Source organism: Schistocerca americana, chromosome 8, assembly GCF_021461395.2.
Source record: "Schistocerca americana isolate TAMUIC-IGC-003095 chromosome 8, iqSchAmer2.1, whole genome shotgun sequence".
In the NCBI taxonomy this organism is placed as follows: Eukaryota; Metazoa; Arthropoda; class Insecta; order Orthoptera; family Acrididae; genus Schistocerca; species Schistocerca americana.
In genome coordinates, this window is record NC_060126.1 from 93123957 (window position 1) to 93196045 (window position 72089).

The window sequence follows — 72089 nt, forward strand, 5'->3', positions numbered from 1 at the left end:
GATGTTCTGTGTGAAAAATTCTAGGATTTGCTGTGGGCCTTAAAAATATTGTTGTTTTAGAACGGTATGTGTAAGTACAGCACACATTTTACTAGCATCAATAATTTCGCAAAGTTAACTTGCCGATTCTGGAGTTCTGTCATATATGTCATACGAAACTAATTATTTGTATTTGGCGGATCTCATTCACAAAAGTACGCTTTCAACGGTATATCTAAAGTTCTAATATAAAATCTGCTATTTATTTAATTTTTAACTCAACAAAACTGAAATTTTACTTGGGAAATTTATTATATAACATGGTCACTCGTCCTGTGAAGCTTCCAGAATTTTTGGTGAGGAAGGAGGAATGAGGACCCAGACAGCTGATTGCCCACTTTTCTGTCAGAGTCTTTTAAACACGATCATATTTGCCTTTATTGTGCTCCAACAGCAGCATTTTTCAGCTGATTATTATGTAGTTTATTTAATAAAGATGAAATTCCAACTAGATGAACTTTGGTGGAGTCATCTATATAAAGCAACGAATTTTATCATCTGTAGACTTCAAGAACAACACTCTAGTTATCGAGACTTTATACGCCGCATATAACAATGGGAAAATATTCACTAATTCCTTTCAGATGAACACGTCCATTGTCGCGTAAATCTTTATCTAATTACTAACAGTAAACACGGCGTTGCCCGGATATTTATTCACCCCAGTTTTATATCAGTTCATCCACTCTTCCCTCATCTCTCTTGTCCATTTAGTCCTATCACGTCTCTATATCCACCTCCTCCTTCCGCCCATCCATCTCTCTTTTCATCACCTCCATCTGACCCCTCTCTCACAACACTTCCTCCTCCTCTCCATCCTCCTCTCCTTCTCCATCCATCTTTCCGTCTCTGTCCACCTCCTCCTTCGCTTTTTTTAATAGTATATCAAATTCACTATAAAACCCCTAATTTGTGTATTTATTACAGTGTTCCATTAGTAATTCACCTCCTTCCCTTTCTCTGTTTACCTGCTGCTCCCTCTCTCTTAATCTGCTTCTCTCACTTCTCTGGATGCACCTCCTCTCCGGCGGCCGAGTGGCCGATCGGATCTAGGCGCTACAGTCTCGAACCACGCGACCGCGACGCGCTACGTAGTTCTAACTTCTAGGGGACTGATGACCTCAGAAGTTAAGTCACAGAGTGCTCAGAGCTATTTGAACCAGCCAACCTCCTCCCCCCTATCCGACTTCATCACGTTCTCCTCTCTCCGTATATCCACTCCTCGGCCTCCGTCATGCCATCTCCTCTTTCCCCGTCTATGAAAAAATACATATCTGCCAACTTTCATGCTGACTGACGAAACGATATAGAATTTGTTTAAAGGTAGGCCAGCCTCCCGCCATCCAGCCTACGTTGACTTGTATAAATGCCTTCACCACGAAAACATACATACATGAGCCAACTCCCAAGCTATCAGTCCAACGGTGTGTAACTCTGTTGTAAGGTACTCTCCGCAATACACCGCATGAAATTTCACGAAGGCGGTGAGGTTCCCCTTGCATTGAAGATCGAATGTACAAAATTTCATCAATATCGGAGCAACACTAGGGATTTTGTTGAAATCCGTAAGGAAAGTACCCTCCACAACGCACTGAACGCAGTTTTATGTAGACAGTGACCATCCTCTTGGTTTTGGAAATAGAGATTCATTTTTATACACCCCGCTCGTTCTATGCCGACTTAGCTGCGAAACATAAATAATAGATTCTAACAACAGAAATCACGTAATGAATTCTGTCGTATGAGGGACAACATAGCTATTAAATAAGAGCAACGAGATTACGAGAGCAGTCAGTTTCAGTGTTACGTAAAATAACGTTATACCTTGTAAATTATCACGACACAAATTGAAGATGATAAGCAATGTGGAACTTCCTTCCGTTTGCGTTTGAAACTCTCGGAGAAATCCTGTATGGTGAGGAGGGTGGGAGGGGGCAGCAAGGGGAGCCTCGATTTGTTTTGCCGGCCCGCGCCTCTGACAGGTTTAGTGTGCCACTGCTTCTAGGAAACCCTACGGTAGGAAACCCCAAGACACCAATAATTCTGCGTTACGACATTTGCGATATTGACATGTGTGTCATCATTAAGCCACAACAGTCAATCACGCAATTTTTGCGGGTATTTCGCGTTAATAACGGATCGTCATTTCTCCAGTGTTGCCCATTACCGTTCCCCAATGGATATCAACAGGTAGGATCCGTCAAAAATCTCCGCAAATCTTGCTTGCAGTTCTGTCTCTTCACAAAAATCGCTTCGCGCGTGGGCAAGATATTGCACAACATATGGGCTAAACTTAACACATCAGAGAGTAGACAGAAACCAGTTTGGTAGCATTACACAATCAGATGAATTGTTAGTCTCTTCAACTGCTCGAGCATACAGCAATACACCTGTATAAAACCACAAAGCTTGAATTTACGGGCACCTTACACTACTGATGGTTATTTTAGTAATTAAAAAAAGCCGTTTAATTATGCTACATTTTAGTCGCTTGCAAAATGCCCATCATCGATGTCCGTGTTAGGCAGCGTTGTGTGACAGAATTTTTGAATGCAGAAGGTGAAACGCCCATTCGTATTCATGAAAAACTGACAACTGTCTACGGTGAAATGCCCATTCGTATTCACGAAAACGACAACTGCGTACGGAGATGCATCGGTGGATATCATCAATGTTAGAAGTTCGATTCCTCACTCAGTAAAGGCAGCGTGTGACGATTACTCAACAACTGGGATACTCATATGTTTGTACAGATTGATTACGAAGAACTTCATCCGACCAGAATGAAGAGGCAAGGAAAAGAACTGCGACCCAACTGATGCAGCGCTTCCATTAGGAGGGACGATTCTGGAAAAAAGAAAAAAAAATTCATAAACGAAAGTTGGTTTCATTTTTTTAAGCAGAATGAAAGTGGCAGTAAAAGAAGTTGCATCAAACAAACTCACTGAAGGAGAGAAAGTTCAATACTATCCTATCGCCAGGGACGTTATGGTTGGAGTAATCTCGAATGAAGAGCATATGATTATTTGAATTAGCAATGTTCATATTGCAGATGAGCATCTATTGTATAATCGATGTGATTGCAGTGATACCGGACACTTGACAAATATTCGGCATGTCAGATACATTTAACACTCCTGCCTCTCTGCCAGCTCACGATTCCATGCATACATAAGAGTCGTACTGCTTTTATAGGTAACTGGTAGTGAGTACTATACTCATATCTATGGATGCCGCCCAATCTTAATATTCATTCCGTACTTTAAATATATGTTTACGTGTGATACTTAACAAAACATTATAAATGTAGTTGATCCGTAAGTTTTAACACAGATGGTATCTGGAATTTGTGTAGAGAGCGAACTTCCGATGGCATGTGTAACCGAATACAAATCCCAAACTATAACATTTAAGGAGCTCGTGTACCATCCATCTGTAAAAACTAGGAAAACGCAACAAGTATCGACAAACCGACGCACCATTGGATATGTAAATGTGTACTTGTGCATGGCGTTGGATGGAACAGGATGAATGTGTGTTTGCAAGCTACAGAAAGCTGGAAAGGGCGTTAGCGCTATCTTACACTGTTTTACTATCGTATGGGGAAAACCACCTCACAGTGCAGGCAGAAGAATTGTACTGTATAATGGACAGATGTACTAATGGCTAGAGCAAGTCAGATGTGGTTTAGTCGACTTCGACCTGGAATTTGGTCCTAATAGACCAACATTCGATCTGGTCGGCGAACGTTTACAGATATGGAGTGGCTTCATGATATGATAGTCAATAATCCACGAACGACAACGCGGGCGTCGGCAATACATCTTTGAGTTTTCAAGTTCTTTGGTAGGGAGATGAACGTAGCTCTGATTCTAGCGTTGGTGAAGACAGTGAAATATGAATTATGGACGGTTATGAAGGGTAAGATGCTTAACAGCTGTTCCTCTTCCTTCGGATGGTATGTGAGATGAGAGAGGGGGCTAAGGGGATTCCTCTTCCCTACCCATTTGCGATAGCAAACCGTTTTGTCATTTCCCGAAGTGTAACTCAAGTGAGAGACTACAGACATCAAAAATGACCTCACTGGGGTTCCCTAACATATCTGAAGAACTTCTCTGGCTATCCACATAACAATATTGTATGTCAGCTATCGCACAGATTTCTTTATTCTATTATTATTGAGTGAACACAGCTTTCTTGCTTAGTTGAGTATAATTTACGTAGCATTCAAATGAGTGTTGAAGAATTGTCATCAGATTTTCAGTCTTTTAGTATTTGCTGTTTTGCTGAAATAAACTTAATCGACGTTCCTGCGAGTATAATACTTTCAGGTTAACTGCATCCAACTTTACGGTGTTGCACACTTGCGCCAACACAACAAATCTTGTAGAATCACATTCACATGAACGCATATATTCATATACTGACACTTACTCAGTTGTTGGTTAACATACACCTTAATCAATAACTAAGTTACTACAACTCGTAACCTTATATCCTACACTGGCGGTCCAGGCAAGTCATTCCTTTCTTAATCACACACATTAAGAAAATAATATTACACTTATTGACTCAAAAGCTTAATCCATCAGTTGGCATACATGTCTTTTACTTTACACTTATAACAATGTCAAAAAGGAAAAGTCACTTCTTGTAGGAATTGACTTTATACTAGTACTATTAATTCTAATAGAATAACTTTACTTTCGTTTTCCATTGTACTGAGCATCGTACACTTCAGCAGTGGTGTCTCATGTCATTCCATTCAATCACGAGATTTGCATTTACAACGGCTACGTTACAGCTCGAGAGTGCAACTGTTTGAACTATTATCCTCCATAACTTCTTATAGCAAGTGGAATGTCTTTCAGAAACCGTTAGGTTAAAGTTAGTGCTGTTCTTAATAATGTAACTTTTATTTGCTCTTTAATCGCCGTTCATTATCCATAACTGTAGCGCATAAAGTGGTGGTTAACCATATTGGTATGTCTGGAGAGTTGATAGTGAAGCAATCACTCACATGTAGATGTCTTTTCCACAATTATTTTCAAATAGACTCATGGCTAGAGACTATTTAAGAAAGTTCCTCCCATATCACTTTCCTTTTCTTTATCGTGTAGCCTTCTTCAATTTCCAAAATTATTATTTCCCTGCACAACCACGCCGAATCCACAATTTACTGGTTACTGATCTTTAACGTCTATTTGTCTAAATTTACAGAGCTATCCGATAACCACACGCTTCAGTATACGTGGAAAGTGGCTGTGAAATGCGTGGATGATGCAGAATATTTCTCTGGACAAATTGACCCGTTAGCCTTTGATTATCCCTCCCATACGACGTTTTTCTATAGTGGTCGAGTCACGCATCGGCCACGAACGATTGTGATAGCACGAATCTCCTATAGAAACAAAATAAATGGAACATTGCCCATAATAGCCTTTCATTCTTGGAAGAACGCCTTTATAGCCATGAACTCAGTCCCTCAGAACTATTCTCTGAGCACTAACGACGTGTCACGAAAATACAATTCACTCCCAACAAATAATGCCTCACATAACTTCCATTTCATACCACTGTTTTGATAACCACTAAGATATTTTCCATCAGTTCGTATTGTTTAACCCAAGCGGATATGCTCAGAATTACGTCCTAGGCGTCAATAATCAAATGATCTATCTATTCTGATCAAAATCCCGGCTCCGTTGCCCTCATAAATGGGCGTAAATGATACCTGGAAACCAAACGGTACTAACAAAAACTATAATGAAAATCTATATTTACTCGATTTCGGAGATGCACGTTCTGAATGTTATTTCAATGTGTTAATTTTGCTTAGTTTGTTAACACGAGCAGGACACTCAGTTTCAGTTACTACAATCTCATTTAACTCGTACGCACACTGCTGTCTTCATTCGAAACCATAACTAACACACTCACTTTGTTCGCGCCCAGTAATTTCCCATTCTTACACCCTGTTTATTTCCATCAGTGCAGCTTCCTCTTTTCCAAAAGATGCGGGCTACTTTCGTTCATCATTTAATTTATGTGTTATTTATTGTGAGGTGACGAAAGTAATGCAGCAACTCATGCCACAGACTCAACAAACCCCTCTTGAAATACTGAGCCATGCTGGTTCGATACCAGTCGATAATAGCAAAAGTGTTGTCGGTGCAAGATTTTGTGCACGAACTGACATTTCGATTACGTCCTGTAAACATTCCATGGGATAGATGTTGGGCGATCTGGGTGGCCAAATTATTCGCCTGAATTGTCCAGAATGTTCTTCAAACGAATCGCGAACAATTGTGCTCCGGTACATCGCACATTGACATCCATAAAATATTCCATCGTTGTTTGAGAACATGAAGTCTGTGAATGGCTGGAAATTGTCTCCAAGTAGACGACAGGAACGATCTCAAGTCCATGATCAGTTCAGTTGGACTACAGGACCCTGTCCATTGTATATGGTGTTCGTGGGGTCTACGCCTCATTTGGAACGCCCTATCAACTGTTAGCAACTGAAATAGGCACTCATGTGACCAAGCCACCGTATTCCGGTCCTGTAGAGTCGAACTGACGTGATCACGAGCCCATGAGAATCGTTGAAGGCGATGTGCTGTTAGCGAAGATGTTAGGGTGGGTCTTGTGTTGCCATAGACTACTAACGCCAAATTTGCCGCACATTCCTAACGGATACGTTCGTAGTACGTTTTGCGTTAATTTCTGTGGCTGCGGTTATTTCACACAGTGTTGTTCACGCCGCAGCACTGAAAACTCTACACATACACCGCTGCTCTCTGTCGTTATCCATTGTGAGAGATAATTCCTGGTATCAGGTACTCTCGGCACACTCTTGACACTGCGGATCTTGGAATATTGAATTCCCTAACGAGTTCCGAAATGGAATGTCCCATTCGTCTTGCTCCAACTACCATTCCGCGTTCAAGGTCTCTTATTTCCCGTCGTGTGTACCATAAACACGTCACAAGCCGTTAGACATGAACCACTTGGGTACAAGTGACCGATCTGCCCTTTTGTACCTTGTGTGCGCCATACTGCCCCCATCTGTACACGTGTTTATCGCTATCCCGTGACTTTTGTATCCTCAGTGTGGTTCAGATTAGTTTGCGGCGCGTAAGATCTTCAATAGACCGAGTGAACATCGTGTAGCAACAAAGGCGCTGTGGACACTCCTCATGCAGCATATGATTCATGGTATACTGAAGTATGGTATGTACCACTGCAGGCGAAAATGAAATCGGCGCATATGTTCGTAGAGATTTTATAAGGAGATTTGTCAGCCTGGTTGCTATCAGTGTAATTATGTAATGTCACTTTTTATTTGATGTTCTATATAAATATCTCAGTCGATTTCTTGTTTGTTACATGTATGAAAATATTCAGGAGTCCTGTTTAAGCAATAAAAGTCTGAATATAAAAGAGGAAAAGTCTGTGATTCGAGACGTTTTCGTTTCTTTGGATATAGTGCCAAGGTGAATGCAGTTTTGCGGTATGAATAAGGTGGTGTCGTGTGTTCTGTAAAAAGCATTCAATTAATCGTGTGAGAAAACAATATTTCCGTATACAGTAGTATCATTTCGATGTGGACTACTCTGCGTATTGGGGAAGAGCAACAGGATATGATAAAGTATGTTTTTTATAACTTTCAATTGCGATCTTCGTCAGCGTACACGATAATTAGCAGATGGGACGAACTGCAACTATTTAACCGTTGTGGGATACTTGCAGTCAATAAGAAATGTTGGAAAAAGAGAAGAGAAGGAAGATTAGCGACAAAGTCATCCGAAACGAACCAAAAGTTTGATTCAGGGGATTGGGAAGGAAATTTGCTGTTCCCTTTAAATGGAAGTAATGCAGGATTTACCTCAAACCCTTGTAAGGGAATCGACGAGAGCGGGTATAATTATGATCACATCGAAACTTGAACCGCTATATCTTAACTCCGTGAAAAGGAAATGAACGTTGAGCCCTAAGAAAAGACAACCAATTTTAGTCAATAAAATGTTGTGAAGATGGAGTTGTCAAGGTAGGAACCCAGAAAACACCGCATTTGCTAAGATGCCGAACCCTTTGGCTTATTTCTTTTAGGGTCTGAGCGAGTTGATGGTACAGCGGATTGATCAAGTAGAGAATTTTCTGTGGTTGCTGGTTCGTCTCGAACAGCACGAGGCCGCTTTTCGCGCACGCACCGCATCGTTTTGTCGTTGCTGTACCCGCTAGCTAGAGGCGAGTTGCAGAGCATCCTCTCACGAGCCATGGCCGATGGGTCTTCCTTGGAACGAATAGGTTGACTTGAAATTAGTCAGCGCTTAACCATCGGGTTTTGGAAACAACTGGAGTGCCGTCACATTTGGGAAGTGCAGCGGGGTGATGAGCAGTTATATCAGTATCTTCATAGAGTCCACACAGCCTCTTTGGCGTTGTTGATTGAACTACCGGAACATGAACTAGTGCCTATCGTCCTCAAGGGAATGCTTGCGGTGGATAAACCGAATTTTATTTTTGATAAGCAGCCTGAAACCTGGAGAGAACTCCATGATGCCGTTATAGCAGCATCCGCATTACCCATTGAGATCCACGGACGTCGAGAGGTTGCGAGACGCGACATGGGTGTCGATTCCGGATTGCCCACATCTGTAGACATTAGTAAAAGATGTGGAAGTTCAGCTCATTTGGCACGCTCTTGTGGTCAGCCACGCGCTCCTAGAGCTAATAGATGACGCCGGGTTGTCCCACGAACCCGGCATCGAACCTTTAGGCCCTGGTATACCCGAATAATCTTCCCTTTTGCCTTATTTTTGTGCTCGGGTAGGTGGCGAGCCCATTTGCGCTCTCCAGAATTCTGGCAGTTCTTTGTCATTACTGAGTCTTGAATTGTTTTTGGAATTTGGGCATCTTACTAGACTTCGTTCGGCGCCGTCCCCGGTGCAGAGATGTCAGGAGGCCAATGGCCAGGTGCCGCCTTTGCAAGGCTAGTTCACGGGAGTGTATCAGTTGCCGATTTTTCCTTTCCTGTATTCTTAGCCTTGGCTAAGGGACTCCCTGTTAATCTAATATTGGGGTGTGGTTCCATTTATAAAACCGGACTCATCTTGGATTATTCTGGACGCACCTTTTCCTTTAAATTTGCTTCTAGTGAGAAGTTTGGACTTTATTATTGCGCAAAAGCTGGAGTAGGCCGAACCTTCGGGACTTTCGGCGTGGTGGTTGCTGCTAATCAATTTCATCTAGACCACCTTTCGCCCAGTCGGGAATCCCAGATGCACGACATGTTCCAGTTTTTCTCAACTCCTCAGCGATAACTTGGGGGTTGCCAGCGTTCTTGAATTTCATATACGTTTGTGCGGTGACACACCGTTAAGCAATCTCTTTATCGCCTCCAACCCCCGAAGGTTAAGATACTCCGGCCTAAGATATCTCAGATGCTGGAAGAGGGAGTTATCAGAGTCTCTACTTCCACTTATGCCTCTCCAATCTTTCTGGTGCCTAAGGATTAGGGTGCGATTTCAGACCAGTGGTGGATTACCGGCGTTTGAACGCCAAGGTCGTTCAAATGGTTCAAATGGCTCTGAGCACTATGCGACTTAACTTCTGAGGTCATCAGTCGCCTAGAACTTAGAACTAATTAAACCTAACTAACCTAAGGACATCACACACATCCATGCCCGAGGCAGCATTCGAACCTGCAACCGTAGCGGTCGCTCGGTTCCAGACTGTAGCGCCCAGAACCGCACGGCCACTCCGGCCGGCCGACCAAGGACGTACTCGAGTCATTACCCTTGCTCGATTTTCATAATTCTTTTACTTGGTTTACCGGGGCTAATTGGTTTACTGTTCTCGATTTGAATCAGGCATATCATCAAATACTTTTGGCTGAAGAATGTAAACGTGTCACCGCCTTTTGCATGGCTTGGAACTTCTTCGGGTTTGACAGCGTTCCCTTTGGGTTAGCCATCAGAGAGGCAGTGCTTACTCGTTTATTGGACAATATTCTTGGGGACTTGAAGTTAGTTTGTGTCTACAAGTATTTGGACGACTTGGTTATCTACAGACGTACGTTCGAGGGTCATTTGCAGCATATTCAGCAAGTTCTTTTAAGGTTATAGCAAACTGGTCTGACAGTCAAATCTAGTAAAATAACGCTGTTTAAGCGAGAGCTATCCATCTTAGGGCATATAGTCTCCGGTCGGAGTATTCGTATTGATCAAGAGCGAACGAAAACCCTGAGGGCGTTGCCTCCTTCTGTTGATAAGCGGGGAATCGAAAAAATTTATAGGCATGCAAATTATTTTAGGCGTTTTGTCCCCACTTTTGCTCAGCTGGCGGCACCCTTAAATCAGTTACGCCGTAATAGTGTGCGTTTTGAGTGGGGACCTGCCCAGGAGAGTGCCTTCGTGCATATTAAAATAGCCATAGCTAATCCGCCGGTTCTTGGGGTACCGGATTTTAGCAAAAGGTTTATTATGTAGACTGATGCCTCTAATGCCAGTATTTCAGCTGTTCTTTTACAGAAATTAGAGGGGCAGAGACAACCATAATCTTACGCGTTTCGGCAGTTAACAGATGCTGAGCTTAAGTACTCGGTCTATGAGTGCTAGGCCTTAGCCTTTTTATTTGCGTTAGAGAAGTATCGATTCTAACTCGAGCATCGGGTTTTCCAATCAAGCTTTGGGCTGGGTATTGGCGAGGCCGCGTAAGACTGGGCACATTGGAAGGTGGGCAGTGCGTATTTCAGCATATCAGTTCGAAGTTAAGCATGTTAAAGGTTCCGAAAATGTCTTGGTGGATGTCCTCGGCAAGATGTTTACTGAAGAGGTGTCTACTACTGGAGGAAAGCAGCTTGGTTGTGACAATCTTAGCTGCAGCGTATTAGGTCAATTCCCCCTTCTGTTTTAGGACGTTGCACACCATCAGGATCAGGTTCCTGTGTGGGCTAGTGTGGTGTCACCGCCAGACACCACACTTGCTAGGTGGTAGACTTTAAATCGGCCGCGGTCCGTTAGTATACATCGGACCCGCGTGTCGCCACTATCAGTGATTGCAGACCGAGCGCCGCCACACTGCAGGTCTAGAAAGACTGCCTAGCACTCGCCCCAGTTGTACAGCCGACTTTGCTAGCGATGGTTCACTGACAAAATACGCTCTCATTTGCCGAGACGATAGTTAGCATAGCCTTCAGCTACGTCATTTGCTACGACCTAGCAAGGCGCCATTACCAGTTAGTATTGATGCTGTAAAACATGTACCGTCAAGAGCGATGTTCACCATTTATGGATTAAAGTTGAGTATTCCACAGCTACGTCCTTTTTTGCTAGTCTAATTTCCTTGACCTGTTCCAGACCTCACGCCAGCCTGCGTGAGCTAGAACGCGTGTCTTTCGGCTTCCTCTCAAAAACGGGTTGGCTCTCTTGCCAACCCACAACAGCTGGCATTAAGCAGCGTGTGTTGGCAGGAGAGCTCGCGCAAGAATATGAGATTAAGAGGGGACCTCTGTGCAGGAAGGTCGGCGAAGCTCGGCAGTCAAAAATCTGTTTGCCTGCTACCTTGGTTCGTCCGGTTTTCAGTTATTTTCGTGATTACTTGGTGGGTGATCATTTGGGCACTTATAAGACGCTCCAAAAGATCAAGGGGCAATTAACTTGGCCCTCCATGGACAAAGATGTTAGACAGATGGTAGCTCTGTGTCTCTTATGTAACGTAGCTAAACCCAAAAATGCCCTTCAACAAGGCTGACTGGGTTCCGAACGAGAGTCCTGTCCAATGCACAAGCTCTACATAGATTATTTGGGGCCTTTTCCTCACACTAAAAGGGGTCGTCGATATGTATTCGTGGTAATTGATGCATTTTCTAGGTTTACTTGGCTTATTCCTAGTCGAAACCTTACCGCTACCACCACGATTAATCACTTGCTTAGTATTTTTAGTGTTTTCGGGCCACCTAAGCAGCTGGTTAGTGATAACGCTCCTGCGTTTCTTTCGGGCCCTTTTAAGACCTTCTGCTTCCAGAATAGTGTTAAACGTATTACCATCACCCTGTATTATCCCCAAGGGTCCTTTGCGGAACGGGTTAATCGCAATCTCGAATCCGCTTTGATTATTGACCATCAGAAAACACACAGCAAATGGGATTCCAGTCTTCCCTGGCTCAGTTTGGCTTTTAATACAGCCATTCATGAGGTCTCGCGAGTTACGCCTGCATCCTTGACTTTTTCCTACACTCTTTCAAACTTGTGGGGAATTCATGATCTTATTCCACCCCAGGTTAATCCGCAGGTCTTCAAGGAAAATTGGAACCGGGCCAGGGGTAATATACTGAGAGCTCATCATAGGCAATCCCAGTGTTACAACCGTAATCACGAAACCTTTAAGGATAGGCCCGGCGACAAAATTTATGTCCGCAATATCCATGGATGGCAGGTGCACGGGGGCAACCTCCTCGTTTTAGGGGGCCGTGCTCTGTTATACGTGTATTAGGCTCAGTCAATCTCTTGGTTAGGGATAACAGCTTGGGCAAGCAGTATCGGGTTCACCTCAGTCTAGTTAAGTTCATGTACTTCAGGTTTGGGGTTCCCCTTCCTGGGTTAAGTTTGAAGGGTGGGGGGGGGGGGGGGAGGTGGAGCCGTGCATGGCTCGCCGTCCCACCATGTGGCATTTTACACCCTGTTTTAACGTATTTCAATCTCACCATGCTGATTTAAATTACTGGCGATACTGAGTTGCTGTTTTCCCTCACCGTTATCGGCGCTAGTAGCGTGCATCGATATATCCCCTCTTATAGGATCGGTCTTTGCTCGGCTGCTGTGACTTCCCGGTTGTCATCTGTTGTGGAGTGAGTCGGAACTCGCGAGGAAGAGAGTTGACGGCGGCAGTTCGGGTCGTGAGTTGGGCCCTGCCACGGAGTTGCAACGGGCCTGGGGCGCAGCCTGGGCCAGCCAGTCGCTGGCTTGAAGCAGCAGTGAGCCCTGCGTGGACATCGCCAGCCCGACCGTTGCCGCCACGCATCACTTAAGCCAGGCCTGACTTTTGGTGGATTGTTGGTCGGTCGGTTCGTCCGAGGACATTTCCGTTCTGCGTAGTCGACTGGGCCGTTGACGGTCTCTGCGGAGTATGGGAGTCTGTCTGGAGCTGTCCGATTGGTACGAGCATCGTCGCACGCCGACCCAGGACGTGACGGTTCAGTGGTTTTGAGCATTACGTTGTTGGTTCTGGCGTTGCTGTTGTGGAGGTTTTCCTGTGAGCAACAACGAGTGAAGTGCTCGAGATAGCTAAAACAGGTGGAATTGATCAAATCAATTTACCCATAGTCAAGTGCACCAGCGGAATTTTTTGCCTTGTGGCCGTTAGTGTTCTGGTTACCTGCCCTGGCCTCTAACGTAGTTTTTAGGCAGTGTCTTTCCTCACCTGTTGCTGCTGCTCAACATGGTGTGTAGTTTTGGCAGCTCAGTTCACATACGCGTTTGTTTAGGGATAGTGATTCTTCTAATTTTTTTTTGGGTGGGGGGGGGGGGGGCTTGAATTCTCGTGTACTCCGTCGTAGCAAGCAAGCGGTTGGTCGGTCGGTCCGTGACTGTCCCTTGGTTGGGTTTCCACGAATTAAGTGTAGTTGGACTCATCACCTGTCTCGCCTAAGTGAACGAGGGCAGACCGATCCACTGGAGATTCCAGAGTGCCTTTCTATTAATTATCCTTTTGGCAGTGTTAACGTTGTTGTAATTTAACTGCATTTTATATTTTTAATTTAGCAAGGTTATTTGCGGGCCTTCAGGCCTGGAAACATGTTCCCAGAGTTTCCTTCAAGTCCAAACATTATCGCCCTCTGCTCTTGAAAGGTTATTGTAATTTCCTCTAAAAGATTTTACATATTATTGTGGGTCTTCCGCCGTTGGTATTGCAAAGGGAGATGTGTAAACTTACGAGGTGCCGGGCTAGCAGTGTATTTAACACTAAATTCTTCTAGAATCTTCATATTTAAATGATGCTCTAAGCCCCCCTATTCTAACGACTTTTGCTGTTGCACATGGATTAAAAAGAAACGCGAACTGACTGTAATCGACGCTGCAAGTAGAGTAGAGAAGAGTTTGGCACCTGCAATAATTTAATTTGATAAATAAATTAAATAAAGGAAAGTTTCATTAACGTAGTGAGAAATGAAAGGGTTGCTCTACCGATTAACAGAATGACAGTTCTGTCGAAAATAACAATATGATTTATTATGACTAAACTCAAAATAATAAACAAAAGACATGAAACACTTACAATACATCAAATTGGCTCAAATTGGATACTCAAATTAATGCTGTGAAGGTGAAGTTGTCCCTAAACTAGGTTGTGACATTTATGACGAAGTGATATGTAGAGACAATTCCTTGCAACTTAAATCTTAAGAGCAACACACAGCCAGCCCAACATTAATTGCTGCTATAGTAGTGAGAACTCAGACAATGAACACCCAAGACAGAACAAAGTTAGAAAAAGACGAACAGGCGCGCTCTGCTGAGCTCTGATTATCACCTAGGAAAATCACTAATCTGCCGGTGCTGCGGACCTACATTACCAAGCTGTCTTCTTAACTGCAAGAACACGATCTGGCGTACCAGAGGCAATGGCTGGTTGCTTCGACTCCCGTCGTCGTGGTGATGATAATGTCGTGAGTATAGCCCGAAACAAATTATCCTGGTCTGGTTGTTCCAGACTAAAGACTTCCTAGCAATACAAGTGTGCCTCTGAGGGAGACCAAGAAGGCTCGCCACACAATCACTGATGGTACAGTGATTGATTTTAACAAGCTAAGTCACACAGTAACTCCGATACAGACAACTTTAGCCAAAGCTGCTCAAGACAGTCAACATAGGCCGCTTGTACGCAGAGCGCTCAATTGCCAACTGTACTCGGAAAGTTACGTTGAAGTCGAAACTTCAGCAACTTCGTCAATCAGTTAAAATTGAATAAAAGTATATTAGGCAGCCAATGGAAGGCAGGCTGTCCAGAGCAGCGAGAGCTCAGTCTTGTAACCTACTCTAACCGAAAGGCGAGAGTCGACTCTCACAAGAGCACCCATACAAACCGAACACAGAACGTTCCCGCCCCCACGACAGTGGCCATGGTTAAACGTTCCAATCAGCAACTCGAAAACCGGCGGAAAATGCCACTCTATTGCCGAAGCACTACCTTTCCACCACTGGAGATTCTTGGCGCCAATTTCTGAGCCGATTTTGCTACGTCACGGAGCTATGGCCTGAGCAAGCCAATCACAGTTACGATTTTGCAGAAAGCGCGGGAATTTTCCCGCCAAGACTTCCTGGGAACACAAGTCTTTCCTACGCCTCGCTGGTAGCCCGCCAGAAACGGTTTTCACTAAGTTTCTGCAAAGTAACGGAATCTCTAGCCCAGCCACTCCATCAGTCCCCTGTGGGCGTGTCGCCGCCGCTCTTCTGACAATGTCGGCGTCTGGAAAGCATTCACTCGACTCCCTCACACCCGTCAGCTTAACCCTTTCAAGATCAGCAGTGCCCGCCTGTCAACGGACCACCCGCGTGACGAGAGACGCTGCGTGGCAAGTATGCGTGTGAAGGGAAAGCGACTTTTCACCACATGCAATTAGAGAGGAAGATCCAATTACTCAGAAAAATATGAGAGGGGGCTCATGCGACCTCTCAAACTTACTGTATTGTTCTACCAATTGTTGCAATATATATTTTGTTAATTTGCAGAATTTAACCTTGCGGCCTTCAGCCATCATATTGCGTTTGCTTATCTCTTTCTGGGCACCTTGTGGGCCATCAGCCCTGTTGGCATCTTAAATCATTGAGGCCTTCAGTAATCATCATAGTTTATTTGGAAATTTTAAGATTTAATCCGGCGGCCGTCAGTCTCTCTGCATGCTGATCTCATTTATGTATACGATATATCATATTCGTAAATTTAACTGTGTGTCATGTATTTGCAAAATTGAACTTGTTGTAAAGCATCTCTTTGGAGGCCTGCATCCGTGAAGCAAATTTATTTCTTTGAAAACTGTATTTGTGAACTAAATGATAATAAATTACAATTGTGAATTGAATCCGACCGCAACTACCTTGGCCCTTGACACAATCCAAATTACCTGTTAGCCCTGCGTGATTTAGCGGGCGTTTAAACTACCTTCACTTTTTTGACACGATTTTCACTTTTAGAATGTTTTTAACACATCACAAGTCAGACACAAAATTTACGTTACAGGTTCTACATCTAACACTTTCACATTGTATAACAAACCTTTAAATTCAGGGTTAGTTTCACAGACTTTTCTATATTTTTGTTTTCGCCTCTCGCATCTATACACGCCCGCTGAGGATTTCTTGGGAAACATTTCCCCAGAAATCTACACTATTACTGTCTTCCCGTGAGTGGTTGCCGGTCCCCCATCGGGCGCCTCCCCAGGTAGAGGATCGGGGAATGCCTCCCAGATATGTACGGTACGGGGGAAATGAAATACCGGGGGTGGACCACAACTAGCAGCGTGGGCAGCGTCTGTACTCCAGAGGAGCGGCTTCCCGACAGTGTCTGTTCTCGAGCTTAACAGCAGCTGTTTACTACAAGCGGAGGAAGGCAACGGAAAACCGCCTCCGACAATTATTCCCAAGAGAACCAAATAAGCCAAAATGACAAGGACATTTAATTCAAAATTTCCTGGTGGCATAAATAGTTCCCGAGTCGGATTTTTGGGAAATGCTGATGAGAGTAGGAACATGACTCTTCGAAACAAAGTAAGGATCGGTACCTGGAACGTACAGAGCTTATATGAATCTGGAAATTACATATCTTAATACAGGGAACGGGAAGACTTATGCTAAATATTCTAGGAGTGGCAAAGACATGGTGGCCAGAAGCTGGAATGTGTGAGGTTCACGGAGGAACTATCTAGTATTCAGGCAACCAACACAATAGACGAAAAGCGTGGGAATAATTGTCTCTAGTAGATTTCTTCCCACACTCAGACTGAATGGCTTTAATTAAACTTAATGCCATTCCAATTGATGTCAGCATCATCCAAGTACATGCGCCCACATCAGATTCAACAGAAGATGAAATTGAGGTATTCTACGAAGAGTTGAAATAACTTCTTAAGCTGGTAAAAGAACATGAGACGAATGGGTGATGTTAACTCTAGAATAGTAGAGGGAAGATCTGAAGAACTGGTCGTTCCATATGGACTAGGGATACGAAATGATCGAGGCGAACGGCTTTGTCAATTTTGTCAAGAGGAAAAGATGAAGATAACAAACACTTGGTTTGAGCTGCCACCTGGTCGCTTGTGCATATGGAGAGCTCCAGCTGATCGCCCTGACGATATAGTTCAGAGTCAAATAGATTACATTCTGATTAACAAGCGCTTTGGATCCTCGCTAACGAGGGCATGCACCTATCTGGAAGCCCATGTTCCCTCAGACCATGTCCTGCTAGTAGCAGAAATAAAAATAAAAATTAAAAATGTCAAAAAACATGCACAGCGGAAAATAGAATATGATCGCATTAAAAATGAAGATATCAAAAACAGGGTAACCACAAAAATCAGGAAATAATTACAGATACAGTGAAACCACAACTAAAAGAAGGATCAGATATAAACGTAGACAATACGATAGAAAAATTGAATGACAGACGAAATTTTGGTATTATTTGAAAAAAAGAATAAAATATAAAAACGAAAGGAACCAGGATAAGTGCAGGGACATGCAGAAATTCATAAGAAAGGAGATATGAGCAGCAACAAATAACTGGCTGACACAACAATGTAAAGAGTTGGAACGACTGCAGCAAATACATGACGACTTAAACTTACATAAGAACATAAAGAAAACGGCTGGTATTTATCGTAAGAAAGCCTGAAACAGAAAATAAAGATGACGAGGGTGTATCGTGTCCGCCATTACAAAAGATGATATCAGAAGAGCAATAGGAACGGCAAAAGATAGAAAAGCAGGTGGTCCAGATCAAATACCAGTCAAAATTCTGAAATTATTAGATCAAAACGTCATCTCAGGTTTCCAAGAAATATTTAATCAAATTTATAAGACGGGTAAATTTCCTGACAAATGGCTGTCGTACACTTCATTCCTTTGCCCTAGAAGAACAATGCAAGGACATGCGGAGACTACAGACTAATTAGCCAGATAAGCCATACCCTAAAGTATTTCTTGAGATCATTCAATATAGAATCACAGCTAAGTGAGAAAGGGATATGGGATTTTCACTGTTTGGTTACAGACGGGGTCTAGGTGCGAGGAAAGCAGGTATTTGTTCAAATGCTACGGTCAGAGGAAGAATGTAATGCTGTGTTTCATAGGATACGAAAAAGCGTTTGACAGAGTGCAACACCATAAACTTGTACAAATTTTGAGAAGACTGGACATGGGCGGAAAAGATATTAGTTGTACAGAAAATCGGTACTGGAATCAAACTGCTGAGGTCAGAACTGGAGGGCAGTTAACAGAAGCGCAAAATATCTGTAAAGCAGTTAGACAATGGAATGTGCTCTCAGCTCTCCTCTTTAACCTTTACTCAGGACATATATTCCAGGAGGCGCTTGAAGATTGTGAGGTAGGTATAAAAGGAAATGGGGTAGGGACTAACAACATAAGATACGCAGATGACACAGTCCTAATTGCAGATAACATGAACGTTCAGCAAGATCTTCTGACTGCAGTGGGAGAACACAGCAGGAATATGGGTCTCAGTATCAACACCAAAAAGAATAATTTTATGATAGTCACTCGCAATTCAGATCAGCATCAAAATGCAGAATTAATGTATAATAATCGACCCATAGACATGGTGAACAGATTTAACTACTTGCTGACGTGGTTGTGCGAAAATTGGTCATCGGACGTGGAAATCAGATGCGGAGTAGAGAAGGCCCGCAGTGCATTCATGAAATTTAACAAAGTGTTCACTAGCGCTGACTTTGTTCTTAACCTGAGAGTTAGATTTATGAAGAGCTATGTGTGGTCAGTGCTTTTGTATGATTTTGAAAGTTGGATGTTGAAAGTTAACACTGTGAAAAAGTTGGAAGCATTCTAGATGTAGCTATATCGAAGAATACTTAAAATTCTACGGACAGCAAGAAAAACAAATCGAGAGATCTTGAGAATAGTAAAAAGAGACAGCAAACTGAACCACAATCAAACGTAAGAAAACAGCTTACTTAGGCCATGTGATACGAAATGAAAGGTATCACCTTCTTAAACTGGTAATCGAGGGGAAGACTGAGGGCAAAAGAGGAATTGCCAGGTGAAAAATGTCATGGCTCCGCAACATCAGACAGTGGGCAAGAATAAGAAACGCCGGCGAATTGATCCATGCTGGAAGAGATAGAAAAGGCTGAGAAAACGTGATCGCCAACATCCTTTGGTGGATATGCAACAGAAGAAGAAGAATATCACTGTCTTCTGTTTCCAATGACACAATTTTGCACTAAGCAACACCTTTTGAAGCACTCAGTGTCCTCACCTGAGCCAAAAAGGTCACGGTAATCATTTCCACTTACGTATGAGCACCGCGCAGACCGCAAGGCAGTCAATACGGAGAATTCCCCAGGGGATTCGTCTCTGGGAATAACCAGTTGACTTTTGCAGCTGCCGCGTAATGAAATTTGGGAATCGCACGGCTGGGCAGAATGGCATGCAAGCTTCTCGAAATTGTATTTTTGGAACTAACTGTCAAAAATTAAATAAACCGTTAAAAAGATGAAATCTCAACAATAGTAAGCGTTTCAAAAGATAGTACAATGGACGTACGATCCGAAGGGTGGATCGTATGATCGTGCACCATATCAAACTATCGTATATGTGCGATCCAATTCGTACAGTTGGCAATGCTGATGCCCACAGACCCTTCTCTCATTCCTTCCCCGCTGGAGCAAAAAATTCTATCCCCCTCCTATCCTCCATATCTTTTATAAGTAGAGCAACTGAATGGGCGATGCCAATATTGTTCTGTGCTCCACAGGGAAAGTATCATGTTTGGGATCAGGGTGTGGGTTATTTCTTATAAATAATAATAACAAATTAATTTAATTTATTATTATTCTAACCAAGCGAGTTTTGTCCCACGATATCACGTCAATTTTTCGTCGCGTCAACGTCGTGTTATGTCAATGTCACATCATGTCACATCGACGTCGTGATGCTCTCACCCAGCCACAATGCAGCATATGTAGGGTGTGGGTAAATACTTGTTATTCTAATTACGCGAATTTCGCCAGCAGAGAACAGCCACTACATCTGGGCAGAGTAATCTCATAACCAATTGCTATTCTGAGGCAATGTGTTGTAATTTACACCGATTTTTGCTAAATACCGACATCTCTATCCTAAATAAGATGTTAACCAACTACCACAGCGCAATATTAACAATGAGTAAGCTCGTGCAAAGACTTTAAATGCCATTAAGATACCACACTGAAATACATAAACAAATAACCCCTCGCTATCAATATTATGAAAAGGAAAGTTGCTACTCACCATATAGCGCATATGCTCAGTCGCAGATGGGCCTATCTGCGACTCAGCATCTGCGCTATATGGTGTGAATCCTTTTCCTAATATTGTTACATTCCTTCCCGGATTTTGCATTGTTTGACTGTAAGTCATGCCTCAGTCGTCGCCAGACTTTTTTAGCTGAACGATCGATAGTGACACTGTGGGCTGACGTCTCTGGCCGCATATGTGCTGGTCTTACTATTAACTGGTAACCTGTAAAAATTATTGTGTTGTGAGTCCTTAGCAGACGAGCTGCATCAAAGACGTGATAAGTTAGCGCCGGCACCCGGGTACTGATCGTTAAAAGTCGGCACCATTCGAAACACTTCATGTCCATGGTTCTGCGCTTCAGAACGGTGCCACTCTGAGCGACCAAGAAGTTGTGACTGTAACTGCATTATGAAGTGTTGTTTTATTGCCTATGTATGTGGATGATTAATTGATTAATAATAATAATTGCACTTACATTTAAGTGTATTATGCAGTATGAGACACGATGACAAATACTTACTAAATGCTTTGAACGTTATGTTTCTCCTACTCATTGCGTTGTATTACAACGGCCTTTATTTGATTTCATACTCCTTGTTACAAATATGTGGTGCGTTTGAAGCGTACCTTACAGTGTCTGAGATGCGCGTCGGCGAGTACACGTTACATCCGTTCAAAAACTTAGACCGTAGCAGCGCCCGTGGTATGTCAGTACGGAAGACAAAAAATATAACATTACTCGTCTCATATCCCCTAACCCTGCAGTGATCGCGCCATTTACCGCTCTGAAAACCATGCTCTTAGGAAGTTCTAAAAGTTAGTTGATGTTTTTGTATTCGCCTGTTAGTTGTTAAATGCATATTATTACGAAAGAAGGCTGAGAACCGTGGGCCTTACGGATTCTTGATTCGCATGCGGTCCTGCGCCCCAATTTGACGACCGCTGACCCACACTGTTGGATTCTCGCCACAGGCGAACCAAATCGAGGAGCTGACGCAACGCTAGGCCGTCCCCCCAGCAATCATAGAGAAATTTGTGTTGTTTAAACAAAGCATGGGTAATCGCTACCGACACCACTGATCTCGCTGGCAGAAAAGACGCTTCTGCTAAATCAACCATTCAGGGAGTGGCATCCAGCCCACGTTAATAACAGTAAACCAGTCGTAACCCGCCAGCGCTTACGCTGTGTAAATCTGTGGACTAAGAGCATCGGATGCCTGAAGCAGCGAAACAAAATGAAGCTCTCCGCGAAAGTAAATGAGGCTCCCGTTCTGCTCAGAAATTAATGTATTTGTAATGTACATTTTGTAAAAAAAAGAAGAAAATAACATGGATGTAGTCACTGTCAAAAATATCAAGTATTTGTAATGAGTGTACTCTATGCTCCCGCAGTTGTAATATACACACTTAAACATACGGGGGAGATCAAGTGGGCTGCAAAGAAATAATACAGAGTGGAATGAGAAAATTACTTTTTATTTTATACACTGAGGAGCCAAAGAAACTGGTACGTCTGCCTAATATCGAGTAGGGCCCCTCGAGCACGCAGAAGTGCAGCAACACGACGCGGCATAGACTCGACTAATGTCTGAAGTAGTGCTGTGCACCATGAATCCTGCAGGGCTGTTCATAAATCCGTAAGACTACGAGGGGCTGGAGATCTCTTCTGAATAGCACGTTGCAAGGACTCCCAACTCAAAAGAGTGTTCCTGCAGCCACTGCTCAGCAATTCTGGATGTGTGTGGTGTCGCATTGTCCTACTGGAATTGCCCAAGTCCGTCGGAATGCACAGTGGACATGAATGGAGGCAGATGATGAGACAGGACGCTTACCTACGTGTCACTTGTCAGAGTCGTATCTAGAATATCAGGAGTCCCATATCACTCCAACTGCAAATGTTCCACACCATAAGGAGCCTCCACCAACTTGAACAGTCCCCTGCTGACATGCACGGCCGTTGGATTAATGAGGTTGTCTCCATACACGTCCATCCGCTGGATACAGTTAGAAACGAGAATCGTCTGACTAGGTAACATGTTTCCGGTCATCAGCACTCCAATGTCGGTGTTCACGGCCCCAGGCAGGCGTAAATATTTGTGTCGTGCAGTTATCAAGGGTACACGAGTGGGCCTTCGTCTCCGAAAGCCCATATCTATGATGTTTCGTTGAATGGTTCGCACGCTGACACTTGTTGAGGGCCTATCACTGAAATCAGCAACAATTTGCGGAACGGTTGCACTTCTATCACATTGAACAATTCTCTTCAGTGGTCGTTGGTCCCGTTCTTGCTGGATCTTTTTCCGGCCGCAGCGATATCGGAGATTTTATGTTTTATCGGATTACTGATATTCACGGTGCACTCGTGGAGTGGTCGTACGGGGAAAAATTCCCACTTCATCCCAAACTCGTAGATGCTGTGTCCCATCGCTCGTGCGCCGACTTTAACACCACTTTCAAACTCATTTAAATCTTGACAACCTGCCATTGTAGCAGCAGTAACCGATCTAAAAACTGCGCCAGACACTTGCCTGATACAGGCGTTGCCGACTACAGCGTCGTATTCTGCCTTTTTACATATCTCTGTATTTGAATACGCGTGCCTACACCAATTTCTTGGGCAGTTTATTGCCTATCTGGAAGCAAAGCTCTGACAATAATAGTATCACTTACTTTCGTAACCTTAATGAAAGACAACAGTTATTATTAATATTATTACTGTATTCCCGTGCCATTATTTTACTGAAATTCTCAATAATGTACTGAAATCCATTCAATTTGAAACTTTTCTTTCAGTTGATAGAATGTACGGATTGGCTAGTCGTTTTTGATACATCGTAGAGCGAAGATAGCTTTTTTTTCCTACTGATTTCAGTTTAGAAAACTTTTCTCCCAAGATGCGGGTGACACATAAATAGTCAAGAATTACTGGATTGTGAGTGATGTACTCTGAACAGCACATTGCAAGGCATTCCAGATATGCTTAGTAATGTTCATATCTGGGGAGTTTGGCGGCCAGCGGAAGTGTTTAAACTCACAAGAGTGTTCCTGGAGCCACTCTGTAGCAATTGTGGACGTGTGGGTGGGGTGTCGCATCGTTCTGCTCGAATTGCCCAAGGTCACCGTAATGCTCAATGGACATGAATAGATGCAGGTGATTAGACAAGACGCTTACGTATGTGTCACCTGTCAGAGTTGTGTCTAGACGTATCAGGGGCCCCATATCACTTCAACTGCACACACCCCACTCCATTATAAAGTCTCCACCAGCTTGTACAGTCCACTGCTGACGTGCAGGTTCCATGGATTCATGAGGCTGTCTCAATCTTTTTTTCCCCCACGCAATTCTTGTCGATACGTGGAAGACGAGAAGAATGACTATAGCTTCTTGACATTTCCGAAACAAGTTACGCCAGAGAGACCGCATAACAATATTAAGATTTAAGAAAGTTTTAGCCGAGGGACTCAACAAAGCTTTTGGACTGACTTCTTGAATTTTTCGTTGTACTCCTCCACGTACACGCGACACTGACGCGGTGTTGAAATAACCTTGAGCCTTGCACAACGCAATATACTGCCTATCTTTTTCCAGCTGTTGTTGAATATCTTTTGGCATATCTTCTACAGTCTTTCCCGACATAAAAAACAAAGAAGGATTTTCGAATTTCCACAATATTATCTTCTAGATATATGCTTATATGACTCATTTTCACAGTTTTGCTTTTATCAGGAGTGCTGTCACACATTATTCCATAATATTTTGCCATGTTTGTATCCCTTAGCGGCTACCATCTTCATTTCGTCACCTAAGAAGTTACAAATTATAACCTAATTTTACCACAATAAGTTTTCTATTCTTTAATAGAAATAACGCTCCCTTTACTGAATAAATCACCTCACAATTTCTCTGTTGTACGGATATATTTATGTTTTTTTTTGCGATTTTGGGTGTATTCAGCTGGAAATAAATGTTACAAAACGTTTTTATACGATTAGTTTCGGCATATGAAGTCTAGATGCCTCTAGTGATGATCTCGATGTCGACAGTTGGTAAAAACCGTTGCTCAAATCTAGATGGCTTTACTCTATTTCGTCTAGCTGAATTTTCATATTCATTAAATAAATTACATAATAATTACGTACAGTCTTCGCGAAAATAGTTTTAGTTAACGAATTAACAAATCACTGTAAGTTCTATAGTGGATTTTTGCGTGCATTTTTATACTGTTCTTATAGCACAGCTGTGCAGATGGCATAGATATCAAAAATGTTTCATGCAGAATAATTGCCTCTAGCAGACAACTGGTTTTAATTCTTTCAGTCAACGTTTCACAAAAAATTCTAAACATAGCCCCATTCACAATTGCCACGGCCTGATAATAAGTTTATATTTGCTGAACATAGTTGTACTTTGTTTAGCATATGATGAGAAATGGTCTGGTCCTGGAGAGTCTCCAAGTCTCGAAGCCCTCGATAACTGGAGGCCCCCCAGGCTAGGTGCCCGGGGCGAGCCTTCCACCTTCAGGCCGCCGCTATGGACGGATTTACGCATAGTCTCTGTACGTACATCTTTTCAGGGATGACAAACTGCCTACTGGCTTCTGTCAGAAAAATCATGAGATGAACGTCGGCCGAAGACCCCGAGACAGAAGCCAGTAGGCAGTTTGTCAACAAGTGGGCACGAAAGCCTCAACAATTTTGTATTACGCCTCTACGGGGAGGAGATTTGCAGATTGTATCGACGCCTTGACCAACGACGGAAGAAGAAAGCGCGGCTGATGCCCTCTCTCGCCTTTCTGTCACGGTGCCGAGATGAACGCGCTACACCGAAGTTCTTGAGATGTAAGCGCCTATTCACCACCGCCCAAGCACATCGTATCTACGACAGAATGGAACGAGCTTTTCTTCGTGAGCGAGTACATACAACACGGAGAGACTTGACAAGAACGGATCAGGAACTACTGGACATTTTCTACCAACTAAGTAGCAGAATGCAGCGAGACGACTGGGACAAGATCGACAGCATCACTCACAGGAGCATGCAGAACGAACTCGAGCGCTGCACCGAGCGATAGAAGAAAAAGTTTGAAAGATGTCGGAAGCAGACCGACAAGGCGATTTCCGACATGTCACACACAGTGGTCAACCTCACTGAACGACAACTGAGCGAAGAGGAAGTGTCTGTTCTTCAAAAAGGAGGGAATTTCGCTATCATCCCGAGAACTATACCTATGGAGGACATCATTGCCAACACCGAAGCAGCCATTCGGACCCTTCCCTGTGAAAGGGCGGAGGAAATACGCGCTGAAGCAGCCAGGATACTGCGCCGAGCAAAACCACCAGCTTGCAACCTGAAGAGAGAAGAGGTACAAGCCATTAAGAATCTCAACGCCGACAAGAGTATATTGGTACTGCCTGCCGATAAGGGGAATGCGACCGTCGTAATGAAGACCGAAGATTATGAGCAAAAGATCCGAGACCTATTAGATCCGACGACGTACCGAAAACTAAGCGCAGATCCGACGCAGCGTATCACACGCAATACGAATCGATTAATAAAGCCGTCTTCTCTGCCGGCGGACATACAGAGAAACCTGCGCAACACAGAAGCCGCACCACCGCGGCTGTATGGATTACCCAAGATCCATAAGAACAACGTTCCACTGAGACCGATCGTTAGCGCTCCTGGATCACCGACATATAAACTGGCAAAACACTTGGCCTCTCTGCTCCAACCACACGTGGGGAAGACCGACACATACATTAAGGACTCAGGACATTTCATTGAGAAGCTGAAGAAACTGAAACTTGCACCAAACGACATCCTGGTCAGCTTTGATGTTGTTTCGTTATTTACGAAAGTGCCACTCAGTGACGCTCTGGAGCACATCGGTTCCATTTTCCCGCAAGACATCAGAAAGCTCTTCCATGCACGTCTCACCACGAGCTATTTCATGTGGAATGGCGATTTCTACGAACAGCTGGAAGGCGTCGCCATGAGTAGTCCTCTCAGTCCAGTGGTGGCCAACTACTTCATGGAACAATTCGAAGCACAGGCACTGGACTCGGCGACTTGCAAACCTAAGGTGTGGTACAGGTAGGTCGATGATACTTTCGTGGTGTGGAGCCATGGTGAAGAACAGCTCGGTGACTTCCTAAGACACTTGAACAGCCTCCATGCCAACATTACATTTAGCATGGAAGTAGAAAAGGACAAGAAACTGCCATTTCTAGATGTGTTGGTCACAAGGGACGGCGAAAACCTGGGACACAGTGTGTATCGAAAACCGACACACACGGACCGATACCTGTACAAACTGTCAAACCACCACCCGAGCCAGATAAGAGGCATGATTAGTACGCTCGTAACGAGAGCAGGACGAATATGTGAGCCGCAACACCTCAAACGAGAAATGCAACACCTGGAAACTGTCCTGAGGAGCACTGGGTACTCCACAAATTATATTAGAAGTGTAACAGAGCCAAACACTCGGCGAAGTAAGGAACCAGAAAAAGAAATTGTCGGGTACGGCCTTTCTGCACTACATTCCCAGAGTGACGGACAGAATCGGCCGTATATTGCGCAAACATGGCGTAAAGACGATTTTCAAACCGACAAGGAAGATCAAAGAGTGTCTTAGATCGGCGAAGGAGAAAAGAGACCCACTTGCAATGTCGGGAATATACCGTGTACCATGCACATGCGCAAAAGTTTATGTCGGAATGACTGGACGATCCATTAACACCAGGATCAAAGAGCACAAGCGACATTGCAGGTTGGGGCAGGTGGAGAAATCGGCCGTGGCAGAGCACGCACTGAATGAGACCGACCACGTAATAAAATTCGCCGACACGGAAATTCTGGCTGTAGAGAAGCACTATCACACGCGCTTGTTCAGAGAAGCTATGGAAATACAAAAACACGCGAACAGTTTGAACAAGAAAGAGGAAAGCCTTAACGTAAACGGATCCTGGCTTCCCGTACTGCAGCGAACGACCGTCGCAGGTAGCAAGAGGAGAACCGCACCGGAAATGACCGCGGAGAAGCCCTCGGACGTTGGCGCGCCAGGTACATATAGTCTACGCCCGCGAGCTCGGCTCCAGTTCACCACCGGCAATGGAGGGTGAAGCTTTGACAATGCCAGCCACTCGTGCTGGCGAAACGTCAGAAAAATCATTAGATGAACGTCGGCCGAAGAACCCGAAACAGAAGCCAGTAGGCAGTTTGTCAACAAGTGGCCACGAAAGCCTCAACAATTTTGTATTTTCAGGGATGATTACGGGACTCGGCTGCTCAGTGCAGAATGTGAAGTTAAACACCTTTCAGCCGTCTAATTTCCTAAGTCTAATTTTATTGGGCTACAAGTTTCGGTGATTTATTACGCCATCTTCAGGGCCCCTGACCAATGTGTAGTAATATTCCAACCTCGGCTACGGTCAAAGTAGGGGTCAGCATTCACAGACTGGTATCAGTAGATTTCTGCTTGCTACAACGATCATTTCATGATATTTAAAGTGATCGTTGCTTAAGTAAAGTGACCACACATCCCATTTGGAATGGGGCAGTACCATTTTTCAACCTGCGGTCCCGCTGTCCCCATGGATTTGTCGGGACGCCTCTTTATCCCGTTTTGTTAGAAAGTAGCATTTATTTTTTAATCTATATGTTTTGGTTCATAATATTTAAATGTTTATTCGTAAAAGATTTCGCTGCAGCGAGACAACTCCTGACAGTTCCATCTAGCGTATCATATCTGTGATAGTCTCGCCCTCGATTCCACCCACCTTGAGGCACGCCTCTGGTATCTAACTGTCTGAATAATTAATGAAATTGATTATGTGAGTCCCTATAAATGGTGAGTAAATTTTTTCCTTCAGTCGGGTAGACTCGCCACGTAACCGTTGCAGACGCTTGTACGACGTCACTGGGTGCTTCCTAAAGCTAGGTCGTCACTTCTTCCGATACCAAAATGGGTAGTATCCGACGTCAAATAGTTGAAGATATGCATCGCTAATTACGTACTGCCTTTTGGTTACCTTGTCATACTAGTGGAACCAAGTCACTTAGAAATCCGGTATAATGCTCCCAAACTAATGCTGCTGATTCCTAGGGCTCTATAGGGGCAGCGAGGTATTTCATTTCTGCTCCATCCCCATGACACCTCCGCCAAATCCCGGCCCCCCACACGTGGGGCCTGTACCGCTCTGCTCGTTGTGCTGGACAGCTGTTAATGATTTCCGACTCAGAAAAGTTGTCCTATCCTTCACGGAACTACTGAGCGCCTATATATCGCTGGGGTAAACACCAAGATGTTGAACAATATGGTTTCCCTCCTCCCACCTGCAAACCGAAACGTTCTTAGGTGTGTTTCCGAGAAATTCCGGGAGGACTGACCCAGTGAGCAATACCAAAATACCTGCCTGACCACCGCCCCATCCCAAACATGGATGAGCTTGCAGACTGGGGTTTCTGTCTGAGTACAGCCCTCTTGAAGTGTTCCTATTGGTTCCTGCCAAACAAGTGGATGGGTGCTTTGAGAACTCAAATGGGAATCCCTGGAGATAAGGCGAGAAACACTATTGAGAAAATTTAGAGTACCGACATATGAAGCTGACTGCAGAAGTATTCAACTTCTGCCAACATTGAATTCGCATAAAGACCACAAAGATTGGTTACGAGAAATTAGCATTCATATGGAGGTGTATATTCACTCTTTTCTTCCATCTCACTTTATCTACAATTAGAACAGGGAAGGAAAGACAAGCAATGTACAGGGTACCTTCCACCAGGCACCATAGATGACTTGCGAAGTATGCATATAGATATTGTTGTCCCTTATTTATCGAGAAAACGAAAGACGGAACTTCTACTGCTGGTTGTCTCTCAATAAAAATCTTCGTACCAGCCCCTAATTTTTTCATTGCAGTCGCACCGTGGTTGTGTGTTAGAGGCTTTTCTTTTTTAAATGGAGCATACATCCACAATACTAATCTAACTGTCGCAGAGCTTGCAATGCACTACCCACTAAATCATTTACATCGGTGCAGCAACCTGATAACTCCACGCACAATTCAGAGCTACTGCAAGATTATTAGGGGATATTCGTGACTTAAACACAGCACTACCCAGTGTCTACTCCCACGTATTGCTGAACAGCGGATCGACCATGATGCTGTATTCTACCCCCGGGTAGTGCACATGTGCAAAGTGATGATTATTTATTCAGAAGCAAATCAAGTACTTACACACTTATCCAACTATCGTATATCGAGAGCCAATTAACAAACAGTTACAAACCAGATCAAATCGTCATTGTTTTTTTCCAGCAACAGCTGCCATGTTTGTACCTCTTACACCTAAATCGGAATTGTAGCACAACAGTCTCTAGGTGACAAACCGACGGTATTTGCTGTAACTCGGCTTCTACAAATTCACATCTTAGTGTATCGACGACACACCCCTTAAAAATCCATGCAGGTGAATTTGAGCTTGACATATTCTTCCGCTTTATCTCACCAACTTCACAGTTCTTAGTGTTTGCTTTTCTTCCCTCAAGAGTCCAGCAAGTGAATCCGAACCTGACATGTGCATTCTATTTCAGCTCTCCAGATGATTACTGCTAGGCATATTTTTACGGCAGTTAACGATTCCGATGACAGGGTACGGGATTTCTTGTCCTATCAATATGCAAGAGATTTTTGTTACGTTCAGGTCAGCTGCCAGCTGCACAACAGGTCGTCCAGCTTGCAGACATCTCCATCACCTACGAACATCCCCATCTAAAAGAAATAAACTGCAAGGGGGTGTAGAGTGCGTGGTCGAGGGTTCAAAGAACAGGTATTGTCGATTACCCATCTGTCCCAATCTCACAGGCAAATTGACTAAACATTTGCCTGTATACTTCCATATATACCCTCATCCATCCCTAAATTTCTGGGAGAAATATATCATCTCTCCCAGAGATATTCTTCCCCTCATGCACCTCTGCGATGCTAGCGGCGTCCAAATGACGCCTCTGCTTCGCGGATCAGTCGGATAACATGAACAGATACCGGTAGATAGCGACTTTGTGGTGTCGACCAGTCGAATCGATGTTGCTGTTCATCAATACACATTATTTAACCATAAACGTTTCTATGCGTGTTATGTCGGTATAGCAGCTGACGTTACCTCAAAAATATAGAGGAAACCGTGATATGCAGTGAGGTATAATGGTTGGGCACTTTCAGATAGAGTGGGGAAAATTGTGCGTCAAAGTTTCATATAGATCGAGGCTCAGTTGACGGGTAAGTAGGTCATGTTCTGTGCCAGGATTCATGTCTTCGGCAGTAGCAGTGTTATGCACCAAGACGTATTGGGCTTGGTATTGATACGCTAAAATTAACTGCTTGGGAGTCATCACAGGAAGTATTTCTAAAGCAACGAAATGCTGTGAACACACATGGTCTGCAGATGTGGCATGTGCTACAGTGGAGCGAGAGTAGAATTGTGGAATCGTGTTCCTTCAGATATTGGGAGGACTGCGATGGAGATGTACTGGTTGAGATTTCGATCACTCAGTTACTTTAAGATCAACAAAAGTTCAAAGCAAGATAGTATATGTACTCTAACAGGTAATGCCTGCAATAAATTTGGAATTTAAAGCACACAAAAATAGGTGCCTGAATTACAGACCATTGTCCATATTGCGTGAGGTTTCGACTATTGTGGATGGTGGTCATTTAAAAGAGCACTTTCTTATGTCATAAAAACATGTGCAAAAAAACGTGACATTTCGAATGCAAAGACGATACAACAGATTAATTAATTACTGAATTACAAAAATGGAGCAGATTACAATATTCAAACAAGATAACAGACCTAAACACAATGAAATATTGCAAACTGCAGTGCCATACATTTTATTTAGAATGAAATGGGTGAAGAAAAGAAGGCTGTTTTTTACTACAATGAGCACCCCCTTTTCTCGTAACCTCGCATGAAAAATGTACCCCTTCATTTGTCACTATCTGTGGTTAAATGTTTCAGACATTTTTTCCATAAACTTTGCATTTGTGATAAAAACTTTGGGGATGTCTGTGTTCCATATTTCTTCTTGGTAGTAAAATCTCCAGCTATTTCATTGGCCAAGATACTTACTAATTTTTGGTGTGGCATTGTATTTCAATTACACTAGCCATCAAAACTGATTTTGTATCTCTCTCTCCATTTTGATATGGAAATATCACGTTCCATAGTACAGTCATCCTGTCCTAATTTCATCTGCGTGTCTGCCTTCGGTAACATTTTAGGAAAATTTCTTCTATTTTGGAGCATTTTTCCACAACCAAATGCTTCACTAGTCAATAATTTTGAAAGAAATGGAAAATTTGTAAATATCTGTCAAAATATGCAATACACAAAAATTGGAATGGTTTTTACAGGAAGCCAACGACCTTACCGCAGTGGTAACACCGGTTCCCGTCAGACCACCGAAGTTAAGCGCTGTCGGGCTGCGCTAGCACTTGGATGGATCACCATCTCGTCAGCCGATCGGTGTTGGCAAGCGGGGTGCACTCAGCCCTTGTGAGGCTATCTGAGGAGCTATTTGATTGAGAAGCAACGGCTCCGGTCTCAGAAAATGACATACGGCCGGGAGAGCGGTGTGATGATCACATGCTCTTCCATATCTGCATCCAGTGAAGCCTACGGTCTGAGGAAGACGCGGCGGCCAGTCGGTTCCTCTGGGCCTTCAATTCCTGTTCGTGAGGAGTTTTTTTACAGGGACAAAACCACTTTCCCTCCTAGGGGCCCTCCTTCCTTAAGTGAGAAATGCCTACATAACCTGAAAAGTTAACACTACCCTGTAATGCTACACAATGTAACCCAGATTTTTAATCCTCGTTTCGTTGGCTTTATTGACATGTACTGCTTTGGGAAAGTCCTACTTTTGAAAGCCAGCATGCTTTCATAAATATTGGGAGATTGGCTTGGTCTTTCTCTTTTTAAAGAATTGTTTTAGATGGGAAAGAAGAAGGTGTTGCTTATGCAATTTATCATACACATATTCTCCATGTTTTGATCGCCAGCATGCTTTCATAAATATTGGGAGATTGGCTTGGTCTTTCTCTTTTTAAAGAATTGTTTTAGATGGGAAAGAAGAAGGTGTTGCTTATGCAATTTATCATACACATATTCTCCATGTTTTGATCTATTTAGTGAATCATTTATATGCAAAATATTTAATATCTCAAAAAACCTTCTGACATACATAAGTGAAGCTGCAGTGTTTACAGATTAATTAGAATCACATGACCAATAATGTTTTATGTCTGGAAATCAATGGCCCATTATAAGACATACACCAAAGAATGCTTTCAACTCTGTTGTGGTCAAATTTAGATCAGTACCTTTCTGACTAACAACAATATTACATTCTCTGACAATATGTTCTAAGATGATGCCAGAAAAATAAAAAGTGAGAAGATAGCTATAGGAGTTCTAAATTCACATCGACGTTTATTTGAAAACCCTCGAAAAATGTACTGAATTATGAAGGGGTGGATGAGTAAAGATTTTTGAAAAAATGTACTGCACGTTAAGCCTATTTTAGCATTGTCACGTTTATCCCACTCTTCATTTTCGTCTTTGTCCTTATCAATTACAGGAATACACATGTTTGTTGAGATAATGGGGGTGTGATGTCACTGCAAGAGTCATGGAATGAATTATCTCCACTGTTAATAATGCGGTCAGTATTTGGGAATATATCTTCGGCAGCTGAATCATCTCCATACTCAGAATCAGCAGCTTGATCATCGTCTATTTCATCTATCAAACATTGGAAAACCTGTGCTGACATCTCTTCCAATTCTTGAAATGAATATCTATTCGTCATTCTATGCATCGTTACAAAGGAAATCGGAGAATACGTCATTTTAAATTATACAAAAGTTCATTTGCTAGTAATTCGTTAACCAAACACTAACTCCAGTTCACATGCAATGTGAATTACTGGCATGATATCTAAGTATAAAGTAAAAATTGTGTAGTCCCTCGTACATATATGATACAAGAGTACGTTTACAAAAACGTAAATAACAACTCTCCAATTTTGCTACCATGGTATTGGATTTCTTTGTGTTATTACTTGAGTTTTGTATTGAGGATGTATAAACATATATATAATGCAAAACACAACTATTAGCCCAATAAATTTCCTACATTATTTTTAACTAATTTTCTGATCAACAAATCCTTACATGAATGAATATACGTCGCGCACACAAAATGGCGGCAAAGACACATTTCACGTGGACCGTGTTCTCCTAGCCGGCTACCATCTCAATAAGAACGTTCTAACAACCTCATATAACGAAAGCTGGTACCTTAAGACTCAAGTAATCCATTTACGAACACCTAATGTGTTGTTAAGGGCCAGCTTTCAGTATAACAAGTTCCCTGTTTGACACTTATTAAAGGTGATCAATATATCAACCACTAGCCTACAAGGGGTTACAACTGATGTTTTTTTGCACCATATACATCCCATATCGATTTTTGAAATGTACTTAAGAAATACCACAACATTTAAGCAGAATCAAACTCGTTACAATCCATTTCCATAGTTACAAATTAGACCATAAAAATAAGATCCTTTTTAGTGGAGGGATCTCTATATCAAGTTACTACAGGAGCAGGAAGAGTCTGCGACACAGCCGCTGCGAGGAAGGTAGATTTCCGATGAGGAAGTGGCTAGATCCTTGAAATTCTAAGAAAATAAACATAAGATACAGGGCAACGAATTGTAAGAACTGGCAACTACTTCGATGTCCCAGACACCTGCTTCATCAAAACAGCCCTTTTTAATGTCAGACAGTTATAACTTATATTGTTCGATCATGGTTCTTTAGACGCTTACTTACTCTTTATACCTAATATTCTTGCTGGCATCACATTATCACCTGTATTTAGCCGACATGGTTTCTCGGTCCTGACAGAGATGAAGTAGAGAAATTGACCACATAGGTATCTCTGAAAGACATCACACACATTTGAAAGTGTTTGTCATTTGGATTCCTGTTTCTCATTAATATATACTGAACAGGTGGAGCATGCGCACACACACACACACACACACACACACAAACCGCCCATCATGAGCTTCGCCCTTACGTGCTGATAGTACAGCGCAATAAGCTTAGAGAACAACACTGTACCTGGGTACAGTTTCAGGAGGGGTGGTACAGCACATTAGACGGAGAGTATAGTGAAGGGCCGCATCTGGCTGCTGTGAGTGATTACGCAGTACTGTGTAATCATTTATCCAATCAATTTGATATCAGTTGCATCCACTGGCCTGGTGCAAGTGAGGGCAAGAGTGCAATAGATATGGTTAGAGATTTGGAGCTGTAGTCAGGCGTAACCATCTCCCACCTACACAGAAAGAGACGGGCATCGTAATAAGATGTGCTATATTCCCAAATTTATGAAGTAATATGCAGTATTAACTAGATATTTACAACAAATCGGTGCTGCTATTTCAATAACGTAATAGATTTTCTAGATACTGAGGCATTTGGATACCTCAAGAGGGTTGAAAAGTGAGAAGGCATCATTGAGTAGAGATGGAGCATGCTCTTAGCACTCTGTTATGGGCAAAAAATGTGTGTAATATTCCAGAGCTGTAATGAAGAACGTAGCAGACATCAGGTTGATAAGAAGAGTTTCTTCTACCTGATGAGATAATACATAGATGATGTATAATCTATGCTATGTTGTTGTACAGGGTTTTGACAACAACTAACGATAATTTAACGATGTGAAAACGGATCTATGCTCCGTTTTCTTGTGGCTTCTAAAATAACACAATCAAAAGCGAAGAATCTACATTTCCTGCGAGAAGTTGAAGGTGGATGGACAACCTGCCCGTCTCGGTTTAAGTACAGTGAATTTTTTAACCTGTGAAGTGTATGTCAGGGTGGAATTGCAGTTGGAGTTCCGTACGCAAGCCACGTCTGCTGGCCTCGCAGTGTGTTAGGAGTTAGCGAGGCCTGTATGCGGTCAGTGGTGGACCTGAAGATGCGACATACCCTCTTGCAACTGGCCGGTACAAAGAGACGTTCTTAAGTTAATCGGCTCTTGGCCGCATCTGTGGGAGAAGTCCAGCGGCGTCCCTCGTAGCGCTCTCTTGAGTGTCAAAATAGCAAACTGGTATGCTGCTTGAGCATCGACAGAACCAAACATTCGTGTTGTGTGAATTCTTTGATTGTTACATGGAAATCAGAATCAATATGATAAGGTGGGCAACAAAAATTGGACACAATCAGTTTACAAGCCAAATTTCACTTCTCACAATAACACGCATGCAGCAACTTCTCTAATATGCTACTGGAAAACAAAAGTTGCTTACTTCATATGGATATTAAGACTTTGACAGTTTCATAAGGCTCCTGACTGATTTATATCACTTCTGTTCACTGCAACTATCTACTTCATTCTTCTTTGAATCGTTCCGCAAAAATATGAGCATATAAAATGGACCTTCTTCTCTGTTGAAAATCCTAAATCTGTACAATATGGCGTTGTTTGATTTGGACGATTATTCCTCCATTGTAAACTGGTTGGTTGACAGGTGAGCAGTTACACTGATAGTCCCTTAGTCCATTGACTGTTGTGGACGGTTGGCGTGTGGACACCGGGAGATGGGCAGAGAGGCAGCTGCCGGCACGGCCAACACACCTGCAGGTCTCGAGCCTTCTCCCGGCCAGCACAGCCACGTCTCCTGGCGCTCCTGCAGTTCCTTGTGTTCCCAAACATCAGTGGATATGTTTAGCTCTGTGTTCTATTTTAGGCTTAACTGTAATTACTTGATTTGCATAATGTATATGTGTCTCTCAAACATTAAAAATACGTTTTATTACGAAGATGAAACTTTGTAGCGTGACCATGAGTGTTTTAATTGATTTATTTGACTCTTGCAAATTGTGAAAGGATTAATTTGATAGGGTGGTGCAAACAGAGTGGGCTATTTTTCCCACCAAAAATTAAGTCAGCACCTTTCTCTCCAACCTTTTTTCCCACCAATTCAGAAGTGGGGAGGGCAGGATCCATGTCTTCCACAAACTGATTAAATAAATGGTATGCAAACAGAATTGGACAACGTCATATTGTGCCAATTGAGGCTGATTTGTTTTTCTTGTTGTGAGATTCCTCCACACCAGCAACTCAGCACAGATTAAATATTTAGGAGACAATCTGAGCAGTCATCTTAGCTTGTTTTTCGTTTAGTAAAGTCATCAGAATACCAAAACAAATAGCAAAGTTCTTTAGACAAAATATCAATACAGTGTGAAAACTGACAAATGACCCTAAAACATAAAACGTGTGAGACCGTTCACATGAGTATTAAAAGGGATCTGTTAAATTTCAGTTACAAGATGAATCACACAAATCTAAATGTTGCCTATTGCACAAAGTATCTAGGAGTAAAAGTTACGAACTAACTACATTGGAACGATCACGTAGATGGCGTTGTGGGATAGGCAAATCTAAGACTGCAGTTAATTGGCGAAACAGTCAGAAGATGCAACAAATACGCTGAAGAGAATACTTATACTAAGAATGTACGTCCCCTGCCAGAATCTTGCTGTGCATTGTGGGATCCTTACCAGATAGCATTGGCGGAGGACATGGGATATGATACGTGAACTGGACTGGCAGTCATTGAAACAAAGGCGTTTCTTGATGCAGCGAGACCTTCCACCAACTTAGTCTCCAAATTAGCTCTCCAGTTACGTAAACATTTACTTGACGTCCACCCACATAGTGAGAAATTATCATCGTAATAGTATAAACCAGAACTGACACTTTGGTGTTCCTCTAGCCCCCGACCCCCCCCCCCCCTCCCCACCTCCACACACTATTCGACGTCAGAATGGCAGAAAAATAGTATGAGAGTGGTTCGATAAACCCTCTGCCGAGCACTTAAGTGTGAAGTTCTGAGTAGTCATATAGATGAACATCATAAAAGAGAATTTTGTTTACGCGGAGTGGCCCTGGGGTTTGAGGCGCCATGTCACGGACTGCGCGGCCGCTCCCGCCGGTTATTGGAGTCCTCCCTCGGGCATGGGTGTGTGTGTGTTCTTAGTTTAAAGTAGCTTAAGTAATGTCTAAGACTGGGGAACAATGATCTCAGCAGTTTGGTCCCTTAGGAATTCACACACGTTTGAACATTTGATTAAGTGCTCCAACAGGAACTGGTATGGTGTCACAGCGATAAATTATCTGTATTGGTTGTAGAGTCAGACTTTCGCTATCAGTTTCCTGTATCAAGTGTTCTGACTTGATCTTCTGCTTTTGTTCTGACGATTAAATTAGCGGATACTGGGTATGAAGAACAAGCAAAGCTTCTACCATTTTAACTGAACTGAAAAAAATAATGGCAATAAGCGATAGAAGGGCTCTCATAAACGAGTAATTGAGAAGAATATTATACAACAATTAATTATTTCAACCGAAACTTCAGCTGAAACCTTTCAGTACGTACTACTGTTAACAGCTGTGGCACTTTGACTGCACAGATTAGCTGCACCAGGATATTATCCACACGTTGCAACACCAGCTTCTCGTCTATATTGTCGCCGTCTGTGCATCGTGTTGTGAGGTATCATACTATAATGCAGTGGAGCCGAACTGACGTTTGTGGCCGTGACACTGAGCTACTAAGGTAAATGGTGAAGAGGATATCAGTGACGGGTTGTAGCGGTAAGTGTGTCATCTAGGTGCAAAGCAGAGTGGGAAAACTTATGCAACCAATGCATTTTGTCTTTCATATCATCAAGACCGTTGCTTTACCATTTTTCGATTTCTGAATGAGTTGCAAGGTTTTCAGTCATACCAGCTGCGAGATGCCTTATCTTCATGTTTATTAGTTGTTCTCTATTTGTGAGACCCAAAATGTTTTATTTAAACAAGTGCTATGGTGAAATAATGTCCTGAGAGAAGTGGACGTGTCCGAGAGCAGCCTCCAGCCTTTGTAAATGTTTTGGGACACATGGAACACTCCAGTGATTGGTGTCTTACCATTCTCTAGCAGTGGTAAGCTTTTTTGCTAAATCCATTCACCAAAGGGATTTACGTAAAACAGAAGTACATTCAGATTGCACCAAGTATCACAGTTTACAAGGAATGTAGGTTGATGGATGGAGGGTGGGGAAGAGGAGGGGAATGTGTGGGAGTGCGAAGGTTTATTGTTGGGAGGAAAGTGTGATGGTCTGATACTCTTATATGTCACCTGCACCTATATTTGTCATTAAGTAATACGAAGTATCTATTCAGTGATGAAAATAATCACAACATTTTGCAAAAAGTGAAATCACGTTCTTTAATGAGCAGCACAAAAGTGTCATGTTGTGATTGTGTCTGGCATTCAAAATTCTCGCATAAATATTGTCTGGGGTTCAAAATTCTCACATCAGTATTAAACAATTAACTATTAGCGAGATCTGACATCTTACATAGTACACATGTGCAGCAAAACAAACAAGGCAGAGAAATTTTTCCATCCACTTCTGTTTGGACATTTTAAGACGTTTTGAGATGTGGAAGCAATTGTGTAGAAAGCGGACGAGGCACATCCGATACCGCAACTTGTCGTCGTCAGGGCGTGTCTTACTTGGATGAATTGTAGGGAAACCATTGGCGTACAACAAAGTTTTAACATGCATGCCTTATTGAGAAACATATGCATTAAAATAAAAGAAGACATTAATAGCTACAACTACTTGTGTCAGAGCATGGAGAGTACCATGTTCACGAGACATTTGCGTGAATGGGATTCGGTTGAAAACACAAGGCACATCTGTGTTTGCGACGGCACCGTGGTCGCCAGTTAGATTCGAAGTGGAGGTGAGAATAGTGCTACCTAGCAGGGGAACCAGGGACACTGGTCACTTCATTAGGCAAATCACATTTGGTTTTAATGCGCACCGGTTTCCTTCTTAGAATGCTCTATTAGGTTTAAGTCACCTACTTCTCATAAGAATTGCGTTATTATCGGTGAGCGATGGAGGAATCATAAGGCAAGCAGTGATACACATTTCTGTGACTGCATAAAATTTTGCTATCGCAAAGTGACCGTTAAGGCTGTTCAGGAAGTTATCATCATCATCATCAACCCAGACCGTTTGTATATCGGTTTGAATTACCTGAAGACATTTTCTTGGAGAACGTTCGCACTAGTATCCTTGGGTGAGTTAATTTCGTTGTGGTATATGCCCATATGTCCACGTGATCACTTGTATCACAGGTTTCGCAGTTGATAATTGCAGTGATTACACTGAGAACCGATGATGTCTGCATTTTGCTTAGATAAGCTCTCCTGTCTATCCCCTGAGTGGGCCATAACATGTAAAACATGCAATTTGATGCTCTAAGCAGTGAGAGAGCATGCATTATCCTAAACCCACATATGCCTAAAACAAATGAAACTTATTTTGGTACTTTTCCTAAGTACTTTTCAAAAGAACATAATTTAACCTCCAATGTCAGATAAAAATCGAAAAAGATGTTTGGTCGTAAAATAATCGCATAAACTTAAGTATAATGAAGCAAATGGCTCTAGGCACATCTTTCTCATAGACAAACACATACACAGTGGAATATAAACGACTCGCACCACGCTGAAACGAAGAGAATAATATCATCCCTCTACTTTACATGTAAGAAGCACGTCAACTTATCAAACGGATTTTGCTTTGTAGACATATGGAACTCAGTTCCAGAAAATATTACTTGAGATTTCACTATAATTTTCTGCAGTAAGACGTTCTTCCTACTAACGCCTGAAGTATATTGTTGATTTTATAGTAGAAAGTGTACTGTTAACTTAACGTGCACAACTCGTATTTTCCAAAATTTGCCATAGGCTATTCTCACATATCTTCAATGTCGACAGATACAGCAAATTGTACGGACATTTCCAACCGACGGGATGTGTATGTTAGTATAATGATATGTTCAGTATCTCACTAAGAGTACTTTTAATGTGCTTTTCTTTCTTTGTGTAAGTATAACTTGCATAATACTGTCCGTATTACGATAAAGTATAACGTTGTCTCCATAGTAAGCATATGGAGTGGAACAATGTTGTCTGTGTGATTTTATTTTCTTACATTTTCCATATATTTTGATAATATGCACGTTTTACCAGCAAGCACAACACCCATACATTGTATTTCCCTCCACTAATATTTCCAACTGTTAAATGTTTACCAAGCGAATGATTTCCAATGATTGGTTTCGGTTCCTCCAGAATTAATCTATTTTTCTCCCCACACACTATGTACTTTGAAGCATCCTTCATTGAAACTAAAGAAATAATGTTAATGAATCACTGTAACTGTAGATGCTATTCCGCTATGAATGAGTCTGAACAGAAATAATTTGCATTATTTTCAGAGAATAATTCCACCACACTCATCTAACCTATCGGGAGACTTCTCTAAAACTCCGTCCTCTGAATTTGAGTGCATTTCTCCTTTGAGACTACATCGCCAACACCCACTCCCTAAAGACTGCCATATGTGCGAATTAATTCGTCAAACACAACTTAACTTCGCAACGTAATTATTTACTACACAGTAGCAGCTACGATAATTTGTTGTCTCCAATTGACGTGGTAAATAACGGAAGAGGGGACGTTGAAGACTCACATAGGCTACGACAATTGCTTTAGATAATTATAAGATATTTAATATATATTGCTCAATACATGTCACCTCGCAGCATTAGCTCCAGCGCCCCAAATTCATGCTTCTTGTGCATGTTAAGTACGTCTTCCACATCTGTACAATATGGCCGCTAATAAATTTTCGTGTCTTTCCCATTAATCGCTACAAGCATATCTCCATTACTCAGTGATCATACTTTAGTTTTATGATAGTTTTCACATTAATACCTTATGGCTACAAATCTGTACTAACAATACTCAGAGATAGTAGACTTTCTTCGTTTAGATAGTCTACTCATTTCACGAAAAACATTCATTCCGTTTTATTCCTTCAGAAATGAAGAAAGAAAATTTTTGTAGGATATCTCACGAAATATGCATTACTAGTTTACCATGGATCACGTGAGGAAAGTATTTTGTGAGACTCAAGTCTGGAACGTCAACCACCTCATCGAAAACTTCCAGCTCATTGGAGTTTAATGACAATTTCATAGGCGATAATTGCGTTGCAGATTTATGATCACCACATAAATGGTACTCCGAGTATCAGATCACTTCATGAGAAGAACTCGCTGTGTCCTCTGCAATTTAGACGGGGACATCCAGATGATGACTTGGACACTATTGCAGATGTTGATCTGTAAGACAAATAGCAGGTATTCGAACACTTTTATGTACGAGGATACACACTACCACTGGACCGATACAAGGATGTAACTAAGCGTCGAGGACGTCACCACTGTACATCAGTTCAGTCATAGTTCCACATACCGAAATATGCTGGTATGTACGTCGAATGGAAAAGTACATTAACTAATTCGCAGACCGAGCTTTGTTCGAAGACTTAACAGCCGTCTGTATCTCATAATCTAATTCTTGTGTGTTCTTGATACGAAACCTGCTGCGACGGAAGCCCTGTGTGCAGGGAATGATTTCCTGTTGGTCAGTATTCCACTCTACTTGTACATGTCGCGGTGGCCACTTCGAACGTCTCATCCAGTGATAAATGGCGAACGGTACACACGCTGCTCTTCTCCACCTGCACATGTGTCGACAATTAAATAGTATGAGCACAGTGAAATAGGGCGTCTCTATCCCAACGGCTAAGACATCCGCAAGGTGGGAGGGAGGGACATAGTACTGTTACCCGAGTGCGTAGCATCAAATGTCAGACGTTAGTTGCTGAGACGTTGTCAGCTAGATTAACAAGATGCTGGATCTTACGATACACACTATTGCTACTATTTGCAGGTAACAAAAGCACAGACATTAATCACGTGGCCTTGTCTGTCTCACCATCACGCTGTTTACAGGAAAGCATATCATGACAGCCTCATTCAGCTTGTCTATTAGAGGTGTGTTGTGAGAACGGGGATCACAGAACAGACAGCATTATAAAATGTGCTGTTGCTGCTACCTCGATTGCTGAGACTACTATGAGTATGAAAACGAAATTTATATTACGATTACAAAATAATGTAGTGGGTTCGTTTGATAATACCAATTCGGTTACGTAATCAATCCAGGTATAGTCGGTTGTAATATGGAATAGATAAATTCCCATATCACAGGTAATAATGCCCTTGGGTTAATGACGGACACTAACTACAATGGTGGAATCACAAAACAGTGACGTTGTTCCAGTTACTGAATCAACAAACTGGAAATGCGTTTTAAAAGTGAAATAATCTAAACGATCATTCTATCAAATTTTCAACGCCTTGATAAAGATGGCGTCGGAAGATAATCGAATTAAAGAATCATTTCCTGGAAAATGTCTTTGGCTCGCCGCAGTGCTACCTTCTGGCTCGCTTCGATTCATGGACATAAAAAAGTTTCACTGATGCTTCGTTTTGAACACAACCATAAGAATCTCCGAATTTATCAGGTGTCTTCTTCCACTCCTGCCAGTCTATCCACTGCTACTTGGAACATGGGCCTTCCATCCACTAAATTCCAAATTCAACCACACCATCAATTAACGACTTATCTTTTGCTTAACTGACATTCACAACGTATTGGAATATACTGTCATCTTGAGGCAAGCACTGCATGCCTCTCCCCCCCCCCCCCCCCCCTCTCTCTCTCTCTCAGGAAAAAGTATTTCCTGTGTAATTCTCAGTTTGGTTTATGCGAAATCTACTTTTTTCACCATAAACACTCCCATGTGTCACGTTCTACCTACGTTTCAGAAAATTCTCAAGTGTGTCGTTGCCTGCTCTAATTTCGGGGGAAATTTTCCTTTAGCCGGTCAGTGGTCTTCCCAGTCTTCAACTCCAACACGGAGCGACAACAGTCCCAGCTTAGTCTCCTAACTGCTGCCTCAGTGCTGGACGTTGCTTACCAGACCAGTGGTCTTCAATGCTGTCAACTGCAGCGTGCGTGTCTATAAGCAACAATCAAAACATTTGTGCGCAGAAATGGAGGCTCTCCATGTTTGACCACCCTATTACCGTCTGAATTAAGAGAAACTTGGAATTATTCACGTAGTTTTCACAAATAATACTTAGTACTTTTGTTCATACCTTAACTTGATGACAGTCGGTAATACGTCATTGTACATGTGCTGAGTTGATGACCGCATTTTACTAGTAGTTTAATATTCTTCCAATTTTACGTAGCGACTGGGAGCTAAAGGCTAACATAGAGTAAGAATATTTGTATATTTCTCTCGGTAAGAGTAACACGGCTCGTGTAGCCTGGAGCTCCGACACGAACTCAGGGATTACATATGCGCTATTTCCTTAGGCACTGAAGAATGTGGAATATAATACGGAATACAGACGAATATGTTGTCTCGACTGTGACACGATGTTTACTCCCGTGGCCTCTGTTATCGATGCAGGCCTAACGACAGAGACATTGTAGTGTCCTGAGTTGGACTGCTCTATTGACTTGTCGGTAATTTCCAAGAATGTTTGCCTATCGAAGCCGCGGGTACCAAACGGTAAATATCGAACCTACGATTCTACATCGATTACGCGATGTGGTGGCGGGCGTTATGAGCATGTTTATAGTAGTCGCTACAGAAACGACAAGAGAAGAGAGTTGCTAAAATAGTTGTAATTACAAATAAACGACTTACCTCACTCGTCGTCAACGTTGTCGTCATGAGAAAGTCCATTTGATATGTATGCTACGGGAAGCATTCCGTTTTTGCCGTAACATGGGTAAACTCTGTCAATGCCACGCAAAAATATAGGTAGAGTGTCACATTTCCGATAAAAATTCAAACAATTTTCTACATTGCACAACCATGGAATTAGATTCTTCCACGTGAGGCAATCGGCCGAAGAAACGCCTTCAATACGAGACATCGCACTCACTACTGTCATAAATCTTTTGGATTTCCCTAGCATCCCAAAAATAATTCATCATAAGGCCCCCCTCCCCGTCACGTGATCGATTTAGAATCGCACTTCCGATATCTATCGTTTACTGCCCGCGGCTTTGATAGGCCATTCTTGGAAATTACTGACTGGTCGATATTTACAGCACCACCATAGTTTCGTTTTCGTATCTAAGAGGCAAGTTGTGTCAAAGTGATTATAGAAATTAGGTGATTTACTTATTACGAATAATGAAATCTGTGAGTTACATTTCGGTACACCATTCGGCGGACAATGCTGGTGCATTAGTATCCTGAATCACTATATTCGCTAGACACATTTCTTGTAATACAATATCAAAGTAGAACTCTGCGAAACACAAAAATATATACAAAAACTGGTAAAACCAGGCATTCAGTGAAATAACTATCTCGTGTTAACGTTCCACATCAGAACATTGTTCTAGCAGATGCGAAACCAGTTCCCATACGACATGCCTTCTCGCTGAATCGGATGCACATAGCACCCGCGTTACGTCATTGCGCACGCAACAAATGAAGACAGTTGACGATCGGTAAATTCATTTCCGGGGAAACGATCCCTGTCAGTTGGCTCAAGATTGCCGATGCGATGCCTTGCGAGCCGAGTGCTCTTGTGCGAACGATGGTAAGCCAAATTTCCATTTCGGCTCTGACTTAAGTGTGTGTAAGCTACATATGTCCTGTACGTCGTGTTATGCGAGTACGACATTTGATATTGTAACGAATGACATGACAACTTAAGCAGTTGCCCAGCATTTAGCAGATCGAGATACGATGCGGCGAACGATTTTCGCTTATCGTCCAGCGATATTACACTTTTTCCAGCGACACAAAGCGATTCGTCACCTTTATTTATTTTCTTATTCCTTCGGTATTAGTTGCATGTGATTCTTGTTGTACTGCATTTACGGGAGTTTGTGGCATCTAAACAGAATTTGATATTGCATATCATGAAGCGAAGTAAAAACGCTGATAGCAGGTTAATGAGAATTACGAATTTTCTATTATTTCTGATACGTTGACGTTACTTTGTTTTTAGATAGATGTGAACGCTCGTAAAGACCGTTAGTGTTAGAATCGTTGCACTCGATATGAATTGGCAACACATGTAGGGAAGTCTTCTGTGAGTAATTGTATCTTTATGCATGTAAAGGCGTGTAGATAAATACGAGTTAACATAAATGTATTCACGTAGACACACAAATTGCGCACCCATATTGAATCCCTCCCACTTTTAGGTCTACCTGTTACCTGTGTATCCACGTTCGCACCTCTATTTCTTAAGTTTCCGACTATATTTATTTCAATTAATGTTTTTTTTTCATTTTCTACCGTTCCGGTACACGTGTTTGAAAAAATTATAATTTTTTGATTCACGTTACAATGGTCTGTACACAGGTATGGCCGTTGCTGGCTTGTCAATTACAAATTTACTATCTCCGAACTATGCATGTAATCAGCATGAACCTGTGAGTATCGACTTTAAAATTGTTTCATCAGCATTTGTGTGAATAATATTCTGCTTTTCTGTGTGCATTCGCATTATAAATAGTGCTTTAGGAGAATATCACTACACCTGTAGTTCGTTTTACGGATTTACACACGTTGCTAAAATATTCTTATAGATTACATATTTCACTGAATCTCACATATTATTTTATTGTTTTGTAGACAGGAGGTGGTTTGAAGGACCCTCGCTGTGTACCACTGGTACACAGTTACTCCAGGGATGAGCTGGAGGCAGTTCTTAACTTAATTCAAGGTTCCTGCGGCGGTAAGTATCCTGTGGAAGAAGAAGAGAATCCCTGGGACGGCGACTGGCCAGGTTTGCCGGAATATTACTGTAAGTACCCACAGCTCGTCTAGAGTACAATTTTGAATCTAAAGTGAATTCTAGTGGTACTAAATGATTCAAGACCGTAGTACATAATCTGAGATTTTGTGCACCGTGAAGATTCTAGAATTTTTTTGTTTCATTGTAAACAGTATACTTAAATTGTGATGTATTCACAGACATATTTGAGGTGTGGAAGCGACTGATGCCATTACGTAATTGAGGAATATTTGTGGAGGGATATTATCTACACACTAGCTTGAAAATAGTCAAGGAGGGAGAATAATCTGTTTTGGGAATACGCACCGAGAAGGTGTTGTTTCTAATTTTGGTGTTCCTCAACACTTTATTTCTCTGTCTCCATTCTCATCGTAGTACTAAGACAACTATTCCCTCATTTCTTGGATTATGTAGTACGTACGATGTTTAATGTGACTTATATGCTTAGAACAGAAATGGTAGCAGTTGATACATGGTCATCAGGCCATTGATTTGCATAGTGATATCAGACAACCACGAAACAATCTCATTCTTAGCGATGTACCAGGCAAAGGGCAAATTGGCACCTACATACTTGTCACGTGATAATACTATTCTTGGAGACTACTGAGACGAAAAGTATATGAACACTCTGATAGCATTAATCCGGTTAGATATATCGCATATATCTCTACAAAGAGAAACGAATTTGCCTGATATAGGATTAAATTTTGATCTTGTGGTTTGAGGAAGAAATAGTATATGTGATGCGCTCTGTGAGAAAGCGTAAGGATAAGAATGATATATAAACAGTAAGCCAGTGTCATTGTGGCAGAAGGGAGAATCGTTTACGATGTCGTGCAAATGACTCTGCGAAGTAGCATTGTAGAGGACAAAGCAAGACAGAGGAGAGTTTATCCGTTTAGAAGGTGCCTCGTGTATGTAATTCGTATGTAGTCATGATACCAGACCATTAGGTTGCGTACGAAAGTAGATCCCTGAAACTCAGAATGTTGGAAGCCCAGTAAACAGCGATAAATCACATGTGCTTTATAAGCAGTACAAATGCCAGTTCTTCATCTGTCACGTTTATTCTTCCTCAGGTGGGGGTTTCGAGCAGCCGCCGCCACAGGAGGGAGCAGAGGACATTGTGCCCAGAGAACGCCGGCTGCTGGAGTTGCTGCCAGAGGAGGAGGAGCAAGAAGAAGATGCAGAGAAAGGTAAGGAGTCGGACGAGGTAAGACATGGTTCAGGTCTTGTGCGGTGGCAAGCACCGCAAAACCTGGCAATAAGCGAAAGCGACACGGAAGAAGAAATTGATGACGTAACATGTGGTTCAGGTGTCGTTCGCTGGCTGCTGAAATTCTTTTGTGTTCGACTCTCATAGTGTTGCTTCAGCACCTTTCGCACAGTTTAGTGCCATCCTAGGAATAATGTAATGCAAGCCTTGTGTTAAATTATCTGTGTGCACCACTGTCAGTTTAAATGAAGCTTAAGTAGCTTTCCTGTTGCATAACAGTAAAGACAGCCAGAGAATAAAATCTTCTTCCCATTGTTAATAAGTGAAATGTAATTAAAAGCATTTGGTTAAAATTAACGTTAGTAATAAGTGTTTACCCGCCTGGATAACCGAGAGTGCTAAAGCATCAGCTTCCGGGACACCGGGAGGCGAGCCAGCCTTTGATTAAATCGCGTCTTAATGGTGAGAGCTGGTGAGCTGGCCAGCCTGGATGTGGTTTTTAGGCGGTTTCCCACATCCAACTAGGTGAATACCGGGCTGGTACCCACGTCCCGCCTCATTTACATGCTACGCAAACATTCTGAAAATGTCTTCGCACTTGAACATATCTACACAAGACACAGACAGATTGAGTACGCAGTATCTTCTCAGGTTGAGTAATGATTGCAAGAAGGGAATCCTGCAGACAAATTAATGTCATTAGCGCTGACAAAGCTAGTATAACAATGTTGACCCCGTAGCTAACAGTGATTGGATGACAGGAAAATCTCATACCATATTTCTTCTGTCAAATATGCACCTTATAGTCGGTGATACCATGAGAGAGCTTATCCCACACAGTATTTTTTGGCTCCACTTTTGAAAATTACGATGCATGTATTTCAGTTATTTAAGTGATTCGTTGTGGTTTATCATTAGTGTGATGATCTAAATGAAGGAAAACATAGTAGTAAAAGAAATGGTTACTGATTTTAACGTTTCACTACCGTGCTGCATAGAATTGAATTGTAAGATAATCAGACAAATCACAACGACAAGCATAATTTCAGAATCAGTTCGTTTAATACACGTATAAGCCATCAGTTTAAAAGACAGAAAGTCAGATCGAACCGAAGTAGCATGAACTGTGCATTATTATACAGACTTTTAGCACTCAAGTAAGCACATTTTGCTGTTGTTGTTGTTGTCGTCTTTAGTCTGAAAAGTGGTGTAATGCAGCTCTCCATATTGTTCTATTATATGTAAGCTTCCCCATCACCGAAATATTACTGTCACCTAGTTCCATTTGAACTTCCTTGCTGTATTCAGATATTGATCTCTCTCTAAAATTTTACTCCCCACACATCTCTCTATTACTAACGTGTTGTTCGCTTCCTGCCTTAAAATGTGTCCGCATACTTCTTTACTGAAGTTTTACTGTAGTACCACAAATAAAAACTTTCTATTCTCATCTTGTTTCAACTACTTTTCGTGCATGTTTCACTTCCGTATAAATCTAAACTCCAGGCAAACGGATTCACAGCAGATTTTCTAATAGTTTGATTTACATTGCATGTGAACAATTTTTTCTATTTCGGAACTGCGTTTCCTGCTATCGGCAGTCTCAGTACTCCAGCCATTATCAGTTATTTAGCTTCCCAAATAGCAAATCACATCTTTTTCGCTTCAGTGTCTCATTGGCTCTTCTTATTGCATCAGTCTCACATGATTTGAAGCAACTACGGCCCACCATCCTTATTCAAAACTTATTCTTGTCAAACCTCTTTCCAACACGCAATTCATTCCATAGAGTGCTCTTCTATGTCCGTAACTCTCTCTGACAGAATTAAAATACCATCTGCAAAACTATTTCTTCTCACTGAACGAAAATTCCTTTTCCAATTTTCTCCTAGATTTCCTTTATTGGCTACTCAGCATAGAGCATTATTATTGTATGGGGATATGCTACAAAACTGCCTGATTTCGTATTCAGTCATTACTTCGCTTTCATGCCCTTCGACTGCAGGCTCGTTTCTGTACAATTTGTTTATTGGTTCTAGTTTCATATTTTCTCGTTTCGCCAGTTACATTTAATATTTTGTGCATTATGCACGATTTTGTACTGAGTTTGTCTTTCAGCCTATTTAATTATTTTGTCAATTGCTTACTTCGAGTCCTAAGGCTACTCACTCGTCTTTTGTTGCATTCTTTGCACCTCTTTCATGCAATCGTTATCTGATGCTCTTCTTGAACGCGCTAACAACCTCTGCTTCTTTGAACTGATTCAGGTACCATGTCGTTAGTATCCTATATTTCTTGAGTTTGTTGTTCAGTGTTACGCTGCTGTTTGTAACGAATAAACTGTGGTCATGGTCACCATCTGCCCATGGAAATGTTTCAGGATTTAAAATGTGGTTTCCAAAAGTATGTGTTTCCATTACATTATCCCTCCTGTTTCTCCTCGTCTGTTCCTCATCCACAGATCTCTTTTATGACTTCTAAACATGATACGTTACATTCTTACCAACACTGCATATTGATTCTTTAGAAAGTAAATTAGAATCGGTTTCGAACACGCTACAGTAACTTAGCAAAATATTCATCTACTATACTTTCTTCTTTTTCTTTACATTGAGTGGTATCTCCATATTCCTAAAAATTATTCGTTTCCAGCCGTTATGAAGCCCTTTGTATTACTAAAAATCAAGATTTTTATATACATATTTACATAAATATTTGTCATTTATTTCATACGATTCACCAATGTTCAAAGATCTCTCCAAGAAAGTATTAATAATACACAATTAAGTCAAATAGAATTTTTTATTTCATTTAGTCACAAGATACATTTTGGCTTCTGTTAGTCCATGATCTGGGAGGACGTCACTTAACACATTATTTACGGTGGCCCTTGAGGAAAGTCACGCAAATTGTATGTTCCTCTCTTGAGAATAGTAGCTGTTAAACTCCAAAATTTGTGGATCGAACAACGGGAAATGGAATAAAAAACAGTGAAACACTTGCAAAATGATCCGGGATAACGTTTTAAATTCTTCAATGTCAGGAATTTCCATTAATTGATGTCGCAACTACACAACACATTGCTCAAATCACTCTCTTGTTTATACACATTAACCCACTTCACAAATATAATATAATGCAAGACGAACGAATATGAAGCATCTTCTTATACTTTGGCGTTATAAAATAATTTCACACATGTAAAGAACGAAATTTATTATAGTTCTTAAAAATTATTTAAATATTAGTGTTTGACGAAATCTTTGAATGGAAACGGACATATAATCTCATAAAATGCTTAATTTTTATGGGAGAGATTATCAGCAAGAAGGGGTCCAGCCATGTGCAGTAGTATATCAAGCTTCCTGGCAGATGTATCTCTGAATCATTTAGAAAATAATGTTTTTAGGGAGTAAATAGTCTCCAATAAAAACAGTATATTAACTGAACTATTTTGATGATAAATTGAATCTACATCATGACACAAGACACGGAACTCAAGCACTGCTTACCCAATAAAATAGTTTCCACGATTGTATGAAATTCATTGTGAGACATGAGGATTACAAATCTTAATTTTCGTTGCTATTAAACTTTACAACATACAACAAAAATTGACGATACATAACATCAACACATGCCACACAAACACACAACAATTAGGCCCCACTCCACAAAGCACACTCAGTTAATTTGGAAGAAAACAGACTTACCACCGATTTGGCACAGTTATAAAATATTGCCATGGTCATTGGCTACACAGAAAAAAGAAAGGTTATACACACAGAAGCACGAAAATAAAGCATTACTTACCTGGGCCCAATTTCACAATTAATGGCTCAATTATTTTTAAAACTAACGTTTCCTTTCTGCACTGTGAATGAGTTAGGATACCTTCTAGTACACAGAATAAACGAAATTCCCTAAAATTCAGCAACAGTGTGGTATATAAATCATCAGTCACCAGTTTACTAGCCTCTCAGGCAGGAGATTCAAAACCTGTGTCAAAGCACACAAGACTGCCTTCATACCGAAAAACGTCTTTGCATTTACCGAATGTCACTCAAATCTCTTGCCTATGTGTTAGTGCTTATAAACCCGCATAGGTTATCCTGCTACATTCCATATGCGCTCAAATGGAAACGAAATCAGACGGTCTTTTTGATCATCCTTTAAATAAAACAACCCTTTGGAAGTGTCTATAGAAATTTTTTTGTTCCATGTTCATTATTATATTATCCCTCAACTGTTTCTACGATTGTTTACCAGTGTTTGGAGTTACTGGAGTTTTCCAAGGCTCAAGAACGTCATGTTCCAAGCATGTCGATGTTTGAGTTTTCTCAGAGGAGTTCTCAAGAATCTGACACACATCTATATGGTGTGGTGTTGAGTTTCTGCAATCAACTGACCGTTATTTTCTTTTTAGAAATGTATGAGCGCATAGCGTATAAATTGCCGACGACTACAGAAATGCGTCGCCTATGATCTCTGGCCTTTCGAGTACCGCGCGGAGTGCTGTTACCGCGGATAAACAACGAAAATCCGGCGATTTAACAAACATTCGTTGTTAGAGGTCTCTGGACAGATCAGAACGACGTGGCCTGCACTTTAGTGGAAAAGAACGGGTCTGAGATAGACGGCTGGATCCATCAACAATCTTCCCCCAAAGCTTGCCTAGCGTTGTGGCTCTTCACTGAAATCTCCTCGCGTGTGGGTTAGGTATTGCACAGCATACGGACCAAACTTATCACATCATTGGTAACATTACACAATCATCTGCTCGTGCAAATAGCAATTCATTTGCATAAAATCACGATGGTTGAATCAATTGGTAGCTTCTGCTACTCATGGTTATTTAAGAAATTTTAAAAACTCGTTTTACATTACTACTTTACTTCTGTCAATAATGCACTTTTCTGCACCAGTAATATGATGCATGGAACGAGTCCGATATCTGTTGTTAACGGACTGCAGCAGTAGCATAGGACTGAATCACTTATATATTCGTACAGTGACTAGTAGCGTACGGAAACAGGTGGGAAGAAGATGGTTGCACGGCAAGGGCAATAAAATACGACGTACGACAATAAAATAATGGCTTAAGCTGAGTGAAGGGACTCAGATAAATGTTACCAATAACAATAATGGATCCAAAGGAGCCGAAAGCGACGTGTGACTTAATAAAACATTAAATAATCGGTGATTCAAGACGTTATTGCTCGTACTTCCTTTGTACTGAATACTATCCCATTCACCACCGCGAAATATAGTTCCAAGAACAGTCCTTCGCTGAATATTTTAATTTTTATGTAAAAAGAGAAGTATTTATTATCATTAGGTAATGAGATGTAGGTTATTGCTATGGAATCATATGTTATGTACGAAGGTTAGTCAAGATCTAATTCCACTTACTTTCACCTTCATAAATACGGCTTGGTAAATGAAAAATTTAATTTGTCGCTATTCCTCATCGCTTCTATTCTAAGCCAGTGCCACAGTAACGTTTCCCGTCACCAGATGTAGTCACTTTCTAAAACGATCTTCATCGATGTTCAAATGAGGCAGCGATCTGTGATAGAATTTTTGAATGCAGAAGGTGAAACTCCCATTTGTATTAATGGAAGACAGAAAATGTGTGCGCTGATTCAGCAGTGGATATCAGGAACTTTAGAAAATGGATTTATCGCTGTAACAAAAGTGAAGGGCAAACACCGTTGGCTGATTAACCGCTGAGCGGCAGACTGGTGCTTTTCAGGCTTCCACATAACATTCAGCGAGTCGACTTCGTCAGTGGTGGTCACCGGCTGACTGCATATGATTTGTTTCGCACTACCTCCCTCAGGAAATTCAGGGCAATTAGGATTATTCAACAACTAGGATACTCGACTGTTTGTGCAACTTGAGTACCAAAAACGTTACCGATCACGATAAAGAGGCCAGAATAAGAATGGCCTCTCAACTCATGCAGCGCTTCGGTTTGGACAGAGAGGAGTTTCTTGAAAGAAACTACCCAAAGAAGAAACTTTTAACCTGAGTCAAGGAGGCTGTAAATTGAATGGCATCACACAAACACATTGGAGGAGGAAAAGTTCAAAACATATTACCGTATTGTGGAATTCAAAGTGTGTGATTATGGTCGATTTTGGGACCAGGGATCGTCAATCAATACAGACCGAAACTTCACTACCTCCTAGCACTTTAAAGCACATCTTCAGAGAATTTGCATAACGAAAGTTATGGCGGATGTTCTACTTTTGCATGACGATCAAACTTCCAATTGTTTCGGCCCTAAAAGAAGCTCATCGTGGAATTCACCTTGAAGATAAGGACACTGTGAAAATATTCTTGCATCAAATGCTTCAGAAGCAGGACCAAGCTTTAACTGTATTGAAATATATACCGTTGTTAAAATACGGATCCAGATAATTGGAATACAGGGCAATTGTATTTAAAATACTTAAATTAATCGTCACTGTTGCGTTGTCAACCCAAGTAGTTGCATTCTTAACATCTTAAAAAAAGAAGAGTTTATTACTTTCTGACTTCCCTCGTATAATGCGATAAATGTAATTTCACAGACTCATATCTCGAATCAGCATAAAATATGTTAGTACTCCGCTATTATACTTCTTTGTCACGGTCATATTTGTTTGCATCATTCAAAAAGTAAGAAGAAGGAATGTTTACATAGCACATGAAGATCTGTTGTACACTTTATTCGAATAAATTGGTACCTGACACTTCATAAATGTCTGTCATACCAGTTCCCATCTACACCTTCCCCACCTCAGGAACGACTCTGTCCATACATGCATATGATTAAGACAGCTTTTAAAATTAATAGGTCGCAAATGCATTTGTGAGTACTGCTTTGCCAGTGAGACAATAGTGTTGATGTAGGCCACTCTAAAGCAGCACGATTGTTAATTTACATGTTTTCTACATTAACTATATGATGAAGTGAGATAATTATCAAAAAATTATTACTTCTGTTGACCCTGAATTTCACAACAGGTAGCATCTTGTATTTGTGTTCAAAGCGGACTTCCCATCACAGGTAGAATCTGGTCCTTGCCTTGAGAATGGACTTCCTATCACATGTGTAACCGAATACAAATGTTAACCTATAACATGCAAGGATGGTTGAGACGTAACGAGTTTCTCTTATACCATGCGTCAGTACAAAATAAGAAATCGCAAAAATACCATTCTTTACAGTAATCTCAATAATATTAGAAATATTACCTTTCATTTGTCTTCATGCTATTTGAAAGCATTACATAACCAGTGTAAGAACTCATTGTTTAGGAGAAATCAGGACAGTCAGTTTTACAGCCTTCTAATGGTACTGATCTTATTTCAACTACACTCGAATCCCCTTGTTTTGCTTTTGTTGATGTACATCTCATATCCTGCTTTCAAAATACTGTCCATTCCTTTTGGCAAAGAAAAATCACCGAACAGCCGTATATCTTCAGAAGTTTATATTTTATTTACACGACCATTTTGGGAATCTCATTAACGCCACTTCCACGCCACTGCATGTTAAAAACAACGAGTATACGTGTACGATATGTCAAGATATACAACCGTTGACATTACAGAAAATAAGGAGTAGAAATAAAAGCGCTTAAAACCTACATAATTCAGTATGCAGCGTTAAGAAGTGTACCTGTGCACACAAAGCACAACAAAGCAGAGTACGTACACCCACTGGTTAGCATCGAAACTAGCTCCTTTGAGATCATAGATTTGTAATAGATCATACCAAACATAGAAAATGTACAAAATCAGAAGGTCAAATGAATATATCTTGTCTAGATTCTTGTAAAAAATGTCCATAATTCTTATAGATGAGAATCCCCCTAGTTCTTACGAAAAACTACTCTTAGTAAAGTTAAAATCTCTCGATATGTCATATGGTGACAAAAGAATTTGCGATCGATACTCATAAAATACCTAGAAGGCGTAACAGTATACACCAAACTAAAGATGAAAAGATATGACTTGTTGTTCCTAAAACATCAGTTAGCTGGACGGAAAATATTAGGTAGGAACAAGCAGAGAACCCCACTAAACATGTCAACCATAAGAAGTCTAACTTGACTATGTAATTACGGTTGACTTGTGAATACAAGATACCAACCTGCGTGATGAATGATGAAACCCAGCCAGATAGTAACTAACACATAGAAGGCTTTATCACAGACGGTACTGAGGAAAAGGGTCAGGTTAAAAGCAGAGTGAGTATACGTAAACCAACCAGAATACAAACAAAAGGATACTAGTTAACGTTCATACTGGCGCAAAAAGGAGGTTCATTTGTTCTATCTAAGACTGAAATGTCTGGCACCAGAACGTAACCATGACAAATATAATAAAAATGACTCTAAAAGTGCTTGTTGGTTGCTGAAAAGTCGTGTAGCTGTTTTTTGGATTTCTTACTGGTGACCTGTCAGCAATTAAAATTTGACATTACAAACTCTTCCCATAATACGAATGCAAGTATACACAATTGCATGGTTAACAAAGGTACAAAAATTAAAAAAGGTAGTAGGCGAAAATGTACATACCATACGCAGTTTTACGAGCTTAACAGTCAGTTATAAATACCGTACATCAAGAAATGCATATGGTATTTCAGGTACAGTAGTTTCCCACTCGCATAGACAGAGACCAAATTTTCAACAGACAGAGCTGCAGTTAACGCGCACTGCGGCCGATGGAGGACACCTGAGCTAACACAACGTCAGGTGGCTTAGCCGACAGTATCATAACGGTATTTAATAATAGTTGTAAATCCAGATTACTAACAGTGACGAAAGAAAACCGAAAAGGCATAAAAACTTGTCAGATGGCATCACAAATACGTATGTGAAAATTACAGCATATACAAATACACTCAAAAGTGCACCACCGTCACTATACATTCGTTGTTATAAAGATTGGCCGCAAAGGACGTACGATTTTTACTTCCAATCGCAACTGAAAATATTATCAGAAATATGGAAAAACTATTTCTTTTTCCAGTGATGTGCTCATTAACTAAACATTCATGGAAGGGTCTTATATGTATGAAAGGTTCTAGGTCTTCGAAGATATCCAGTTAAACAACTTTACTCTCATAATGAAGACTGTAATTTGTTTTATATGTCACGAAGCTGGTTCACGACCACAGCTAGGATAACAATGTCCCCTATTTTGCGTCCTGAACTCGCTCCCAGTCTGTCCGAAGTAAAATCTGTCACACGCTCCACGCTCAGTCTTGTAAACCGGCCATTGAAAAATGTAGTAACAGGCTGCTCTATGCTATGTCGTAGGAGTTTCCCCAGTCTGTTAATAGCATTGATACTTACCACCATATTATGCTTTTTAAACTCATTACTAGTCTTCAGAGAGTTTGGGTCTGCGTGTCTTAGCAGCATATCTGACATCTTCCTTCTTTACACTGGTCTCTTTGTGAGTCTTTGACAAAATGTTATCACCCATTTCCATAATATTACTTTCTCTAAATCCATTGCAGTCCCTATATGTACAGTGGTGACTATCTGCCTGTCGGTTTCCACGTGGTGAATTGTAAATTGTCTCAACCTGTGAGACACTGAACAAAGGAAACATTTCTTGTGTAATCGGGGAGGATTAAAATCCGCAGCAATAATGACATCTCTTGCTGTCGGCTTTCGAAAAACCTCGTATTCTGAAGACTGACCATCCTGCGTACCTGTAAATCCAAAGAGTTAAGGTAGCCCTCAACAAAAATCTCCGTAATTAAGTTAAAATTTTAGTGTAAGGAGTTGAAAATTTATTGTAGCTTGATCGACTCATCCTTACACTTATTAAAAACGACGAATATATCGTCAACATAAAAATTTGGTATTTGGGGTTCTTTGTTTCTTCCATTGTACTATTTCCCTCCAATTAGGTGGCGTTTAAGGGAGACCAAGTCATGACGTTCTTCACTTCGGATATAATATGATGCCTTCTAGATGTGTTATCAGTATCCCCTGCAAGTTGTTTGCTTGCTGACGTTCACTTAATAATTTGTCGGCCGTTATGTTTTGCTTCTGGTAGCGTTTTTTGATATTGTGATAACTACATCTGAAATATCACTAGTGCTACTTAGTGCTCAACACCTCATGCACTGAAATTAACCCAAAAATAATCTAAAGAGAAACTTCATTCATAATTTGAAATCCATTCGCTCCCCTACAGAACGTTCTGGCGTTTATAAGATCATCTGCGATACCTGCTCCTCCTATTATATAGGGCAAACTGGACGTGCTTTCACCATCAGATATAAAGAACATCATTTGAGAAAGAACGGCACCAGTCCCCTAGATTCATCCTTTGCCGATCATCTCTTAATTACTGGATACGTGCCTAAAGCCATAGGCGATAACAATATTCTGCATACCGAAAAGAAGGGGCGTAGGTTAGATGTTTTAGAGGAATTGGAGATTTTCAAACACCTCTCTCGTCATGATGGCCTCATTCTCAACGAGTAGCTGCAGCTGCGAAATAAAAACTTTTCCGACTGTATAAAGCCATTGCTTGATCTTTGATTCAGATTTCCTCATGCAATTTACCGAAATGTTTTTTTCCTGTTGCATCCTTGCTGTTTTCTAGTATGTCATAACTAACGTCTTTTTACGTTACAAAATGTATCTCTGTTTAAAGCAGATAAATGTGTAACTTCATTCTATTATTATTAGTGCTTATGTTATGCCTGAATCAGCTGCATCACAATTTCATGTGTATAATTTTGAATGTACAGTAGCCTAGTTGTTTCTGCGGCTACTAGATAGCGTTCGTAGCAACACCATGTTTACTTGCCCACACTTTCTAACGTGGGCAACTCAGTCTTGTTGCAACCCTTCTTCACTAAAGTACGAGCAGCCCTTAGCGGCTCGCACCATCTTACTTACAACTATTCATCACGTCGCCTTTCCGGCTTAGATCTTTTTTAATATGTGACTGCATCTTTTCCAGTCAGTACAAACTTTAATTTATTAATGTATTATATACTTAATCTGTTTTAGAACAGTTAGTCTAATTCTGAAGACGGCGCTCTGGGGAGCGTCGAAACCTGGTCAATTTTAACTTAATATTTGTGACGGAGGGCTTATTTGTTCTAATATAATTCTGACACGGTCACTGAACCTTAGCACCTATGTTCAAAGTTTTAAACGTATATTAGTTTGTAACATGCAGGCACTTGGAGACGGCGTTAATGGGATGCCGAAACTGGTCGTGTAAATAAAATAATAATTTCTAAAAACGTACGGCTATTTTGAGGTTTGTTTTCCATAAATATCTGACCAGCCGCTGGCCCGTATCTACGATGGATCGACAGAGACAGTCTGTTCGTTTCAACTTCTCCTTTATGCCCTTAGTTGTTTCTGACAAAACTAAATTGTAATCGGCAAACCCCAAGATTTTATTTCTTCTTCCTGAACTACAAGTCCTACACAAAATTTTGCTGTGGTTTTGATTACTGCTTGTTCTTTGTATACACTGAATAGGATCAAGGATATGATACAACCCTGTCTCAGTTCCTTATGAATCACTGATTCCCTTTCACGCCTTTTGACACTTGCAGGAGCCGTTTGGTTTATGTAAAAGTTCTAAATAGGCTTTCACACCCTGTGTTTTACCTCTGCTACATTCGAAATTTGAGTATTCCAGTCAACAACGTCAAAAAATTTCTGTAAGTCTACAGATGCTATAAAAAGAGGGTTGCCTTTCCTTAAACTATCTTCTAAGGTAAGACGCAGATTCAGGACTGACACATGTGTTAATACATTTCTTCTCGATCCAAACTGATCTATTCCAAAGTCCCTTTCTGCCAGATTTCTCATTCTTGTGTAAGGAATTCGTGTTTGTTATTTGAATCCCTGACTTATTAAACTCATAGTACGGTAATATTCACATCTGTCAACATCTGCTATCTTTGAAATGGCAATTATTATATTTATCTTGAAATGTGAGGGTACTTCGCATATCTCATACATCTTGCACACCAAATGTAAGAGCTTGGTCTTTGTTGGTTCTCCCATTTCTACAGCAGTTCATATTGTTTTCAAGTTCATCTCCTTTACATATACCATCCATGTATTTTTCTCTTCCAGCTTTCCCCTGTTGGTTTAGGTATGGTATTCCATCTCAGCTCTCGATAAACATACAGCTACTTCTCTTTTCTCGAAAGGACCCTGTAGACGGTATCTATCGTTCTCCTAGCAGTATATGTTTCTAAATCCTTATATTAGTCCTCTTGCCATTCCTGCTTAGCCATTTTGCACTTCCTGTCATCCTGATTATTATACGTTTGTATTCCCTTTCGCTTAATTCATTTGGTCCATTTTTTTTCCTTAATCAATTGCATTCACTATTGCTCTACTTATCTGATCTTCTTCTGCCTTCATTATTTCATCTCTCATAGCTATCCATTTGTGTCCTACTGTTTTCCTTTCCCCTGTTATAGTCAATCGTTTCCTAATGGTCCATATGAATCTCTCAACAACCTGTGGTTCTTTCAACTGATTCCATGTTCTCTATGTCTTACATTTTTGCAGCTTCTTCATTTTCAGCCTATAGTTGATAAGCTCTAATTGTGGCCAGAGTCTGCATCTGCCCCTGTATTGTCTTACATTTTAAAAGTTGTTTCTGGTATCTCTGTCTTACCATTATGTAATTAATCGGCAAGCTTCCGGTGACTCCAGTTCTCTTACACTTATACATTCTTCTTTCTCGACTCTTAATCCAAATGTTACAGATGATTAACCCATGCTCTGTGCAGAATCCTACTAGGCTACTTCTCTTTCATTCCTTCCCCCACCCATATTCACCTACTATCGAATTGAAATCCCCCATTAAAATAAAATTTTGTCTCTCTTAACAATCTGAATAATTTCTTTTATGTCATCATACATTTAAACTATCTCCTCATTATCTCCAGGACTAGTTGTCAAACGAAGTTGTACTTCTGTGGTAAGTGCGGCATTCGTGTCTATCTTGGCTACAATTATGTGATCACTGTGCTGTTCATGGTAGGTTTAGAGCATTCCTATTTTCTTATACATTATCAAACCCTCTCCTCCATTACCCTATTTGATTTTCTATTTATAACCCTGCATTCATCTGACCAGAAGTGCTGCTTCCCTGCCATTGACTTTCATTAATTAGCACTATATCTAACTTCAGTCTTTTTAAATTTTCTAACCTACCTGATCAAGGGGTCTAATTTTTCACTCTCCAGTCTATAAGATGACAGTTTTCCTTCTCTAGATGACGACATCATCCTGAATAGTCTCCATCCAGTGGTGTAATGGGGAATTCTTTTACTTCTGAAATATCTTAAGCAAGAGAATTATTTAACCAGCAATTAGACTTGCATGCTCTCGGGAAAAATTACAGCCATAATTCCTTCTTGCTTTCAGCTGTTTCTTTGTAAAACCACAGCAGTTCCGTTTTGGTTGTAGTTACATGGCCAGATCGGCCAATCATCCAGAATGTTGCCCTTGCAAATACTGAAAAGGCATCAGCTTCTCTTCAGGAGAAATATGTTTATCTAATCTCTCAGCAGATATCCCTCCACAGTCGTTGTACCTATGGTGTGGTCATCTGTATCGATGAGGCACGCAAGCTACCCCGTGAACTCAAGGTAGTTAGCATAAGGGGATCATCTTTAGTGAAGGGTAAGGATGATCTCCCTTAAAGCTCACTATTTTATCGTTAATATTTCATTCTCTTACTATCTATTATGACTTGTGCCTTCACTACTGCAGTTGGTAATAACATATAGACAGCACTAAAATTTTATCATTATATAATCCTGAGTTAATTTTCATTAATTCACCGTTCTAACTATACATGCCAACCATTCTTCACTGTACAAACACATTCATAGTTGCCACGTTAATATCTTTCTTCTCAATAACCAAACCTTCGACAACAAGTTAATCATGCACACTTCAAGTAAATATATGTCACAACATTGGAAAGATGTAACATTCTACATTTCATGACTATTTATTGCTAACCGAAACATCAATATCATACCAGAGTTAACACCATATTTCAAATAATTATCCAATATTGAAAACTTCATAATTTTCTTGCATGAAACTCTATCATCTCCAGGAGCATAAGACAATTCATGTATTTTCCAAACATATCTTCGTAGTTCTAACATTTTACAAAAATCCTTGTTACATCAGTTCAGACTTACTTCTCAGTTACATGCAAAATCTCAACAATGCTCATCATTAACTTAGTACACCAAATCAATCTAATTACTTTACTGACCACAAAATTTGCTGTACTTAAGAAACAGCAAACTTTCAACATTATATTATCTAGAATCTCAGAACATAGATCACTCATTTGTTCCAAGATCTTCGAATTTTTGTGTATGATTCTTTATTATGAATTTTTTTCCTTTTCTAGTAATCAACATTTCCCATAACGTGTAATTGACATTGTTCTCGAAACGTGCTACTTACGGTATTGTAACTTACACATACCTGTTTTCTACATAACGATGCTAGTACCTCACTTTAGAAAAGTGAATGATAATGAATTTCTGTCTTTTTACATTCCAAAAGTTGTTTTTATTAGGATTTGTCGTTCAACACAGTAACAATTTTGTCCATAACGCCGTAACATTTATGTCTTCGAAAGAATTAGCAGAACTAAAATTAACCGAGTTACATGTCAGTTGAGCCTGAAGCAAGTTGGACGAAGAAAGAAGCCTGGTCAGTTTTAAAAGCTACAGAATGGTTGAAGTATGTACTCTAAAATGTACTTAGGTTTTTGGTAAATGTGAGATAATATTGAAATGATAAAAAAGTAATTGGAGTAGTGCTCAGAGTGTTGAAGCAGCAGAAAAAGTAGGCTAGATAGGTAAATGAAAAAAATGAGATATTAATACAGCATAGGCCTGCAATAAAGGATTGCAATCTTGCTCTGTCTTCTGATATTTTTTTCAGTTTCTCCCATCCTCTTCCTTGGTGTTGACCTTGTGCTTTACCTGATAATCTCCACCCCATCTTGAGCCTGCCTCGTCCTCATCGTCCATGCAGCACAGGATAAAGTGCTTCCTACGCAATGTGTTTATTTGGTCTATTAAATGTGGGTCCTAACCATGTCAACTTCCTGCTTCTTATCAGCAGCTCAGCTATCTTCTTGCTGCTTCTTTCCAAGAGTGTTTCGTTAGAGATAACATTTGTTCACCTTATCTCCAGGATGTTCCACAGAAATCTGTTGTTGAATGTCTGCAGCTTAGGGATTAGCTGCTTTGTCACTTTCCATGTTTCACATTCACACAGAAGCACAGATTTTATATTACTTCGAAGTATCCGCAACTTGGTCGTCAGTGTTATTTTCTTCGATCTCCAGATGGAGCGGAGAGGTATAAGGTGCCTTTGGCTTTGTTGGTGCCGCTGTTATTGTCCTCAATTGGACCGCAATATAATTTTATCATGCACTTCTGTACATAAGTAAAATATCAATCAAAGTAGGGTCATAATGAAACCTACATTAACAAACTCATCCAGTAGCACACATGAAACTAACTTAATAATTAATAACAAATTTCACAACCAGCCGTGTACCATGCTGGAAACCTATAAAAAAATTTACCTCACTCACATTCTGAGAAGACGAGTAACATCTGCAAAAAATTCTTGCACAATAATCTATCAATTCACTAACTTTTAAGAAATGATATAGGCATAATCTAAGCTTCACAATATCCATTAACACAGAGAAACTGCATACGTACAATTACTTAAATTAGTATCATCAAATGACCAAACATGATACTCTGGCACACTATTCTCAAAGATATCGATGTGATAATTTCTCCTGTGGCACCTCAGTTCCACTTTAAATCCTGACACTTCAATAAAGATGAACATCTGATTATTTTACGTAAATATTTGGTCTGGCATTGAGTTCCACAGCTTACCCACATACATAGATAATTCATTTGACTATTCTGATATGTTCACAAATTCGTTTGACAACTCGTCCTCACTGGTTCGCCACGAAGCACAAAAAATGTTTTTGGTTTTAACACTGATCGCTACAATATCAAAACGAATTTGTTTGCTATCAACACTACAAAAATGTTCATAGATGCTAAATTAGCTGACAGATGACAGTGTAGCGGGTGGTAACCCACTCAGAGACGGAATAAACGTACTTGGAGTACCGAGACTAGTCTCGGGAACAGAACGGATAATTAGGATACAACATGGGTGAGAAACAGGAGCAAGAGACAATGGTTTCATGAACCTGGGAAAGATTCGTTCTAGTACGTTAGGGAGTTGATCTTACTGAATTCTAATCAGCTAAATATTCGAAACAAAACGAAACAGGTTTTTCAGAAATTACAGAAACACACAAGAAAACACCTGAAACTATATTGTAGACGGCTATACTATGGTCTACAGCTGTATAAAGCAGGAAGAAAGAGAAGGTAAATATGTTGCCTCTACATGGCAAGAAAAAAGTAAGCTAAAATTCTTGACTATGAAATGCAAAATTACGCACTGTATTATTAGAGATTAAAGGTACAAGATCAGTCCTAAGAACAATAGTACCTAATGCTCCAGGTGGAGGAAATATTGACTACTAGAAACCCTTTTACAACCTATAACAGATGATATTGAGCACCTTACGTAAAAATAAGATTTTCTTCACGGGAGACCAAGGCGATAGAAGTGAAAACATTCTAATTTCAAGAGCAGTGGGCACATTTGGTGAAACGACTATGATGAAAACGGAAAAACACTCAGCAATTTCGATGTCATTTTTCAAATCTTAGTAGAGTATATGCGATGTCTGCCTCCGAAATATCAGAAGTCACTGCCATTATGCAGGTAATATGGTTTGATAATTCGGTTTCCCTCGATGGGAAAGTTTACGAGAAGAAAGGTTTTGCTACTACATACTGACGTAAGAGTCGAGAATGAAGAGTTGCTTACATAGTATCATATTATATACAAGGAAATTAAAAATGAACAAATGTCGTACACACAATCAGGCAACAGATATCTGGGCTAAACATCACTAGTAATTGCAGAACAGTTTTCAAAAAAGAAGGGTTTATTTCTCCACTGCGAATGAGTTAGGGTATCTATTAGTCTACAGCATAAAGACTGGTTCCGTAAAATTCAACATTGGGGTTAATAAATTATCACGCTCCACTTTACCGCCCACTTAGGCAGCAGTTTCCAAGCCTGGTTAAAAGCACACAAGATTGCCTTCTTAACCAGAACTATGGAGAATCTACCAATAACTGGCCACAGAAGAGTCTATTTTAGCTATGGGCCACGGAATTTCCGATCAATTCTGAAAACCGCCCAAGCTCACATGTATGTTAGTGTGGACACGACCTTCAAGGTATTATGCGCAGTTCCCAAATCTGGCGTTCCCACCATGAGTGGATTTTTGCGAGGAGTTACATTAAGAAAGTCCGAGTGATTTCTCATGGTTTTCCAATGACAGGAACATTTAGTTGTTTCTAGTATTATGAAGGAGTGAACCAATGACTTCATCGCAAAACATAAACAATTATAAGTTAAGGACCTCATTTGAGAAAATCAATCTATGAACGTTACATGGACAAGATAGTAAACAGTAGAGTGTACGAAGGGTTGGTTGGAACATTTCACCGAATGTAAAACAGATTTTTCATCTGTTACAGAAACGAAGAAGAAAACACCTGGAAATGAATATATAGAAAACTATACTTTGATTTACAGTAGGGGAAAAATGAACAGAGAGGAAGTAAAAATGTTGCCATCTCCAAGGCGAGAATATAATATAATAAAATGCTTGACTAGGAAACGAAAATGAACGCATTGTATTAGTAGGAATTACAGGTACAAGTGTAATCCAAACAACAATAGAAACTAATGCTCCACAAGAAGGAAATATTGACTTTCACAAACAATTACAAGTAATGTTTAAGAGCTTGAAAAAAAACCGCATGTTCTTTATGGGAGATTTAAATGCTAGTATTGGAGATATACCAACCCCAATAGCAGCAGGCACATATGGATAAACGTATGTATTAAAAAACGTAAAAATACTCAGCGACTCTGCCATTTTATTTAAAAATTTAGTAAAATGTACAAGGGTATCTGTCTCAGAAAAATCAGAAGTTACCGGCATTTGCAAACGATATAGTCGCACAGTCAGCTTACTTTTAATGGGAAAGTTTATCAGCAATAAGAGAGTCCTACGTTAATAAAAAATGTAGTATAACGTAAAAGTGTATCTGTCTCAGAAAAATTAGAAGTTAACGGCAAATGATACAATCACATAATCAGCTTACTTTTAATAGGAACGTTTATCAGCAGAAAGAGGGTCCAGCCTCGTGTAGTAATATTGTAAAGTTTCCTGACAGATGTATCTCTGATTCATTTGGAAATTAATGTTTTTAAGGAAGTAAATAGGCTCCATAAAAAACGGTATACTACTTGAGGTAGTTTGATGATAAATTGCTTGTACATGACTACACATGAGACGCGACTCGAGTGCTGCTTACACCATACAATATTTTCCATAATAGTATGAAATTAATTGTGTAACATGAGGACGACAATAGCATAAATTTCATTGCTATTAAAATCTACAACATACAAAAAAACTGAAGACATATAACACCAATTCGCGCCACACAGACATGTAGCATTTATGCACCACTCTGCAAAGCACACTCACTTAGTTTGGAAGAAAATAGAATTACCACTGAATTTGGCACAATACTAAAATATTGCCATGGTCAATTGCTACACAGAAAAAATGCACTCTATGCACACGAATACAGAAGAAGGAAGCATCACTTATATAGCCGAATTTCACAAATAATTGCTCAGTTATTTTTAAAAAATAACGATTTCTTTCTCCACTGTGAATAAGTTAGGATACCTTCTAACCCCTATAATATACAAAATTCTCTAAAATTGAACAACAGTGTGGTATATAAGATATCATGCTCCAGTTTACTGGCCCCTCAGGCAGGAGATTCAAAACCTGTGTGGAAGCATACAAGATTGCCTTCTTACCGAAAAACTTTGGAAAATCTGCCAACAATTGACCTCAAATGAGTGTATTTTAGCGACGGTTTCGGAATTTACGATTAATTCTGGAAAGCCCTGTGGCTCACATACTATTACTTCATGAGTATAAAGAGCTAGTTGAGTTTCAGGAGACCGATATTTTCTGAAACCGTGCTGACTATGTGTCAATAAAGCGTTTTGTTCGAGGTACTTCATAATGTTCGAATACAGTATATATTCCAAAACCCTACTGCAAATCGACCTTGGGTTAATACAACGCCAGGTGGCAGAGCCGCCAGTATCATAAGGAAATTTAATATAAGATGTATATCCAAATTACTGACTGAAATCTCTGGCCTAGCAGGATAGAGCGGATGCGGTAATATTTGTGGAAAGGGGCCAAAATAAGTTACTGGCAGTTGCACTCAACATATAAACTTTATTTCTTAAAACACACAATCACACAAGCAAGAATCAATCCTCTCAACATTTTAACGGAAGACCTCCTTTGATTTAATTTAGATCGGCTGAATGCCACATCGAAAATCCAAGCCACAAGGCCTAAGCGAGGAATTGAGGTACAGGAGTTCTTCTGGAACTCTCACTTCTTTATAAAATACATTTTTTATCTTCCATATAAATAAGCTGAAAGCCTTCGCTTAAATTTTTCCCATAGAACTCGGCTGAAGTCCTCACATTAATGAAGAACAGCGTTACGGCTTAAGACCGAGATAAAGATGTTCAAAATTTAATCTAAATAGGCCGAAACTCGGCGAAAGCCGAATATCAGCAAAACAATTTAACGGCTTTAGGCCTAGGAAGATGAGCTTTCAATTGGAAAAAGCTAACGGCCTTTTTATAACATATTTCGTGTAAACTGGGCAGAAGGCCTCATACTAAAGAATAACAATCTTGTGACTGAAGGGCAATACAAGGATCTTTAATTTAAGAGAGATTAAATATCGGCTGAAGGCCACGCACCATGCAGAAAACTATTTTACGACTTAAGGCCTAAAGGGAAGAGCTTCTTAATTTCAACTAAAATCGGCTAAATGCCTTATCCTAAAATGCTTCACACAACTCTCGGCTGAAGGGCACATACGAAACCAAAAAAAAACTCACGGCTTAAAGCCCAGACAAAGCAAATTCCAATTTTTAATTTAAGCTAGAAAACTCGGCTGGAGGCCACATAAAAACTAGAAAATATTTCTTACGGCTTAAGGCCTCGACAGAACTTTCAACTTTTGATCGCAAGTTTACGTGAGACAGGCAGCCAGACAGACAACCTCTTAATCGGAAGGCAACACAACCGAGGGACGGTTCACGACCGACCGACAATCTGACCGATATTAAGTGGTCAGATCCGACTCCACAATTAGAGGAAAATATCGGCCGATGAAGAATAAACCAAGATACCAATAACTTCAAAATCGGCTTCACCAAGATCAAGGCATCAAACATCACTCAAGTTTAAAAGAATAGCTGAAACACAAGTCAGAGCTGTCAAGTGACTATGGGAGGCTGCAGATTCTAGGCAACAAAACACATGACTTGTCATCACACGCGTCAACGGCTGAGGAAACAACAATCCACAAAAAACGAACAAATCGTAGCAGTCGAGGTTTAAGAACAGGTGACTAATTACTCAACTTGAGGATCTTGCTTCGGAGGAAAGCGAACAGCCACTCACACAGCTAGCGTCGTTTCCAATTGCAACAGTGCGGGCCCGCCGCCAAATTCCGCGGCCTGGCTCCGCACTGTGGAGACTACGTCGCTGCTCAGTCCTAACGGACCAACGAAGCCCAACCACATCCCAACTCTAGAAATGGTGTTCGTCCTGAGGGTCCAAGGCGCCGTCTACTGAGACGACTGGCTGAGCAAACGACCAACGGCAGCCCAATTTCGCCGACAGCAGTTCCGGCGAATATTAACACCACACGGACCCGACTGTGCAGGCCGCCCGCTATTGCCCAACTAATACTGGTGTCAGTGTGTAGCAGACCACATGTCGCCACCTGACGACCAGTCGAGCGACCGAGAAATGGCCTTCCGCAGGCCGGCGTGGCCGAGCGGTTCTAGGCGCTACAGTCTGGAACCGCGCGACCGATACGGTTGCCGGTTCGAATCTTGCCTCAGGTATGGATATGTGCGATGTCCTTAGGTTAGTTAGGGTTAAGTAGTCCTAAGTTCTATGGGACTGATGACCTCAGAAGTTAGGTCCCATAGTGCTCAGAGCCATTTGAACCATTTGAACCAACGGCCTTCCGTCTGCGTCGACCATGGTCCTGGAGCGTACTTGCACCGTACGGACCTGCCTGATACTGACTGCCAACTCGTCCGACAGCCGAGCAACGACGAACTCGACTCAGTCCACAACCCAATAGCGACTGAGACTCAGAGCCGACTGACTATCATGCGACTGTCTGCCTTCCGATTGACTCTGCCGACTCACTGCACCGACTCACTCCACAGACTCTGTCCAGTGGCTCACTGCTGGTCCGTCCTCGACTTCACTGCTTCTGCCTCCGGACTGAACTCAGATACACGACGAGCCGGAGACACTGGCTCCTATCCAACCATGCCCATTGGCCACCCGACATCTCTGCACAAGGAAGGAACCGACCAACGTCCCACAAGATGACCAATTGAAAGGGCCCAGAAGCGGTCGGAAGACAAAATACACGTCGCCCGATGAGACGACCGGCTGAACGACCAACCAACGGTCGTCTCCGCTCAAATGTGCTTCCGTGAGACAGTTCACGTGTGTGGCCAGCGGTCGGCAACTCCTGGCTGTTCCCGACTTCACTTCTCCTGCGTCCCGACTGAGCTCCCAACTGAAATCCAGACACACGACGACCCGTAAATACTATCGGTCGCTACAGAGATGGTACGACAGTGCACTTATCGATAAGCGCTGCTGCTGCCACTCACGGCAGATAAGGCAGGAAGTTAGTGACGCCCGAAAATGGAATAAGAAAACGAGGCGGCAGTACCGTAAGGGAAGATGACAAACAATAAGAGGCATGAACACGAGCCACGTACGGCACAATGACGAAAGTGAAGGGAAAAGGCATAAAATGTATAAGATATGACAGCAAATAATTCATGTGTGAAAATTAAAGCACATAATAATATACTCAAAGTATCGCCAAACCTCATTGCACATTTGGTGTTATAAGCAGTGGCTGCAAAGAGCGCACAAGTTGTATCTCCATCGGCAATTGAAGCCATTATCAAAAGTGTTAAGAACCAATCTCCTGCTCCACTGATCTGGTCATTAACTAATCGGTCATGGAAGCACCTTATATGTATGAAAATTTCTATTTCCTCTGAGGTATCCAAATTAACATCTCTACTCTTATAATGAAGAATCTGTAAATTGTTTTCAATGTCACGAAGCTGATTGATGCACTGACGCAAATGACATCTTAGTTTACTATCACAGCCAGGATAACCGGTTCCCTACGTCGCGTTCTGAACTCCTTCCTAGTGTGTGCGATGTAAAACTTGTCACAATCTACACACTTAATTTCATACACCACCAATTGCAAAATTTATAAACCGACAGCCGCATATTTTGTCGTAGGAGCTTCCCCAGTGTGTTAATTGCATATAAAATTTTCACTTCGCGCATTTTTGACAGAATTTTACTACCCATTTTCTTAATATCACTTTCTATAAACCCATTTACAGTCCCTACCTTTACAATAGAGGCTTTCTCGATGCAGTTGCCACCTGCTCAGGTGCAAGTAATTTTAGCTTGTGAAACACTGAAAGAAAGAATGCTTTCTTCTGTAATGAATGATGATCGGAATTCGCAGCAATAATGACAATTTTGCTGTCGGCTTACGAGAAACCTCGTATTCTGAACACTGGCCATTCCTACTTACCTGTAAATTAAAAAGTTCAGAGTGCCCTCAACATGAAAGTCCATAGTTAAATGAAACTTGTGGTATAAAGAGTTAAAAATTTCTTGTAGTCTGAGTGCCTCGTTCTAATTTCCATTATACAACGAGTATATCGTCAACATAATAATATGGTGTTTGGGGTCCCTTGTTTGTTCCACCGCCAATTAATTGATGTTTAAGACACAATAAGTCATATCGTTTCAGTTTTTACTTGGGATACAGTATTATGCCCTCTGACTATTTTATGGGTATCCCGTGCAGGTTCTTCACTTACCATCATTTACATAGTATTTTGTCGGCCTTTTTTTGTCCCTGGTACGGATTTTTGATATTGTCATAAATAGATCTCATACATCACTAGTGTTACGTAATCAATAGGTATTCACACTATTGTGTACTTGATATGTCGTATCGCGAGTTTTTAATTTGAGTGCGGATAATGTTTCCTAAAAACAAGAGTGATTCTCATCTGTAAGGGTTGTGGATATATTTTTAAAAAAGCTAGACAAGCATTATTCCTTTGTGCTTCTGATTTTGTACACTTTCTAATTTAGGTTTTTGAAATGTTTGACATGTTCTATTATAACTCTGTGATGTTAGAGTAGTTAGTTTCGTTGCTAACCAACACCTGTACCTATTGTGCTTTGCTGTGCGTTGTGTGCACAGATACACTTCTTAACACCGCACAATGCATTTTGTAGGTTTCTGAGAATTTGTCTCACTATGCTTCATTTTCTAAAATATCAATTTCTGTATACTATAATTATACTAGTTGTTTCTAACACGCAGCGGCCTGGAGGTGGAGTTAATGGAATGCCGAAACTGGTCTTGTAAATAAAATAACCATTTCTAAAACATATGGGTGTTTAGCGATTAGTTTTTCATAAATAAATGACCAGCCGCTGTCCTGCATCCACGATGGATCAGCGGAGACAATCTTCAGCTTCTTCTGTAAGACTTTATTGTCTCAGACAGAACTACGTTGTCAACTCCAATGACTTTATTTATTCTCCCTGAGTTTTGAGTCCTACCCAAAACTTTTCTGTGGTTTTGATTACTGCTTGCCCAGCGTAGAGACTGGGTAAGATCCAGGATAGGCTACAAGCCTGTCTCAGTTCCTTATCAACCACTGGTTCCCTTTCATACCCTGCGACTCTTGGATCTGCCGTCTGGTTAATGTAGTAGTACTAAATATTTTACCTTAGAAAAGGTTTATTCCAGACAAAAATTTCAAAAAATTTCTGTAAGTGTACTGATGCAGTAAAAGTAGAGGTCCCTTTCCTTAAACTATCTTCTAAAGTAAGTCGCAGGTTCAGTATTGCCACATGTGGTAATACATTTCTAATAAATCCAAACTGATCTACTCCAAAGTCAGCTTCTACGAGTTTTTCCATTCTTCTGTAAGGA

The 72089-nt window shown here is 41.1% G+C and overlaps 1 protein-coding gene across 1 annotated transcript; it reads left to right on the forward strand.

The window, feature by feature from the left end:
* Nucleotides 1-17183: 17183 nt before the first annotated feature.
* Nucleotides 17184-47851, forward strand: LOC124545586. Its single transcript, XM_047124534.1, has 3 exons — nucleotides 17184-17600; nucleotides 46323-46494; nucleotides 47568-47851. Exons 1-3 carry the CDS (start codon nucleotides 17184-17186, stop codon nucleotides 47849-47851), a joined length of 873 nt encoding a protein of 290 aa, XP_046980490.1.
* The last annotated feature ends 24238 nt before the right edge of the window (nucleotides 47852-72089 follow it).

Coding starts and splice junctions, on each gene's coding strand:
- LOC124545586 (XM_047124534.1), top strand. CDS start 17,184: ATGAGACGAATGGGTGATGTTAACTCTAGAATAGTAGAGGGAAGATCT. Junction 17,601..46,322: donor ATGAAGATATCAAAAACAGG/GTAACCACAAAA, acceptor ATTGTTTTGTAG/ACAGGAGGTGGTTTGAAGGA. Junction 46,495..47,567: donor AGGTTTGCCGGAATATTACT/GTAAGTACCCAC, acceptor ATTCTTCCTCAG/GTGGGGGTTTCGAGCAGCCG.